At 54.3% G+C, this 70,234-nt stretch overlaps 1 protein-coding gene across 3 annotated transcripts; it reads right to left on the bottom strand.

Moving 5' to 3' along the window:
- Positions 1 to 33,344: 33,344 nt before the first annotated feature.
- On the bottom strand, positions 33,345 to 69,869 carry GRM4 (glutamate metabotropic receptor 4). 3 transcript variants are annotated; one of them, XM_079327257.1, is made up of 11 exons: positions 69,745 to 69,869; positions 62,938 to 63,707; positions 56,782 to 56,998; positions 50,663 to 50,798; positions 48,469 to 48,623; positions 47,901 to 48,041; positions 44,281 to 44,481; positions 43,425 to 43,561; positions 42,065 to 43,000; positions 35,646 to 35,892; positions 33,345 to 34,142 (listed from the first exon to the last, which is right to left on the bottom strand). In XM_079327257.1, the coding sequence occupies exons 2-11, from the start codon at positions 63,454 to 63,456 to the stop codon at positions 34,093 to 34,095; spliced, it is 2,739 nt and encodes a 912-aa protein (XP_079183383.1). In that variant the 5' UTR covers positions 63,457 to 63,707; positions 69,745 to 69,869; the 3' UTR covers positions 33,345 to 34,092. The 3 variants fall into 3 exon arrangements, with proteins under 3 accessions (XP_079183383.1, XP_079183382.1, XP_079183384.1); XM_079327256.1 differs by lacking the exon at positions 69,745 to 69,869 and adding an exon at positions 68,799 to 68,904; XM_079327258.1 differs by lacking the exon at positions 69,745 to 69,869 and adding an exon at positions 64,638 to 65,019.
- Between the last annotated feature and the right edge of the window lie 365 nt (positions 69,870 to 70,234).

The raw sequence follows: 70,234 nt of genomic DNA, 5'->3' as shown, positions 1-70,234 counted from the left end.
TGCCTGCCTTGCACAGTGCCAGGATCCAGGTAAAAACTTCCTGCACCCCACAAGGGATGTGCCTCTTCTCATCTCCCTTCCCTTCCCCACATTCCTCCAGGACAACCAGAGAGAAAACAGTATCTGTATTCCAAGGACACCAGCCCTAAAATAATGTTATTTTGCAGTAGTGCCACTTAAAATCTCAAGCAGTTGAAAAACCAATTTGCACTTAGAAACATTCAATTTGTTTGCAGGTGTTTTCCTCTTAAGTGGCACCAGCTAATGGGAGCTGGCAGGGGAGCCCCAGGTGCCACATTCTGGGGCCAGTGTGGGACGTTCCAGGAGAGTCCTGGGGCTGGGGCACTGGGAAATTCATTTGTCACCTTAAACGAGTGGGGACAGAAAGGGGCTGATCTGAGCAGCCTCCAGCATGTGGTGGTGTGGAGGGGAGACCCTGGTCCTATGGGGGGACTTGGGGGACAGAGAGGGATATGGGGACAGAGAAGGACACAGGGAATGGAGTGGGATGAGTGACAAGTTCAGGCTTTTCCCAGCTGAGAGTCAGGAGGTGAGAGGGTGGGGAAAGGGTCCATGGGTCCTGTCCTGCTGCCAGCTGGGATGGAGCTGCCCACAAGATTTCCTCTTCCCAGAAAGAAGGCAGAGTGACTAACCCCAAACCCAAACCATAAATCAACATAATCGATGTCCCTGCCACCCGGCGCCCCCGTCCCTCACCTTGCAGCCAGAGCCTGGAGGTGTGAGGCTATTGATCCCCCGGATGCCTGTGTGATTGGAGTCTACAATCCAATGCCTGCCAAGTCCAGCCGAGCCCAAACCTCTCAAATCATGTTGACACGTTTAGGAGGTGCCGGGCGCTTCATCCTCCCCGGTCCAATATGTAATTATGTCCTTGTCACCGTGATGTAGGGTCTTGGCAGGGCAATAAAACCCCGGGGGCCCCGCGGCCGCTCGGTGCCGCCGGCCAGAGTGGCTGCTGCCAATTCCTGGCTGCAGTTAGACTGCAGGAAATAGAGCTCAATAAAGCAACGTGTGGATCACGGCTCAAAGTTTGTCTGGGAAAACAGGTGGGGAGGTGTCAGGGGATGCTGTCACTGCAGGTCCTCTAGGGCTTTGAGCGTTATTCACTTCCTCCCATTCCTGCTGCCAGCCAGGGAAAGGACTGGAAATGCAGGATCTAACCCTGCTCCTTTCATTTCTCTGCTTCAGACGCCACCAGATTGATCTCAACTGACCTTCCAGAGACTGCCAGATCCTCCCCTCTGTTTGTGGCATCCTGGAATCTGCTGGGAAATCGGTGTTTCCCAGCCTCTCTGTGTCCCCTGAGAGCTCCAGGACAGGTGGGCACAGTGCCCCTTCCTGCTGTCACAGCCTGCCAGCCTGGAAGGACATCAGTGGCTTTTAGCATGGCACAGCCAGATCCTCACCAGCAGCCGTTGCAAATTCTCTCTCTGATTCCCTAATCCCTTCAAAGCCCTCGAAGCTGCTCAGGAAGTTCCCACCAGTCCTGCTGGGAGCAGGGTGCTGGGAGGCAGCAGAGCTGCTCCCCTGTTCGATGTTCCCCCAAAGAGCACAAACAGTTCCCAGCAGCTCAATTCTTCCCCTCAGGGCTCAGCAAGCATAATTTTTCTTCACTAATACTTCTCTTGCTTGATGAGCTGTCGATGGCAGGAGGATTTAATCTCCCATACCCTCGCTCTCTCCCAAATCCACGAAGGTGAAGGCACTTCATTACAGAAGCACTCAGCTGTCCGTTCCTATCGATCACACCCTGGCATGGGTGACCTTGGATCGATGTGCTGCCGATTTTTTCATGCCTATTTGCCCACACCAAATGCCAGCAGGGCCACTACCAGCACCTGCACCCAGCCTTTGAAAGGAGCCTGGAGCAGCTCAGGAGCTCACAGGCAGGAGCAGGGACACACAACTAACTCAGACACCAGGATTTGCCATCTGGGTACAATTTATCTCTTCTTTAAGTGAATTCAGGCCTTGGGCTTGATGTTTCCCAGAGTCCATCCTGGGCAGCATCGCTCTGAGTAAGGGGCAGTCCCACTTCCAACTCCCTGAGCCATTCCCCATCACAGCTTTGCTTTCAGGAGCCCAAGATTCCCATCAGGAAAAGGGCAGTGAGAGCCAGGAGAGATGGTGATGGGAGAGGTCAGCCCAGGGGAGTGACAGAGCCCCTCACTTTGCTCCCAGACCCAAACCTCCCCCTTCAACTCTCTGATGATTCATCCGCCTCCGCCACGTCCCTTCCAACCAGTCACTGCCTTACTTTTTAATCAAATCCTTTGCTTCCCTTCCCTTCAGGAGCCAGAGCCATTTTTCTATTACATCCTGATTGATCAGGCCCTCGCCAGCCGCTGTCAGCACCGTCCTGGTGCTTCATTTCCCATCCCCACACAGCGGGCTGTGGGCTGAGCCCGCTCGCTCCTGCACCAGCAAACAAATACATAAATGCACACAATTAAGGAGGGAAGGCAGGGGAAATTTGATCCTGCTTTTGATTTGCTGCCCCCAGCTCCACACCAGGCATCAAAGGGAGGGAGAAGCTGGTTTTAACCCTGGAACAGAGGGGCAGAGGAGGAGGAGGACATGGAGGTAAGCCCGCAATGCTGCTCAGCGCCAGGAGAAAGAGACTCCATCCTTGTGTTGTGCAAAAAAAAGCAGGAGGAGAGTCTCCAGGGCTGCTCATTGCTCGTGCTAATGAGTTGTTTTCCACTGTAAGGAACCAGGAGAACAAGCCCAGACTCTGCTAAACAAGGACTGTGGCTACACCGGGTCAGAGATCAGCCACCCCCCAAAGAGAGCGCTGACAAGATGGTAAAACCACGGAATTAAACCTCTTTTCCCTCCTCCCTGCTCATTGCTTGGCAAATTGAACAACTCCAGCATGTGCACACGTGGCTCAAAAGGTTCGTTGGTGCCTTGTGTGGCTCGGACACCCCTGGCATCACTGTGGGCTTTGGGAGGGCAAGGTGTGCCTGTGTTCCATGGGACAGATCCAGGACAGGAGCCTGTCTGCCTGACCACTGCAAAACCCCACACCAGGTGGAGAGAGAGGCTGGACAAGCCCATCCTCACCACTTTGTCACCGAGTCTCACCCCCTGTCCCAGCACAAGGCAGGGACAGCCGGATCAGCCCCATCCCGGCTGCTGGTGATCCCTGCTGGCACGGAGCTGCCTTATCTGAGCTGATACAGCAGCGCAGGGCTGCCCTGCCACCAGCCCCTGGCGGATTACAGGCCTTTATCAGTTTATTAGGGGACAAAAGGCGCTCAGCAGAAGGTTCTGAGACAGTGCGAGTGGCTGATAAGAGATCACCCGGCTCCTCAGACACCCCAGCCACGCCTGGCACATCACGGGCAGCAGGACAGTGGTGCAGAACGGGCGCTCTGGGCAGCCCTGGTGCTGCCCCCGGTGCAGAATGGTGCAGTTCTGGGCAGCCCTGGTGTTGTCCCTGGTGCAGTTTTGGTGCTGTCCCTGGTGCTGTCCCTGGTGTTGTCCCTGTTGCTGTCCCTGATTCTGTCCCTGGTGCTGTCCCTGGTTCTGTCCCAGGTGCAGTTTTGGTGCTGTCCCTGTTGCTGTTCTGGTGCTGTCCCTGATTCTGTCCCTGGTGTTGTCCCTGGTGCTGTCCCTGATGTTGTCTCTGATGTTGTCCCTGGTGCTGTCCCTGATGTTGTCCCTGGCGCAGCTCTGGGCACTGTGGGCACTGGGGAATCCAGCTGAGGTGCCGGGATGAGCGGGGAGGTGGGAGCGGCTCCCCAAACCCGGCCTGGGGTCTGCTCTCCCTGCCTGAGCCCTGGGTGCCACTCTGAGGTATGAATCCCTCAGGGTTCCCAGGGGAGTGGCAGTGCCCAAAAAAGAGCAAAAACCGTAAGGTGGATGAAGAACCAAGGCAACATCTGTGGGAGAACCTGTGGAAAATCCCCAGGAGGTTTTCATTTTCCTTCCAAAGTTTCACCCAGCTCCATCACTTTTGCTTCTCCACCTCCTCCTCTCCTTTTTTCTTTTTTTTCCCCCTTCTATTCCTCTTAATTAACAATGTAATGGAACTCAATTCATTTGCAATCTATTCTGGCAAGAAACAACCCTCCCCGGACTCCAAATGACCTGACTAATAGGGTTAGATGCTGTAAAAAAGTGCAAGGCAAAATTTTTAGCTTCCTCATCCTAATTATCTCCTCTGAGTACCACGACAGCGCTGTGACACAGCGGCACCGAGCCCCCCCGCCCTAGGCTGCGAGGGGGACACGCTCTGCCTGGGCACGCTCCCTGCATTTCAAAACTTCAAAAAAAAAGCGCCGATTTTTCCCTCAGGCTCCCATAACACACAGCCCAAGGCGACCAGTGGGAACTGGAGAGGGACGAGGAGCAAGGGGCCGGCGAACTGGGCGAGCTGGTGTTCGCCACTGTGAGGGTGAGAGGGGAACGTGGATAAATAGGCTGGCAGTTAATGCTATTTAGAGACAGACAGACACAGCAGGTAAATAATGATAATGATCTTCTAACGAGCTCGCATCTGCACAGCACCTTGCCTCCAACTGAATCCCGAAATGCTTTACAAAAAATGAAATGATCCCAGCACGGTCCTGCAGCCCTTTGCTGGTTTATTGCCAGCACTGAAGGAGGGTGTGGGGAGCGCTCCCAGCTCAGGGCCTGAGCACCATCAGGACAATCCCAAAATGCACACCAGGATCTATTTGGAAAAGCCCCTCCTGCATGGCATCCTCGGATTTTTTTCCAGCCAGTTACCTCCCAGCTATGGGAACCATCATTTAGGAGCTCTTGAACAGATTCTTTTGGCATGTGACCTAAAAATGAAAGTTTTGATCCGGCCCTTCGTTTCCTCATGAGCTCGGAGCAGAAGCTTTCAACAGACCTGGTTTAGGGCAACCTCCAAATCCTGATCCACCTCCAGGTTAATCACCACAGTAACCCGGAGCTGTTCTGAACTCTCTGCGGGCTGGAATGGCTGTGATTCCCCAAGCTGTAGGAGAATCTCGCCTCCAAAACCTTTGAAGTAAAAGGTGAGTATTCAGGGCTCAGTTCCAGTCCAGCCTGCTCTAATTTCCAACTCTATTTGTTCTATTGAGTGGTTATCAAGTTAAAAATGCAAGGACTATGGATTTCTTTCCAGCTTAAACATCTGAAAACAAATGTGCTAATGAGCGATCTGACCACTATAAAAATGATTACTGACAGCACTTCAAGGACCCAACTTTACAGCTTTCAAAAGCACCAAGAGCAGCAGAACGCAACGGGCTGTCCCAGGGCCATCCATCCAGCCTTGGCCAGCGGGAATTTCCAGATGAATGCTTATGGGAGAATAAAACAGTCAGGGAGGAAGAAAGGAAAGCCAGGAATCAAATAATCTCTTGCCAAAGCTGCTGCAAGCCTCCTACAACTGATTCATGCTTAAGAGGCAGCAGGATGAGATTTCCAGATGCTCTGAATCTCTTCCACCAGTGCAGCCCAGGGAGAGAGCAGCGCTCCAGGTGAGAAGGGACCCTCCCGGTGCAGGTGGGATTTTTCCTACCGGAGATTTCCAGGGGCAGCCTCACCGACGGCTTTTTCCTGCGGGAAATTCCTTTCTGCACCCACCAAAGGGAGAGAGGGAAGGAGGGAAAGAGAGAAATTATCGAGCTACTGGGATCCAGTTTGGAGGTATTGAACAAAACCCGTGCCCTTGCTCGGTCCCGGTGACTGATGGAGCAGTTGGAGCTGCCCATCTGTTAGGATATAATCCTCACTGAAGGAACAAAGAGCGGCATTAAAAAACAAATCCTGCTCCATTTAAACACAGATTGGAGATTTATGGGCGTTTCACCGGCCCCTTGTTCCTCTGGTGATTGCCCATTCCGGGCGCTCTTTGTTTTCACAAACAACCGCCCATTCTCTCCGCGCCATCGCTTTAGAGCCGGGAAAAGGGACAGGAGCCAAAGATAAAGTTATTTAAGGTGTCATTCTAACATCCCCTGGAATGGACAAGAGGGACAGAGCCAGCCTGAGGCCACCATGACGGCACGGATGGGATCCTATGGCATGGGCTGGCAGGAGCGGGACTGGCAAGGGGAAACGCTGCCATGGGGGATCCCACCCCAATATCATCCCACCCCACCCCATCCCATCCCGTCCCATCCCATGGATTCCATCCCATGGACCCCATCCCATGGATCCCATCCCATGGACCCCATCCCATGGATCGCATCCCATGGATCCCATCCCATCCCCATGGGCTGGTGGGACACACAAAGATTCCTCAGGGGACATCCTGGCACCATCTCACAGTCCCGGGCAGTGCCCAAGTCCCTGCCAGGAGCAGCTCGGGGAAGGAAGAGGCTGTGGGTGATGCAGGAAGGTGACACCAGTGCCTCTGTCACCCCCACACTCACCACTGAGAAACTCCTCTTGGGTAAGACTGAATGAGGCCAGGATTGAGGCAGGAGGAGGGGGAAGAGCAGCTCAGCTTAAGCTCAGCTCCAAGGCATGAGCAGGACCTTCCCATGCTGGCAGCTGGGCTAGAACAGGCAGCTGGAGGCAGAGATTCAGCTGAGGGTCACGTCCCGGCTTTGTCACCGATCTGCTGTCCCTCAGCTTTGCTCTCATCCTGCGTTTGTTCTCCTTGTCCCTCCAGACTGCAGCATCTTCCACACCGACTGAGAGCTCAGAGCCTGCCCAGCACAGACAGCTCCAGTCTGAGGGAGTCTCATCCCTGCAGTGAAATCAGTAATAAAAATAAAAAGGAAAATAAAGGGCAAGAACGTTCCCTGGGGTGGTTTCCTCCCCATCCCTGAGACCAACTAGCCTCAGGCAGAGGGGCAGGGTCTTGCTGCAGATCTGCCAGGAGCAGCCAGAATTCCCAATCCCAGGGCAGCAGCAGCCCAGCCTGATTCCGAGGGCACGCCAGGATGCAGAGAACACACTCCTGCCTTCAGATGAATTGAAAGTTAACCACAAATTGCTAAAAGCATGTCAGGGGATGAAAGAGGCTCTGCTGCTGACTAATTGGTACTGAGGAGCAGCCCAGCTTTGGGTGGTTTTACCAGAGCCATCCTTGCCCTAGCAGCTTCCAGTCAGGTTTGCTTTAAGCTCTCTTGCATTTGCAAGCCTGACTGCTCCAGCCCTGCACTCCTGCTGGGAGCTGAGAACCCAGGGCTGATCCTGCAGGTTTGGAGCAGCCACTCTCAGGTCCCCTGCCTTGCAGAGCAAGTCGCTCCAGCTGCTCTGCCAAAGGCTCCCGAGGAGCCAGAGCCTCTCCTGGCACCGACAGCTGGCTCAGCAGGGCCAGTGGCACCAGCAGGCTGCAGCCACCAGCCCTGGCTGGCACAGCACACAGCCCACACTGACAGAGCAGGGGGGACTGGGTCTTGTCCCCAAAGGCTGAGAGCTCAATCCCAGAGCTTTTCATGGATAAAGGCTGCCCTCATGGCCAGCATACAGGGTAAGGGAAATTTAAGAGCTGGAGAGGTGAAAATAATTTCCCAGGGTCCTTGCATTGCTTGGGACATTGTCCTGCTGTTCTGCCCAGGGTGATCTGATCTCTCCCCTCCTTAGACAGCTCTGCCCAGGTCTGGAAGTTCCCACAAAAGTCTGGGAGTGTTTCACGGCACTGCCCAGCAGCTCCCAGCCCTGCACGAGTCCAAACTCCAGCCCTCTGCAGATGAGTTCTGCAGAGGCACCGACTGTGGCACGGAGCATCCCCCGCTCGTCAGCAGAGCTCAGCCAGCACAGCCCTCCAAGGCTCGGGGAGGAGGGGAAACAACTGCTCCCCTCTCATAAAACACGGGTTTTATCAGCTTGGAAAGTCAAATGGCTTTGCAGGGGGATGAACACCAGGGAAAGCTGCCCACATAGGCCAGATGTGAACTGGGAGACACAGAAGCACCTCCCAGGCCGGTGCAGCCCATCCTCGGAGATGAGGCTCTGCAGAACATCGTTCTGCTCATCCCAGCAGCTCCTTTCAGTTTAAATCACACAGTCTCCATCCTAGAGGGGCGCCCAGATGGAAACCTGAGAGAGAAACAAAATCCAAGCGACCCAGAGCAGTCACAACTCACTTCCCTCCTGAGCACCAGCAACTTCCCCAGCGCATCCCGGAGCGATCCTGTCCCCCGTCTGTCCCCTTGCTGTCCCCATCCCCCTGCCATGTCCCGTCCCCTTCCCCCGCTCGGGCTCGGCAGGCTCCCATCGATCGGGGATGAATCAGGCGGCTCGGATCGCCGCTTCTCACAAGTGCTGCTCGCAGATCACGCAAACACATCCTCCCAGCAGAACACTTCAGAGAACCTTCGCAAGCAATTAACGTCGCCGGGCTCCCACCGGGGAGTGGGGGACATTAAAGGGAACAAGCTCTGCAACCACACAAACTCCGATTAGTTTGTTGACACCGGTAGATCGGTGTTTTCTCCTTGCTCGTGAGACTGCTCCCGCTTCTCAGGGAATTATCCTGCAGGAGGATCTGGGCTTGTTCCTTCTCAGGGGGTTCTTTCCACACTCCAGTTTTGTCAGGCTGGGGCTGTTCTTTGATTCCCAGCCCTGCCCATCGTCCTCACGGTCTCTGTCCACCCCAGGAGAGCAGGCAGGACAGTCCCACTCGTTGTATTCCGAAAATCCAGCTGTGCTCCTGGAGCTCAGCAGGACACCACTCCATTGATCCCACAGACACCCTCAACTTCCCTCCTGGCTTTAGGACTTGATAAAGAATTTGTCCAAGCAATTGATGGGAAGGGTAGAACCTTCATTGCAATTTCACCATACCCCAAAGCCCTAGGCCATCCTTTCATCCCCTAAATCCACTGGTTTGTCCCTTCCTCCATTCCTGGAGAGGTGACCAGCAGGGAGCTGCTGCCCAGCAGGCACGAGGTGATCCTGCCAGTACAAACACCAATAATTACAGCACATTTACACCCCACAGCTTGCACTGCCCTGGATGAACTCGTTTCAGTCAGCAACAGCGGGTCAAGCCAACAGCAACTTGTCTCCATCAGACCTAAGGCAGGGCCAGGGGAGCTGCGGGAGGGAGAAGCCCTTTTATCCTAATTAAAGCACAACCTGGCAGAGCTCAGCTCCCACCTTTCCAACACCTTCCACCAAACTGCTTAATCACAGGCAAATGAGTTTTTGTAATTACAGCAGGAAGGGATTTATCTCGGGATGCAGAGGTGGAGCAGCAGGACCTGCAGAGAAAGGCGGTGTCAGCAAAGAGGCTGCCGGACGTGCAGGGGGATCTCTGAGTCCCTAAATCCCTCCCTGATCCATTCCAGAGCCAGCAAACATCAGTTTCTGTGTGCTCAGACTCCAGGGATCGGCTCTGTGTGCTCTCTGCCACTAAACTTCTCCAGGAGGGAGCAGGAGCATCCCTGGGAAGGGAAGGATCCGTGGCAGGTGGGCAGTCACCAGATCTGTGCTCAGGGAGTTTTGTTCCTGGCAGAGAAACTCAAACCCGAATCTGTTTTTTCCTCTCAAGACAAATGAAGATGTTTTTTCCAAGCCAAAATGGGATTTAACCATTGGACTGATTTGTTTTTTTCCTGCAGCACTGTTCTGTCACAGCCTGAGAGAGGCAGAGAGGAGATGAGGGCACTGAAAAGGGGCTCCTGCAGCAGCTCCCCCTCCTCTACATCCATTCCCTGCTCTTGCAAACAGCTGGAAAAAGGAATTCCTCGGCTTCACCAGGGTCTTGTCTCAGCAGCTGAGTTTAAGTCAATATTTATTCACTGTATAGGCAACTTCAGTCAGGAAAACAAACTCAGGAAAACAAACACTGCACACAGTGCCTGGGAAAGGCAGGGTTTGGCTTAGCACCATCTCCATTTTTCCTGGGGAAAGCTCTGGAGCTGGAGCTGCTCTTGGAAATCTCTGGAGCCCGTGGCACTGTCACCATCAGCCTGGGGACGTGCCTGAAGCCACCAAGACCAGCACAATGTGTGTTGTCTGCTCAGGACTGGCAATGTAAGCGAGCAGAAGGGGCTGCAGCCCCAGCCCTGAGTGATTGATGCTTCTCACATGCAAATGGGCACCACGGCCTCTCTCTGAAAGCTCAGCAGGATTTTTCCATCTCCACCGCTTCCCCAAGGAAAACGGGGCACGGAATTCATTCACATCAGGCCATCACCGAGTCCATTTCCCAGTGCCTGGCTGCACCTCCCTCAAAATCAAGAGGAAAAACATTTCCCTCAAGCTCTGGGTTTGAAATTGAGTGAATGCAAAGCACTCAGAGCCCAGAGCAGAGGCAAGGAAGGGGCTGAAGGCTCCAAGTGCTGCCTGTCCAAGGCTGCCTCGGGCAGTCCCAGCTGCCAGAGCCTTCCCTGTGCTCCCAAAATCCTGCCTGGCGATGGTTTGGGAGCTGCAGATCACATCTCACTTTCAGAGCACATTTCCACAGCAGCATCCTGGCTTTTCCCAACTCCTTCCTCTCCTTTGCACAGAGATTCTTCCCTTCCCACAGAATTTCCCACCTCTCCTGGTGGGTTTTCCTGAAGGGCTGAGCAGGGTCTTGGCTGCACCCCTGGGAATTCCATGGGCTGAGTGAAGCAGCTCCAGATTTAGGATTAAACTGGCAGAAACATTAATTAAAAAAAAAAAAAAACAAAAAAAAAAAAAAACAAAAAAAAAAAAACCACGAAAAAACAAAGACCAAAACTACAACAGCAATAAAAATCAGAAGCTTCTGTTACACCCAGAAGCAGCAGGTTCATGCACTTTTGGAAGCACTTCTGAAAGGCAGATTAGATCAATACAAAGATGGAAAGCACAGGCAGCACACAGGCAGCAGTCCCTTGTTTTATTCCACACAACCTCATATTAAAAAAAAAAAAAAAAAAAATTAAATTGCCTAAACAAAAAAAAATTATAGTCAGAAAAGCAGAACAGGAACAATGATTTCTTGATTTCCCATATTTTATTTTCCCCACCAGCGACTTCCAGATCAAACCCACTCAGTTTCCAAGCCCCAGCGAGGGCTCTTTGCCCCCCCAGCTCAAGCTGAGCTCTTTGCCTTCACACCCTAAGCCCAACCCGAGCCTCCCACCCCAGAGCTGCCCCAAACTGGGCAGGGGGGCTCCAGTTCCCTCCTCGGCAGCTGCAGCTGGAATAGAAACCGAAACCCAGCCAAGTTCATTTTTGTGCCTGGGACAGTGTCCCCGATGCTTTCCCTGTGCTCCATTCACCGGGTCCTGCTCAGAGCTGGCACCAGCGGCACTCGCGAGTTAATTAAAGGTTAATGAGCGTGCCCAGAGCACAGACATCAGTGCCCTCTACTGGGACCAGTCAGAAGGGTCAGTGGGGGAGCACTGGGCACCCTGCTGGGTGTGGGAGAGGAGCGGTACCTGCTCAGTGAGTCCTGCTGCACAGGCTCCTCCATCCCATCCCATGGATCCCATGCCATGCCATGCCATGCCATGCCATGCCATCCCATCCCATCCCATTATCCCATCCCATCCCCATCCCATGGATCCCATGCCATGCCATGCCATGCCATGCCATGCCATCCCATCCCATGCCATGCCATCCCATCCCATCCCATCCCATCCCATCCCACCATTATCCCATCTCATCCCATTATCCCATCCCTATCCCCATTCCCATTCCCATCCCCATCCCCATCCCCATCCCCATCCCCATCCCCATCCCCATCCCCATCCCCATCTTACCCCCATTTCCATCCCCTGCTCTGCTGCCCCCCAGGGCTCCCCCAGCCCCAACACTCCATGTCCCAGGCTCCAGGATGGAAATTTCCCCAGGGAGCACTGGGACCAGCCTGTCCCTCCTCCCTGAGCCAAGCTCCATCCACAGCCCCCAGGCCGGGCACCTCCCTGAATGGGCTCTGACAGCACTTGGGAAAAGCAAATCCCCAGGGAAAGGGGAGGAAGGGGGAAGGTGGGATTTACAATTTATAAACCCACTCTCAGTTTGACTGCATTAGCTTTGCCTTAGGCTCCAAAACACGACGAAAGCCAAGCAGCAAGGGGGGGGAAGAGGGACTGAGGGGAGAGGGGGGATGGCAACGAAGGAGAAAGCTGTAATTGCAATTGCTGGAATTCACTTTTAATGCTGGCTGCTGAATACAGTAAACACACTCTCAAGTCCAGGGAATAAGCATTGATTTTTTTTTTTTTTGCAAGTGTTCCAGTGAAAAGCTTCAAATCAATCCTGTTCTGTCAGACACTTTTTTGCCTCTTGGCCTCCAATTACTCAGTCTCCACATCCACCCTTCTCAGATCTCACCTTCACCAGGCACACCTGATGCTGAAGGAGAACTGTTTGATCCAGAATCCCACCCTGCACAGCCAGTGGGGCCAGGGAGGGATGCACAACCCCAGCACAGGAAGGACTTTGCCTGCAAAGCTCTCTTGGGAACAAGGGACATCCAGAATGAGGAGAGGAGAGGGGGTGCATGGAGGTGTGGGGGTGATTCTTCCTTGTCACAGCTCCATAACATGATGGGTGATGTTTTGAAGGCTCAGGCTGAAGCTCTGGGCTGGACAGAGGAGCCACAGGAACTTTTTGGTTGTTGTGCTGCAGAAACACCAAGCAGTCAGTCAATCCTAGTGGGAGCCTCCTCCAGTTCTCCAGGAGCCACAGGATCAGGTACCTTCCCAAAGTTTCATTTTCCAGCTGTGGCTGAGACAAGGCAAAACTGGATTTGCTTCCAAAGAATTTGCAGGTTGCTGGTGATGTTTGATCCCTGCCAGGTTTCCCAGAGGCAGGAGAAAAAGGGGGATGGGCTCTGTGTGACATCCCAGCAGGTCCCACCAGCTGCTCAGTCCCTGCTGGAATGTTTCAAAGCAAGAGGAAAAGTGTTACTGAGGCAGGGAACCACTCCAGGCTCCTTTGTACCCTCTGCAGGGGGATGGTGTCAGACTGCAGCCTGAGCATGGCACTGCCTTTGATTGTCTCCCTGTGGCTGGTGAGGGAAGGGAGGATGCTGTCAGGGTTTTGATGCTTCCCAGGACTCTACCCCCTGGATGGCAGCATTTCATTCATGTGCTCCACGAGCAGAGGGAGGAATAATGTCTGGGATAGACACAGCACTCTCCTATAAACTCAATGGTTACTCAATGATATTGGAGGTTCTTTTCAACCTAATTGATTTTGTGACAATAAGGCAAAGCTGATTCTTTGTCCAGTTTTAATTCCAGGCAAGGCTTGAACAACTTCTCTATTCCTGAGGCAGAGGGAAGCTCCAGCTGCCCGTGCTCATGGCACAATCCCACACTGTGGAAGCCAGTGCTGTGCCAGGGAAATGCCACCCACGAGGGGACAGAGCTGTCCTTACAGCCTGGTCACACACATCCTGCCAGAAAGCCACAGCTGACATTTCCAAGAGCAAAACTTTCTCCAAAGCAGGCACAGATGGAAGCAGACACTGATGTCCCACAGCTCCTGCCACATGTCCTCTCCATTTTCCTCCCTGTTTTCCCCACATGGATCAAGATGTCCTGGCACAGAGGATTTGCTCTCATTCCCAACACCCAGCACAAGAAAGAGTTACCACTGCAGTGACATGACCTTCAGTTGCTCACAGCCCAGACACTTCCTCCTGACAGCTCCCACATTCACCCTCAAATTATATGTACTGTATATGACTGTTAAGAATAATCACAGTATTTGCAGTGGTGTGTTAGGCACCAAATTATGTATAGGCAAAGCGATTAGAGAGCAGAACAAAGTGGTTGTTCATGCAGCTAATGGCCAAAGTACCACTATTTTCCATCAAGACAATTTGCAGCCAGCATAGCATCTTCTCACTCCCCAGCCAGGAGCAGCTTTGCATGAAATCTTCAAAAACAACTCTGTTATCTCAAGTCTCAACAGCAGAGCTCGGAGGGGGTTGTAACAGCCTTGATAGTCTTTAATTCTTCTCACCCCACCGCCTTTCCCTCCTGTCCCAAGCATCTTCCTCTGGGAGATGTGGCTGTGCATTGCCACAGCCAAGTTGTGTATCCAGCACTTAATGGCATTGAAACTTCTGCTGACTCCCATCTTTGGATAAAAACCTGCTCTTTAGGTTTGTTTACTAAAAATCAAAATCAATAACCATCTCAGCTTGCTGTCCTACAAGCCTTCAGTCTCAACCAAGCTTCCAGAGCCCTGTTTTCCAGGAGGATGCCAGAATCTGCTCAAACCATACACAAAATTCATTCCTTCCACCATCACCAAAGTCTTTCCACTGGTAAAATGTCCTGGTCCAGGTCCTCCCTTCTTTTTTCCATGGGTCTTGTCCAAAAAGACATTATAAAGCCTGTCCAAGTGTAGAAAGAGCTCTCTGGTGCCCTTGGAAATAAGAGATCGTCCCATAGGGAAGGAAGGAAACACCAGAACTTCTAGGGAAAATAGGAATCTCAGGCTGGGGCTGATGAGAACCTCAGACCAAGGATGGAAAAGGTGCAGGAAGTGCAGGGAAGGAAGACAGGAGGCTTTGGGAGCAGAGGAACAGGAGCACAGGTGCCCTTGATAGCTCTGACTCCAAGGTTGATGGAGCTGCCAGGAGGTACAGCATGTTCTTTCCTATTGATCTATCAATGTCTGCTCTCCAGAGGAGGGATTACTCACTTCTGATAACACAGCAAGGTTGCCTCTGATGAAAATCAATGGCTCTGAATACCCAGCCTCCATTTAATTACATCACGCTGTAAATCCAGCGGGAGCAGAGCAGGGACAGTCCCCACCACCACCTCTGCTACTTTCTCCAGTTTTGCACAAGCATCTTCCCAGCATGTCCTGGTTTGAAGGTCAGGTGTCTGCCAAGAAAGGCAGGAGCTTCTCTTTGAAATGGAGAATGCAAACCCCCTTCCTCCAAAATATTATTATAATTATTATTATAATTTAGAAATTAAGGGGCGCACAGGCAAAGAGATGGGAATTAGGAATAACAGTTCTTTACTAGGAAAATTAAAATAGAAAATACTGTATCACAAAGAACAATCCCAAAACCCTGCCAGAGTCAGAATCCAAGCTGACACCCTGTCAGTCAGTCAGGGTGGTGGCAGCAGTCCCATTCAATGGTGACTGCATCCTCCTGCAGGGGCAGATGTGGTTCAGCTGGAGCAGTGCTCCTGGAGAAGGTGCAGTTTCCTCTGCAGGTCCAGGGATGATGTGGAAAGGTCTGGCTTTCCTCTGGAATCCAGTGGGAAAGGCTGATCTGGTGTTCCAAATCTCAGTTTTTATCTGGGTAGGAAAGGCTTGGCTCCTGCCCTGGCTGGAGCATCTCCCAGTGGGATGATGGAATTTTATCAGTCATGCACTGGGACTCAATGGCCATGAACAGGAGATATCTCCTGGAGGGAGGATGGGATGTGGGAAAGATAAAGATGATTGTCCCAGCTGGTTTAAAGATGGCCCATTAGCAGATAATGTGTGCCAGGAGAAAAAGATCACTGCCACACCCAGTTTCAAACAATGGCTCATTAACAGGAGATATCTCCCACAGAGATAAGAATCGCTGCCACACCCAGTTTTTAACAATGGCCCATTAACAGGTGATAGCTCCTGGATGAAGGGTGGGTCATGGGAAAGGTAAAGATGATTGCCCCAGCTGGTTTAAAGATGGCCCATTAGCAGAGAATATGTGCCAGGAGATCAGGGTCACTGCCCCACCTGGCTGCAACAGATGGGGACAGAATCCACATTTCTGGCCACATCCTGTATTGCAACCCAAGACACCAGATTATCAAGATAAATGGCCTTGATGAGTGGCATTTTGCTGTCTGTTCTCCAGCCAAGGAAAGGACACGGGGATTTCTCCATCACCTTGGCCCTCAGCTGGCAGAGCTACCAGGAAGAGAAGGACACCAGAGATGTGCAGGCCCATTCTTGGCAATTAGCTTTGGGAAGGAGGATTGGATTAAGACTGAGTGTGAGATCAGGCAGCTTTTTACAAGCTAAATAAGCAACAAGCAGTTTGAGAGAGATTTCTCCCCCTGTTTACAAGGCCAACCAAGGCCAGGTTAATTAATCTCTCTTTCCAGCTGCCCTTCTCACTAGGGCTTGTTCTTCACTTTGAGCAAAACACCCGAGACAGCTGCTCAGATCTCTCACATTGCAGGGTGATGAAAACAAAGGCACAGATGAAAATTGCTTTAGAGCCTAGCCTCTCACAGAAAACAAACGTGCCCATGCTGTAATTAGGACTAGGCATGCAAAAAAAAACCAACAAAACCATAAAAAAACAAGAAAACCCAGATCTTTGACCAGTGCTTAACTAGGAATAGTAAATAAAAATAACAACAATCCCTTCCCACACTCACAGAGCACACACAGAAGCACAAAACCAGGCAGGCCTCCTTTCCTGGAGCTCACAAAAGAGGGTGGTTGGTGTCTCTTGATCGTGCACAAAGGCAGATCCCAGGCACAGGCTGCATGCTAAAACCCAGCAGCGACGCCCTATCAAAACAAGGCATTCAAACACACTCTGCTGCCCCTGGGGAGAGTTTATACCCAGCACAGACACGCAGCCAGCAGTGCTTCATGGATTGCTCAGAGCTGTTCAGCTCCAGCAGCCAAGGATGCAGTACAGAACATCATCTGAATGGCACGGCCCCTGCTAAGCTGCTAGCCAGCAGCTGGACATGCCAGCACTGCCATTTGGAACTGCCCAGCCTCCTCCTCTTCCTCCTCCCCCAGACATGGTTTAAGGCATTTAGTGGCAGAGATAAATTCTCCTGTGTTTGTATTAATGAAAAGGTCCCCAAAAATGTTTTCTTTCTCTCGCCATTAACAGCACAATTAGAGCTGTGAGGTCTCAGTCCTCCCCACACAAACACACTCCAGGAGCTCATTCCAGCTCCTTTCCCAGCACTTCTGCAGAAAACAGAAGGCAAAGGCACAGCAGGCAGCAGCAGCAGACACTTCACAGCCCTGCAGCCAGCCAGGAGCTAAACCAAGGAGCTGTGGTGTTTTAACACAGCTGGCAAACATCTGTGTGTGGGTCTCCTGTCTGTGGAGGGCTGCAGGAAGCTAAAACTCCCCTGGTTTATTGGGGTTTGGGTGATGGGGTTGATGGGCAGCAGGATTTATTTGGCTGTCCAGAAATCTCAGTCAACACCAGGCTTTTCCCTGTCCCAAGAAAACATTTCTGCTCTCACCAACCCCATGGCCAGCAGCCACAAAAAAAAACAGCTCAGAAAAGTGGAAGAGCTCTCCTGTCTGAGCTGCCTGGCTGTAGGACAGCCTGCAGGTCCAGCAGGGCTGCCTGAGCATCCCTCACAAGAGATAACTCCCTTCCTCCTCTGCCTCCAAGCATGTCCCCTCTGCCATGGCTCTGCAGCCAGGCTGGGAGCAGGAGGCAGGTGCCAAAGCCTTGAGTCACCAGGCTCAGAGCCCTGCCAGAGCCTGGCACGTCCCCAGGATCTGGGGACACAGGGAAGGAGCAGTCTCCATGTGTGCTTGCTGCTCCTCAGCGCCCAGACGTCATCTCCAGCCCACTTGCTGAAGGCTGACGCGTTCCAGGGAGGAATAAAACACTCTGAGGAACAGCTCTTCCTCCTCAGCAAGGGTGTCCTGGAGGAATTGCCAAAAATATGCTTTTCTCTGGGTTTTTGTGAGGGTTCTGCTGGCAAAAGCACAGGCTGCAGCTTCAGGGAAAGGGGCTCTGGAGCCAGGCATTCATCCTGCTAACACAGGAGCTAAAGGCTGCCTGGTCAGGAGTCATCAGCTGATTTTGGTTGGAAGGATTGTGGCAGGGATTGTCAGGAGAGAGAGGAAAGGAAATTACCCTTAATTTCCAAATTATCTTCTTTCTTAGCCCTTTGTTATCAATTTATTTGATATGACCATGGATATCAGCAGACAACTTGCACTCATCCCTGGCTGTGGAACAACTCTGAAACAGGGAAACTACTCCTGTTGGCCCAGTGACCTTGGAGATCAACTCCCCTTTCTCTGCTGTCAACAGAAGGACTGGGCTAAGTTACCAACAGCACATTCCCAAGATTCCTTCCTTCAGTGTGGCTCAAATTGGCTGATGCATTAGGAGATTATTGGGGTGGAAAGGGCAGGGGAGAGGGATGGAATGCAATCACCAGGGCCTCATTTCTCCTGGAAGCTCTATTAATGGCCAAGGAGCCCTTTGGCACATAGACAAGCCCCAGGCAGAGGGTAGCAGTGAGGAAGACAGAAGGAAAATGCCTGCTGGGATTGATGCTTTCCTGCTCCACTGGCAGCTTGTCCCAGGCTTTCCCTGCATCAGCATTCACACAGGACAATTCCCTGTCACACACAGCAAGAGCTGACCACTAATTAATCCCAGTGCCAACACTGCCCAACCTTTCCCACTCCTCCCACGTTAATTTATTTAATTTATTGCTGTATTATTGCCAGACCCATGAGTTAACTTCTCTCCAAGAAACTGCAAAAGGGAAAGATCTGGAAGTTATCCCAGGGCCGTGTAAGACAGGAAATCATTGCCCACATCAGGTCCTGAGGCTCTCTTTGATCATGTAAACACACACAAATCAATTGGCTGCAGGATGGATGCCAGAGGTGGGAGACAGGTATTTCAGGGGAGCCTGGAGCCTGTGCTCTGGGAAGAACATCCTTTATCCTGGCTGACTTTGATGGAGGGATGCCAGCTGGCATCAGGGAAGGTTTATCCCTTGTCACACAGCTCCTCTGCAGCTCGACAGCAGCACTGGGAACAGTCAGGCCCAGGAGCAAAGTCTCCTTAAGTGGATTCAGCAGACCTGGGCCAGTTCCCATCTGCAGGAGCCTCTGGCCTGGCACGGCGTGGCCCAGAACGTGGCACAGCTCAGTCTGGCTGGATTTAGTTCAGAGCTCCACACTCACACCCTCTGTGATGCCATTTCCCTCCTCTGAGCCCTTCCAGCCCAGCTTGTTAAGGCTCATCACAAACTGTAAACCTCAACCCCCAGCTCTGCCACCGCCCCGAGCTCGCCACCCAAGCGTTGGGAGATCTCTGCACGACTCCAGCAAATCATTTAATCCCTGCTCCCTGTTTTCTCCAAGGGTTCATTCCTCCTCTGTTCCCCTGGGATAAAGACCAACCCCAGATTTAGTGGCTGGCACTGGGGGTCCCCAGCCAAGCTGATGGGGCCCAGCCATTGATGCCTTAGGATTTTAGCTTTTATATTTTTCATATATTGGTAATCCTGTAATTCTTTAGTGTATAACTCTAAACTCTATATACAGTGCTGGCTGCTGCTTTCCCATTTTGATAAAACAATTCCTCTCCAGGGCTGGGAATCAAGGACACCTCACTGCCTCAGGCCCTGAGAGATGGAAACAACAGTGACTTGAGGAGAAGCAAATTTGGGGTAAACGACTTCATTTCCTGAAGCTGTGATGGGAAGATTAACCCCTAATATACAAATGGTCCAAACTTATAAAAATGTGGAAACCCATTACCCATTTTTTTGTGTGTAGCCCTTGGGGGGGGGGGGGGGTGGGGGGGCACTTTGACTGCCTGAAATGCACTTCAATTAATATAACCTTTATTTTACTAGCCCATATTTTTAGCTAGCCCCAAAAATGCATCAGAGTGGTGAGGATGCTGTCCCTGCTCCCCAGTGGAGCTGCAGCAGTGAGGATTAATTCCCCAGTGAGCTGTCCCTGAGCTGCAGCCCCCAAGGCTGCTGACAGCACACGTGCTGCGGCGGCACGCGGAGCTGACCGAGCAGCTTATCGCCTTCCCCCCGGCTTATTACACCTCAACAGCTTTGTATCAGGGAAAAAGGAACACCAGGAACCATCTCAGGCAGCGCTGGAGCAGCCTTTGAGAGCAGGGAGCTGAGATAAACACAGACCCTGCTTTGTCAGGGGCTCCTTATCTGCCACAGAGGGGTCTGTGCAGGGCAGGGAAGGAGCCCACAGATATCTCACCAGGCTCTGTGCTGGCAGCTTTCCACCAGGAGAAGGATTCTATTCGCTGGAGGAAAGGCAAGTATCCATCAACAGCCTGAGTGGGGTCAGCAGCTTCTCCCCCAGCAAGGGAACAGGAGGATTTGGGGGGTGAAGTTACACCCTCAGCTTTCAGTGAAGTGTGGGAACAAGGTGTCCTGGTCTACCAATAAAGGCAGGAGCTTCTCTTTGAAATGGAGAATGTAAACCCCCTCCTTCCAAATTATTATTATAATTTTGGAGTTAAGGGGCTCTCAGGCAAAGATATGGGAATTAGGAATAACAGTTCTGTACTAGGAAAATTAAAATAGAAATACAGGATTACAAAGAACAATCCCAAACAGAGCCAGAGTCAGAATCCAAGCTGACACCCGTCAGTCAGTCAGGGTGTTGGCAGCAGTCCCATTCAATGGTGGCTGCATCCTCCTGCAGGGGCAGATGTGGTTCAGCTGGAGCAGTGCTCCTGGAGAAGGTGCAGTTTCATCTGAAGGTGCAGGGATGATGTGGAAAGGTCTGGCTTTCCTCTGGAATCCAGTGGAAAGAGGGTATCTTTCTGTCCAAACTCTCAGTTTTTTATCTTGGTGGGAAATGCTTGGCTGCTTTCCAGGAGCAGGAGGGTCCCTGTCCCTGTCACTGCTGTGTTCACAGCTGGAACAGGCTGCAGCTCCCTCCCCTCTCCCAAACCAGCTCCAGCCCCAGCTCCTTTCTCCAATATATGAAAAACACATGTCATGGCCAAGAACCATCCCTGGCCCAGGGCAAACACTGGGTCTGACACAGTGGCCATGAGGGCTGGAAGGTGAGCTGGGGAGGAAAAGGATTTAACCCAAAGTAGCCAAAGGACTCAGATTTCACCCAGCAAAGTTCAATCACATCCAGTGCTCGGTGTGGTGAGCTCCAGTCACCAGCTCAAACAGAGCCCAGGGTGCCTGGCTTCCCTCTTTTAGCTCAAACTCAGCACAGATTCCTCCTTTCTTCCTCTAGCATGGATCAATCCATGGAAATGAGCTCCAAGACAGGGCACATTGTTGGAATATGCTTAGAGATGCAGTTTAAAGAAACTAAAGGCATCCTGGAGCCCCAGGCAAGCTCCCTGCAGCGAAAACACCGCCGTGGTGTAAAGCAGATTTTTCCTTTAATTTTGGACCCCCTCGAGGTGAGGGGAGCCTGGAGGTGAGGGCAGGGGGGCACCGTGTAGGGGGCACTGCCCCATGCTGGCATCACCTCAGCCTGCAGGTGAGCTTCCCTGCCTCGACAGCAGAGCATGCAGAGGGTGTGTTTCTAATTAAAAAACCCTCAGAAAGCGGCTTTGGAAAGAAATAATAGAAAGAAAAAAATAATTAGGAAAAAAAAAATAAAAAACAACCATATCTCAATTGCAAAGTTCCTGCCTGAGCTGTTTCATTTCCATTTTACACCACAATAGGAAGAGAGCAAACAATGGCTGAGAGGAAGCAGCTTGATTGTGGGGAAGCAAAGTGCCACCATGCTCGTTTTCATCAAACATGGGTGACCCGATTGAAAAAAAAAAATTAAAATATAAATATATCAATTTCCTCACCTCATTATCTCCCCATCTCCCCTCCCCCCCAAAAAAACAAAAACAAAACCAAAACATAAAAACCCAGGACCTCAGGACAGCTCATTGCAGCTCCCTCCCAGCCGTGCTGGCCTGCACAGGCTCAGAAATGCTCAGGCTTCTCTCCCTAGACTGGAAATTTGGGAAAGAAATGGACATTCCAGGGCCACTATTCCTGGTGCCACCAAAGGGCCACCATTCCCAGTGCCACCATTCCAGTGCTACCATTCCTAGTGCCACCAAAGGACCACAGTTCCAATGCCACCATTCCAATGCCACCATCCCAGTGCCACCATTCCAGGTCCACCATTCAAGTGCTGCCATTCCTAGTGCCACCAAAGGACCATAGTTCCAATGCCACCATTCCAGTGCCACCATTCCCAGTGCCACCATTCCCAGTGCCACCATTCCAGTACCACCATCCCAATGCCACCATTCCAGTGCCACCATTCCAGTACCACCATTCCTGCTGCCACCATTCCAGTGCCACCATTCCAGTACCACCATTCCAGTGCCACCATTCCAGTGCCACCATTCCCAGTGCCACCATTCCAGTACCACCATTCTTGCTGCCACCATTCCAGTGCCACCATTCCAGTACCACCATCCCAATGCCACCATCTCAGTGCCACCATTCCCAGTGCCACCATTCCAGTACCACCATCCCAATGCCACCATCTCAGTGCCACCATTCCCAGTGACACCAAAGGGCCACCTCTGTCAGGCTGGAGCCGTGGAGAAGCGCTCATCCCACCCAAAGAGGAGGAGGAAGAAAATTCCACTGACATCATTTCCAGGAGGGCATCCCTTGCCAGCAGGGCACCTGTTAGGGGTGACAGCTCGGGTGACAGCTCGGGGTGACAACTCAGGTGACAGCGATCGGAGGGATTCACCACCAGCGTTCCCATGGTGACAGGCGCTGGGTACCGCGTGTGAAACACTCCACTCGCTTATTGATTGAGCCGCCGTCAAATTCAATCACAAGTGAAAATGGATTTTTTAATGCGACTATTAGCTGCTTTTGAAAGGCAAATTGAGTTCAGTTATACCGAGGCAGCCATCAAAAAACAATTTGCCGTGAGGCAGACGGGCCGGAGAGGAGCCCGGCCGGGAGCAGCGGCTGCGCGCCCGCGGATCCGGAGATCCGGGACTCGTGGGGAAACACGGCTTTGCCTCCTCAAAAAAACGCTGGATGAGGAAGGTGAGGCACAGGATGGGCTTTGAGGGGCTGGCATGGACATGGCTGTTTGTGGTTGGAAAGGAGCAGGGAGTTCAAGGAGCAGTTTTGGTGGGGTTCATCCCAAAAATCCAAGCAGGGTTACAGGATGCTGTCCCCAAATATTGGGGAGTAAAGGGAGAAGGACACAAGGCTCACGGTGCTGTGGTGATACCCAGGCAGTGCCACCCCTCCCTGTGCCACCCCACAGCCACCACAACCCAACAAAGCTCATTTCCATTCAGCAGCTGGAAAATAAGATTTTTCCCTCGCTGATTAGGGAAGCAGATTCTCATTACTATGTTAAGTGAGGATCAATATTGCAGCCAAGTCTGAAATCAGCTCTGTCTGGCAAGGTGCTGAGCACACCAGTTTCCCCAGTTTGGGGTTGAGCAGCAGCTCTGGGAGGCATTCACGGGGATGGAGATAGAGGAAGGAGCTGGGACAAGACAGAGCAGTTTGTATCTGAGTTTGAAGTTCAGACAAAACTCTGCCAGATGTGGGAGGAGTTGCCTGTACACACAAATTTTTAAATAAACCCATCTATATGTTAAAAATTCTGTAGAAAAATAAATATATTTTCCCCCCAACAGAGCCTAAAGATTATACTAGAGCCTGCTAACTAAAAATCCATTGTTTTCAGCCCCCAAGAACCCTCCAATAAATAAATAAAAATCCAGCTTCACTTTGGGGTGCCACCTTTCCTGATCCTCCTCTCAATCCCATGAGTGAACTCACAGGCCTTATTAAACATTGCAGGAGCAGTCCAGGAATTTCTACAGCAGCATAATCCAAAGATCTGCTTTCAAAGAGCCTCTGCTTCCCGCAAAGCTCCAGCCTCAGCTAATGAGAGCTTAACCACATGTTTGTGGTGGATGAAATAGTATCATTTTGCAATTATTATCATTCAAACATTATTTATTTAACCCGCAGCCACATTATATTGACTGCAGAATTGCTGTCATTTTTACTTTTGATGGCTCTCTTATTGAGCTGAGTATGAGGAATTATGTTCCCAGTGTGGGGGAGGTTTTCCCTGTTCCCTCAGCCTCCTTCCAGTCAGGTCCAAGTCTCTGTCCCAGACCTGGTGGTGTTTGGTACCAGAATGCCCCAGAATGGGCATTTTCCCATCTTTTCCTCTGCTTCATTGGTCATATTTGGGGTATTAATCTGTTCTGACTACCAACACAAAGCCTTGTGCACCAAAGAGTTCCAGGTAAGGACAGAAGGTGGATTTGGTGTCACCCCCCCAGCAGCTCTGAAATCTCTTTTGTAAGAGCTGGAGAGGGGAGGCAGCAGCTGAGGAGCTCTGTGCACTCCTGAAATTCCAAAGATGGGGATAACAGAGAGCCTTGGTCTCAAAACCCTTCTCCAAGGGAGCAGCAGAATGAGCCTCAGCCAGCATCCCTGGGGTTTGCAGCAAAATAAACACCAAGGGGTGCAGACTCAAGATCTGAATGCCAGCAGGGTGGAAAAAAGTCCAGCCTCCCTCTCCCTCCTGGCCCTGGTTCTTCTCTCACACGTCACTCTCCCAAAGCCTTGCAAGTTTTATTCACACAACAGGAAATCCAGCATTCCTCTTTGCCTTCTTCTTTCTTCCTCTCCTTTAATTTTCCCCAAATGTAAATGAGGAAGTCATCTCTCCTCCGGTGATGAAACATCTGCCTGGAGAAGCTTGCAGTGCAATGCAACATATTTTGATCACTGCTCCATCTAATTACAGAGAAGAGAAGAGAAAAATCACAAAGCAGGGTTTGGGACTTTTTTTTCCCCCAAAACACAAGGCATCTGAAAAATAATAGAAAAACAGCAACACTGACAATCAGAGCAGAGGCAGCTTCCCCATCAGCCTTGAAAAACAGCACTGGAATGCAGAACCTGCTTGGAAGGAAAGGGATTTCAGGGTGAGATAGGGAAAGATGAATTGCTCGTGCCAAGGATATATGGGGATGGAATTGGAATCTCGGTATCCTCAAAGCCAGAGTCTGCTCCAGCCAGACCACAGCAATGTGGCTCCACATCCATCCCTTGGGGCTCACCAGGGCCAGGTCTTGCAGGTCCATGTCTTGGGTTGCAATACAGGATGTGACCAGAAATGTCCCCATCTGTTGCAGCCGGGTGGGGCAGTGACCCTGATCTCCTGGCACATATTCTCTGCTAATGGGCCATCTTTACACCAGCTGGGGCAATCATCTTTACCTTTCCTATGACCCATCCTTCATCCAGGAGGTATCACCTGTTAATGGGCCATTGTTACAAACTGGGTGTGGCAGCGATTCTTATCTCTGTGGGAATTACCTCCTGTTAATGGGACATTGTTTAAAACTGGGTGTGGCAGTGATCTTTATCTCCTGACACATATTATCTGCTAATGGGCCATCTTTAAACCAGCTGGGGCAATCATCTTTACCTTTCCCATGACCCACCCTTCATCCAGGAGGTATCACCTGTTAATGGGCCATTGTTACAAACTGGGTGTGGCAGCGATTCTTATCTCTGTGGGAGATATCTCCTGTTAATGGGACATTGTTACAAACTGGGTGTGGCAATGATCTTTATCTCCTGGCACACATTATCTGCTAATGGGCCATCTTTAAACCAGCTGGGACAATCATCTTTATCTTTCCACAGCCCATCCTCCCTCCAAGAGGTATCTCCTGTTCATGGTCAGTGAGTCCCAGTGCATGACTGATAAAATTCCATCATCCCACTGGGAGATGCTCCAGCCACGGCAGGAGCCAAGCCTTTCCTACCCAGATGAACACTGAGATTTGGAACACCAGAGCACCTTTCCCACTGGATTCCAGAGGAAAGCCAGACCTTTCCACATCATCCCTGGACCTTCAGAGGAAACTGCACCTTCTCCAGGAGCACTGCTCCAGCTGAACCACATCTGCCCCTGCAGGAGGATGCAGCCACCATTGAATGGGACTGCTGCCACCACCCTGACTGACTGACGGGTGTCAGCTTGGATTCTGACTCTGGCAGTGTTTTGGGATTGTTCTTTGTAATCCTGTATTTCTATTTTAATTTTCCTAGTAAAGAACTATTATTCCTAATTCCCATCTCTTTGTCTGAGGGCACTTTAATTTCAAAATTATAATAATAATTTGGAGGAAGGGGATTTACATTCTCCACCGGAAAGAGAAGCTCCTGCCTTTCTTGAGAGACAATTGTCATTCAAACCAGGACACTCCCTCACACCCAGAGCACAGGGGAAGGAGATACAAGGGGGAAGAGCCTCAATGAGCAACTCACGGTCTCAATTGAAGTCCCACCAAACACTCGATGTTCAGGAGCCAAGATGCAGAGGGAACAAAGCCTGAAGCTCAAAACTGGGATGCACTGGCTCACCCAAGACTGGAACAATAATTCTTCTCCAGGAGCAAGTCCGGGTTCTTCCAGGGAAGCTCTAGAAGCTCAGACACAACTGCAACCTGGCAGAGGCCCTGGCGCTGGCCTGGGCTCCTGAAGTGACAACAGGAGAGGTCTCAAAAGCACAGCAGGCAGCACCACCCACACCCCCCAGCATTCCAGAGGGGCTGATTGCTTCCCTTGTTTATCTCTGAAAAAATCCACTGTGAAGCACTGGCGGGGTGCAGCCTCCAGCCGCTCGCGGATGTTGCTCACCGCGGGAAATGGAACGTTTAGGAGCTCCAAATAAAACCCTATTCATAATTGTTGCTGTTTCCCTGTCTTGCTCTTCAAGCTCAAAGGGAGTCCATGGCTAAGCAGCAGCAAACAGCACCTCTAACGAGACCTTGCATGGCAAGAAACCAAGCCCAGCACCGGGGGAGCCTGTTCAGCAGCCTCACTGGAGGAAGGCTGACAGGTTGTTTATAGCAGCTTACAGAAAGGCAGTGCAAAATAAACAAGAGGCTACCTGCCTTCCACCCCTCTCCCACCCAGATCTCCAAGGGAAAACTTGATTTCCCTTCTAAACGTTTCAAGTTTCCAGAAGAGGAAAACAAAATGCTGCCTGTGATGAATGGAGGTTGGCAGCTGGTGGGGACAGGTACGGCACTTCAAGCAGTGGGAAACTGGCCCAAAACATTCAGGAACTGCAAGGAAACAAAAAAGCTGATGGGAAGGATGCCCACAGACAGGCAGGGGGGTCCCAAGGCCCTGTTTTTCTTCACAGATATTTGTCAGCAGCGTTCTGCTGGCAAACAGGCCCCCGTCCATCTTGCCTGCCAGCTCTGTTCCAAAACAATTGCTCCAAGGATCGTCCTCACCTTTTGTTATCCTGCCTGAGCAGGAATTCACACAAGTGAGCAGCAGGTGCCTGTCTGGAGCCAACAGTGCACAATGGTTTAATCCAAGTCCATCTGCACGTGGAGAACAGGGGGAAGAACTGGAGCCACCAGGAAAACAAAGGCATCCACTTCAAAATCGTGCCTGCCACAGACACCCCAAGCTGCTCCTGGAAGGTCACATCCCTCCTTGTTGTGGGCTTAATCCAAGTCTTGGCTGTCAGGGAGAGAGAAAAGCACAGGCCTGAGGCTCTCCAGGATGGAATTCTCTGAATTCTCCCCTGTGGGCACAGGCACGTGTGTGTGGTGGGGGGAGTGCGTTGTCACCTTGGCAGAGCACCGTGTGCTCCCTCCTTGAGTACAGCTGGTGCTGACAAGGTCAGCAGCAAGAAGAAAACTCACCCTGGGCTAACGGGAGGCAGAGAGTTGGAAGATTAGTCACCACCAGAGATCTGTGTTTCCTGGGAAATGAAGCAGCTGACGAGGAGTGGAGGACATGAGAGGTGCAGGACAGTGTGGGGATTCCACGCTGGAATTCAGCCCCTGGCTCTGCCCCAAATCCACACAGCCTCTTCTTCCCTTTCTGCACGTCCTGATTCACCTCCCACTCCCCTCGGGGCACTGGAAGCTCTCTGGAGTTTGCCAAGGGCAAGTTCTTGCAAGCACAACCAAAATCCCCAAGTCCCCCCAGGGCCAAAAAGGGAGACCTGGCCCTAACCCCATCCAGGACAGACAGACAGACAGACAGGGGCTCCTCCCCAGCTATTCCTGCTGTCTCCCAGGACACAGAAGAGTTCCCAAGCAGATCTGTCAGTCTATTTGGAGCATCAATGTTTGCCTAAGCAAATAGCTGGGAAAGCTCCCCAAATAGCAGGAGGGCTGGTTAATTGGGAGGAAGGCAGAGAAGCACAGAGCAAAACACACGCAGGCAACACTAAAGGCAGGGAAGAGCCCGGCTGAGGGGATCTGGCCACCCCAAGGACACGTTTGCCCTCCATCCATTGTTTTCTCTGTCCCAGCACCACTGTCAACAACACTTTCTGCATATGCAAATAGGACCATACTCCCGCAATTACATGGCAATCAGAGGCAAATTACATTCTTGCTGTTTACTTTCAGTGTCCTTAATTAATCCGGTTATTAGACGATTAATGAAGCTTGTTTGGTGAAAAACTCATAGCATTTACAGCGCGGGCTCACGCGTGCAGCCGGCTGGCATCTGGCACGTGGGGCTGGAGGCGTCCAGCGCCTGTCCCCAAGGCCAGCACAGCAGGGTGACACTGGCACCGGCCCCGCAGGGCTCGAGTGGGGCTCAGGGCTCGGCTTTTCCAGCTGTGCCTCCTCTCCGGGAGTTCAGTGCTGCAGCTCAAGCCGAGCAGAGCATCCCAGCTCCGAGTCTGGAGACACAGCCCCCACCTCCCTGCTCCTCTCCAAGGGCAGCAGGACCCACACCGGCAGCTCCCACCGCTCTGGCAGCTGCTGGAGAAGGTTCCCAGCTCCGTGCAGCCGCTGGTCCCCATCATCATCCTCCTCAGGCAGCTCCCTGCCCACCCCAAAGGTCGCCCCAGCTCGTGTTTGGTTAAGCTGCCGATAATGAAGTGGCATGTTCATCTAATGATCAAATTGCTGCACCGCGAGCATGAAAGGCTGAGGAGAACTAATTAAGAAGCTCATTTGCATACTCCAGCGTTTCCGGTGCACGTATGGGGTTCCCATAGCAACCGGTACAAAAGCTGGTGATGGTGTGTGGGTTTTAGTGGGTTTTAAGTGCTGTTCCTCCCCTTTGTCATCCCCTGCAGATCACAAAGGCTCTGCGAGGAAGGTGCGGTGACACCGGGCTGGGGAGGGACATTTCTGCGCAGCAGGGGTAGGGGACAAACGAGCTGTGAGCGTGGCAGGGGTCTGAGCCCGCCCCCAGTGCCACCAGCTCAGGTACCCGAGAGGGGAGCAGCGATTTGGGGGCTGAGGACGCACTTGAACAGAAATCCCTGGCCTGATGCTGCTCTATCCAAAACTTTCCTGAGTCACTTTGGCCTCAGCTCCGTGAGGAGGCGGCAGCTCCAGAGGGAAGTTTTGAAGGGGACTGCAGCAAATCCCACAGCATCCCAGAGCCCTGAGGAGGGACTGGCTGCAGGGAGCTCGGGGTGACGCCTGCAGCACCTCGGGACATGGGGACACGATGGGATGGGGACCTTGGGACATGGGGACACCGTGGGATGGGATCCTAGGACATGGTGGGATGGAGACCCTGGGATATGGGGACACGGTGGGATGGGGACCCTGGGACATGGTGGATGGGACCCTGGGACATGGGGACACGGTGGGATGGGACCCTAAATGCTGCACCCCAGTGTGTGAAGGAGGAAAGCAGCCCTGGCCAGGTGAGGGTGGCAGCTCCAGTCCCCGCAGTGCGGCGCAGTCCAGCCCCAGCTCCTTCCATCATGTCACTTTTCCTGAGCACAGAGATTTCTTTTCTGCTCTGTATTTCTGGCAAGAAATCTTTGCATTTAGATAAGGAATAAAGCCTGGAATCAGATCTGAACTCTGCAGCAGAGATCAACATTTTAATGAATTAAATATATTCCAAACTAAATGTAACCTCTTAGCGCTCACATTTTTGAGTGAGACTAACTTAAAGAAAAAGCCAACAATCCAACTCATTTCAGCTCTCCCCGACTGTGAACTGGCCACAGGCCAATCAATTATCTCGAATTTATTCGTTATTCAACTTCTCTCCAACAGCCAATTTCCAGGCTGAGAATTGCAGGTGAGCGGCTCCTGGGGCCGCGGCTGCGCTCTCCTTCCAAACCAGTTTGCAGGCACTGGTTTCACTGGTTTGCTCAGAAGCTCTGCTGGCCCGGGGCCACCAGAGAGGCAGGACACTCGTGGTGTCACGTTGGGCGTCAGACAGCAGCGGGGGGACCGCGGGGACAGCGGCTCTGTGACATGCAGCAGCCGCGTTCGCAGATGCAAATGGAGCCCGAGCATCCCCCGAGGGCTGCGCGGCGCTGTCAGCCCTGGCAAGAGACAATTAATTCCTCCCTGTTAATTCGGGGCTGCGCAGGGAGGGCAGAGCCGCTCGGGTTTGGTCGCTGGGGGCAGAAGCTGCAGCTGGATGAAGCTCTGAGTGCCCACAGATGTTTGCTGGGCTGTGAAGGGCGATTTTGGGAGTCCAACCCCAATTCCTGAGCCTGGCGTTTGGGGAGCAGGTGAGGGAGGAGAAGGATGCCAAGGAGCAGCAGCGAGGCAGCAGAGGAAGCCCGGCTGGTCCCTCCTCTTCAAACACCTCACCTCACTATTTCCAACCCAAACCAGGAACTTTTCCTCTGTCCCCAGCCTACCCAGCATCCAGGAACGAGCTCCCAACCCTTCAAGCTGGAAGAAGTCCCCTTGCCCATCCAAAGTTTCTCCTCCCCTAACATTGTTTTCGTTTCCCCCCCCCCCCCCCCCCCCCGTTTTTTATTCTCAATAAAAACATAATTACAGGCTTTTAAAAAAAGCAAATTATAGTGACATACTTTAATTATCTCCAAGCAATGGAGGACTAAATTACACAGTCAGGGAATCGGAGGTTACCTAAAAATAAAAGCAAGAAGCTTCATTAAATGCTAATTGCAGCTTTCACCATTGAAGTGAGATTTCAACACAGACCACCATTGACTCATTGGGCCCTACAAGAGAACATTGGGGCTGGGGAGAGCCCTTTGGATATTTATCTCGTGCCTCTATCCATGGCTGCAGCCACTGGGATTGCTCCAAAGGGAGCTCCAGAGGCTCCACTGCTGCTGGACCAGCAGGGCTGGGTGCTGCCACCTCCCTCCAGGGCACCCATTGTCCCCTCAACCCAACCCAGAGGCACTGCCCACCTTCCCAGCAGCATTGAGGGGCTCAGCACAGTTCCTCCAATGCTTTGGAGCAGAAAAATGAGCTTCAGTTTTATCCAGAGCTGGTCCTGTGCTATGAAAGGAATCACAGCACCCACATTGACTTTGCTGCCTTTGCTATGAACCCAAATCCACCTCACTCTGAGCCCCACTGGGTGAAAATGGGTCCTTGGGGCTCTCCTGGTGGCAGAGGAGCTGAATGGAGCCCTGTCCTGTCCTGTCTAAACTCACCCTTGTTCTTCCCATCCCCTTCCTCCAGATTCCCTCCCCAAGGAGCTGCTACAGGAGATCTCCAGGCCCAGAGGGAGCTGATTTTCCCCAGGACACAGGAAGGTAGGCACGAGGTGGCAGGCAGGCTGGAAAATTCACAGGGAAATTATCTTGTTTTTCCATTTCCCATCGAGTTGGCCTAATTATGCCACTGAAGTCTGTAATTTGCCTCTCACAGAAGAGAGTTAATGACTGGTTCCAGGCTGCTGCTGCTCCAGGCAGGGGCACAGCTCCCACTCCAGCCCCCAGCTGTGCCCTGGAACCCCAAAAGTTCCTGCTTGTCCCCAGAGAAGGGAATCAGTAAAAGAGCTGGAAATTTGGAACAGCAGCCAAGGACAACAGAAAGTTCCAGGAGAAAGGAAGATCCAAGCAGGGGATGGAGGGAGCTGGCACCAACCCAGGTTTTTTTCCTTGCCATTTCTCAAAGTCCCAGAAAAAGTGAAAAATCTGCAGGTCAAGCACTCAGGGAACTCAGGCAATTATTGTTGTTTAAATTCAACAGCCCTTCACAGAAATAAGAGAAAATCAGACAAGTGCTTTTAAAGCTCTAAGGGAGGCAAGGAGGAAAAACGATGGCAACAATTTCCAGGTACCTAATTGAAAAAAAATATATATACCCAAAACAACCAAAAAAACTAAAGGAATCTGATATCCAGGACTCAGTATCCAATCTGCTCTTCTCCCCAGCCACAGGCAGAGCTACTCTCAAAAATATTGAGCAAAGCAGAAAAGCAGAATCTGGATCCTCATAGGTCCCTGCTGCAACATCCACAGTAGAGCCTGGCTGGATCGCCATCCATCTCAATGGCTCACAGGCTGCTCCCTTTTAATTAGCTCCCATAATCAAAGAGGTTGTTAGAATTAAACAGCACTGTATCATGAGGTGCTGGATAAAATCCACCAGCTGTGTTGGGAGGTCACTGCATCCACCCCTGGGATGGGCTGGGAGGGACAGGGATCCTTCAGCAGCTCAGGTTTGGGGTGACAAGAACAGGAGGGTTTAGAACACCCCCCTCCCAAGGGGAGCAGGTGGAGGCTGTAATTAAGCCAGAATCAGCCTTTCCAGCCATTATCCAGCAGAATTCAGGGTGAAAGCTGCTCGTGACACCGTGGGAGCAGAATCCCCGAGCCAGAAGCTGCACCAGAGGCATCAGCTCAGGTTTTCTCAGAGCCCTCTGAACCAGGCACTGCCTCACATCCCATCTGACAGTGATGGATGCGCTGGGAACGGAGCAGCTTTTTCTCCTGAGAAGCTCTTTTGACAAGTATGATCTTATCAAAGTTTCCAGCTTTTCATTACACTGCTTTTTTTTTTTTTTTTTCCTTTTTTAACTCCTGCCTTCAAGCCAGGCTCTGTCCTCTGTGCACAGGCAGGGAGAGGTTGTGATTTCCTCTGGCACCAATTCCTGCCTGAGGTTTCTCTGGGGCTCAGGGCACCCAGGTGTCCCCCACACACCCCAGGGTGAGAGCAGAGCTGGGATCAACACACAAACAGCTCTAAAAATGTGTAAAATGCTGGGGTGACATCACACAGGCTCAGAGAGAGGGAAATAGCAGCACTTTGGGGTTGGGGGAACAGGGAGCCATCCCAGCACCCCATCCCAGGCCAGCTCCAACATTTTATTGGGCAGCTGGAACACCCAGCATCTCTCTGCCTCCTTTCCCCCTTTCCCAAAAAAAAAGACAGGTTTGGATTCTCCTCTCCTGACCCAGCAAACAACAATCACAACCAGCCCCAAACCAAGAGGGAAACACTTGGAATGCCCAGGCCAGAGACAGAAACAGCAGCAGCCAAGGCACCAAAGTGCCAAAAAAAGGCACAACCCAGACTCTGGGGACAAGCACATCCCTCACACACAGTTGTGCCATCCCAGACTCTGGGCACAAGCACATCCCTCACACAGTTGTGCCATCCCAAGGATGGGCTGGAGGCAGGAAGGGGAACCCTCTCCATAAGGCAGAGCTGCTTTGGTTGGTCCTTGTCAGCCCAGGATCCTTCAGGTTGGAAAAACCCTCTGAGACCCTTCAGTCCACCCCCCAACCCAGCAAAGCCAAGGCAATCATGTTCCCATGGCCACACCTACACACTTTTTAAATTAACCCCTCCAGTGCTGCCTGAAGGTGTGGGAAGCCCTGGGAAAACTCCCCTCTGCTCCATCCCCTCTCTCTCAGTTTGCCTGGGATCTCCAGAAAAGCCTGCAGAGGAAGAACACCAAGCCCTGACCTCTCCCAAAACCTTCCCTGGCACCCCCCAAAACCAAGTCACCAAGAGACAGCAAACGCCGAGTGCAAAACCAGGGTCTTTTATTAGAAATCTCCTCGTATAAAAATGATCATGCTCTACACAGTCATCGAATAATTCATAAACATCCAGGCACTGAACTTTGTTTTTTTGTGTGTTTTTGTTTTTTGACTGGTCAGTACATAAAGCAGACATATTTCAATCCATATGGTCATCACATACATTAAGGAACCACCTATAGAAATCAGCACTTTGAACACAGTCTAGGTTTTATTTTATTTTATTCTGCTGTCTGTTTTTTCTTTAAATGTAAATTTTAAGTATTTTTATTTATTTTTCCTTTTTGCAACATACAGAATTTGGTAGGATATGGGGGTAGAGAGTGAAGAGGGACAGAGGAAGACAGGAACGAAAGAAAACGGAGGATTAAAAAAAAACAAAAAGTGGAAACAGAAGGTTCTGCACAACCACAAACAATCTCACAAATTCCAGAAAAGGGAAAATGTTGGGGCTATTATTTTTTTCTCCCTTTTTTTTTTTTTTTTTTTTGCCAAAATACAGGAGAAATAAACAAAACCCAAAAACTTGCTGAAGTCTGTCCCGTCTCCGTCCCCGCGCTCGCTGTCCCTCTGTGGGAGCCATGCATTGCCACCGTGGGCACTGGAAGAGTTTCAGTGTTTTTTTTATGGATTTTTTTGCTGCTGTTGATGGGGTTTTTCCCCTGGGGTGTGTCCCCCAGCTGCCACCTTGCTGTGCTGTGCCTCTGTCCCTGCCAGCAGCTCCTGGAGCTAAATGGCGTGGTTGCTGTAGCTGACGTAGGTCTGCTTGGTGGCCAGTGCTGCAAGGAGACACAGAGCCCATGAGAACCATCAGCAGGGCCACCTTCCCCTCCTGCCCCGTGTCCTGCTCCCCTGGTTGTGCCAGGGGGTGACAGCAGAGCTATGGCAGGGTTTGCTCAGGGATCTGGACAGTGGGATCCTTCCCTGAGCCCCTTTGGGTGGTCCTGAAGGGGCTTCACCCCAAAGAGAGCACCCAGGATGTGCCATGAGCGGTGGGAATGTGGCCTCAGGAACCACATGTGTTCCCTCAGCAACCTCCTGCAGACAGACCCAGAGCTGCTGAGCCTTCCCAAAGCTCAGCCTGGGACAAACCATGGGGTCCCAAGGGGTTTTGGGGTCCCAGCTGGGTACAAAATCAATCATCCTGGATGCCCCTCAACCAGAGGGTGCCACAGGGACACAGCCCTGTGCCACCCCCCAGCTTCCCCAGCCCTCAGACACACCAGGAGAGGAGGCAGCAGTGGCTCCAAAGCCACCACATGTCCCAGAGTGGCACTGGGAGACACAGCAAAAGCCACAGAGCAATGAAATCCCCACTCCCTGCAGCTCTGTTCCACTGCCCCTGGTGGGGACAACGCTCTGCTGAGACCCCCACGAGGTCCCCAGGTACCACAGGGTCAGCAGGCACAGGGATACCTTCCAGCCAAGGGTATGGGCAAGTGCTGGCACAGCTGGCACAGCCTGAGTGGCCCAAACATGTCCCCATGGAGCCCACAGGGAGGGGACACGGGCAGCTGATGGTGCCTGGCTGGCAGGGGAACCTTGCTGCAGGTTCCAACTGGTGTTCCCAGATAACAATTAGATAGAGCAGAAGCAATTGGAGCTGACAGAGCTATTTGTTAGCTGCGATGTTTTCGTAGCTGATCTGCCCGTATCAAAGCCCTGTGAATTATTTATTCTGTTGTTTATTTAAGGATACGTGACCCGGCAGTGACAGAGTGAAAAATGTCCCCTCGGTGCTGTGCTGACGTCCCCCTGCAGCTCTGCTGTGCCCATTCCCTCCCTGGGCACCATAGCCCAGCTCACCCTGAGCTCCCCCAGCCCTGTGTGGCACCCAGTGGATTCAGGGATGTGCCCATTCCCTCCCTGGGCACCACCACAGCTGCCAATTCTGCTCACCCTTTGCCCCCCGTGGCAACCACTGGAGTCAGGGATGTGTCCATTCCCTATCTTGGCACTAGCAGAGCTGCCAGCCCTGGTCACTCCAAGCTCCTCCAGCCCCTGTGTGGCACCCATTGGACTCAGAGATGTGCCCATTCCCTCCCTGGGCACCACAGCCCAGCTCACCCTGAGTTCCCTCTGCCCCCTGTGGCACCCACTGGAGTGAGGGATGTGCCCATTCCCTCCCTGGGCACCACCACAGCTGCCAATTCTGCTCACCCCCTGCCCCCTGTGGCACCCACTGGACCCAGGGATGTGCAAATGAAGCTCAGCTCTCCCTGTTCCCTGTGTTTAAGTTCCCCAGAGGATCGCACTGGGAGCCCCTGCAGCATCCACCTCACCTTGTGTTTCCAGGTTTTCACAGAGCTCCGACTTGGCCTCTCCGTTGGGGCGGAATCCTCCCTTCTGAGAGAACTTGTTGGACATGGTGGCCGCTGTCACCACGGCCTTGAGGCTGCGCTTGCGCTTGGGGACGTTCTGCTCCGGGTGGAAGAGGATGATGTACACCTTGGGCATGTAGAGCATGCCCAGGGACACCGAGGCACTCAGACTCACCGAGATGGTGAGCGTCGTGGTCTGGATGTACATCTGCAAGACACAAGGCCACCAGCTAAGAGCTGCCCCAAGCCCCTGGGCTCCAAAAGGTGTCTTGGGCTGTAATACAGGATGTGACCAGAAATGTCCCCATCTGCTGCAGCCGGGTGGGGCAGTGACCCTGATCTCCTGGCACATATTCTCTGCTAATGGGCCATCTTTAAACCAGCCGGGACAATCATATTTATCTTTCCCATGACCCACCCTTCATCCAGGAGGTATCACCTGTTAATGGGCCATTGTTTGAAACTGGGTGTGGCAGCGATTCTTATCTCTGTGGGAATTACCTCCTGTTAATGGGACATTGTTTAAAACCGGGTGTGGCAGTGATCTTTATCTCCTGGCACACATTATCTGCTAATGGGCCATCTTTAAACCAGCTGGGGCAATCATCTTTATCTTTCCCACAGCCCATCCTCCCTCCAGGAGATATCTCCTGTTCATGGCCAGTGAGTCCCAGTGCATGACTGATAAAATTCCATCATCCCACTGGGAGATGCTCCAGCCAGGGGAGGAGCCAAGCCTTTCCTACCCAGATAAAAACTGAGATTTGGAACACCAGAGCACCTTTCCCACTGGATTCCAGAGGAAAGCCAGACCTTTCCACATCATCCCTGCACCTTCAGAGGAAACTGCACCTTCTCCAGGAGCACTGCTCCAGCTGAACCACATCTGCCCCTGCAGGAGGATGCAGCCACCATTGAATGGGACTGTGCCACCACCCTGACTGACTGACGGGTGTCAGCTTGGATGCTGACTCTGGCAGTGTTTTGGGATTGTTCTTTGTAATACTGTATTTCTACTTTAATTTTCCTAGTAAAGAACTGTTATTCCTAATTCCCATATCTTTGCCTGAGAGCCCATTAATTTCAAAATTATAATAATAATTTGCAGGAAGAGGGTTTACATTCTCCATTTCAAAGAGAAACTCCTGCCTTTATTGGCAGATACCTGTCCTCCAAAACAGGACAAAAGGGAAAGGAGGAAATGGGGAAACAAGGGAAAGTTGGAGTTAAATGAATGCAGTGGGGAGGCAGTTCTGGAATGTTGGCAGTGCTGAGTGTTCAACATGGGGTTTGATGCTCCACCAGCCTCAGGGCAGGAGCTGCAAGGCTGGTGCTGGGCACAGCAAGGACACCTGATCCCATGGCACACCCCACTGCCCTTCTCCCTTCAACAGGTAATTCCCATTCCCCAGCTGACTCCTGGGCTCTTGTCATGTAAGTCACATATTACACACCGACGCTGCCTTTTTGCAGTCAAAACTAATTTCACGCTCACTGTCCAGGACTAACAGTGACAGATGTTTTGCAAAATGAAAGCCCATTAATCTGACTGTAGAATAATCCATTTTTCTATGGAGAGCAGTTGGCAGGCTCCTCTCAAGCCGGGGCATCTGAAGCAGGTGGCAAGTAGAGGCAGAGACCCCCTCCCTCTGTCCATCTCACCTCTTGGGGAGGCTGGGAGGGCAATTCCCTGCTCTGTGGGCATCCCTGCTCTGCCAGCACCTGGCTCCTTCCTCTCCAGCATCCCCTTCTCCATCAGGCTCTGGGGATGAGCAGGGAGGGGGCTCTGGGTCTCCAGATGTCTTTGCACACTTTGTGTGCAGGTCAAGGCTTTAGAGGGAGCCTTAAAGCAGTTCTTGAACTCCACCTGTGACTCAGTGTCCAGGGATCCCCCTGCAGGTGTTTCCCAGGTGGGATTTCATGTCCTGTGAGGAGGCAGCACTTGCAGGAGCCAGGGAAGCCTGGGGGGGTGTAACAGCAGCCAGAGGATGGTTTCCCATTTCCCCAGGGGCACACATTTCACCTGAGGCTTTCTGAAGTGAAAAGGTGAGGAGAGAACACTCTGAGGCAGAGGCTCTGCACAGATCCCAAAAGTGAGAGCTGGTGGGGCACAGCTGCTCCAGGACCCCTCCAGAACCCACAGGTCCCACCTGTGACCCCACAAAGTCAAGCAGCACCTGGCCCAGAAGGGAAAATGCCACCAAGCTTGTTCTGAGTCAACTGAAAAGCTTTGGTTTGTCCCCAGAATAAAACCTCCTGCTGTCACACGCGCCAGTTTGTTTGTTCCACCTTCTCTCTCTAGGCAGTTTTTGGAAATAAAAATGTCATTTCATCAAGCAAAGTCAAAACACATCTCTGTGCCAGAATATGTGCGCTTTTTTATTTCTTCCTTTTTTTTTTTTTTTTTTCCCCCCACTCCAACTCTCCAGGCTCTGCCATGGGTGTCCTGGACTGGCCAGGAATGAGGGAAACACCCAGACCCCAACTCCAGGCACCCCAAGCCCTGCCTGAGGACCAACACAGAGTGAACCCATGGGGCACAGCTGAACTCAGCACCCCTCCTCTCCCTGCCTTCCCTTGCCAACCCAGCAATTTCCATATTTTGTGCTTCTGCAGAGTCCCCCCATCCCTGTGCCTTGGGGGCGTTTCAGGGAGGAGGGAGAGAGTTGAACTGAGCTGAGCTGAGCTCAGACACCTCCATGTGTGCTCCCCCTCTCTCCCAGGCCAGTTCTCCCTGTGCTGAGACCCCACTGGCACCAGCCCCAGCTCCACATCCCACTCTCTGCCCCCTGCAGCACTTTTGGGGTCTCACAGAGCCCCTGTGGCACCTTTCCCCCCAGGATGTGTTTGCAGGAAGCATTTTCTGCCCCCTCCAGCCTCTGCAGCTGCATCTCACCACAGCAAACCCCTCACCAGCTCAGACAGGAATATTTTTAGCCTGGAGACTCCACACAGCCGTGGAGCTCTGCTCAGTTAACCTTTTGCCACTGTGAAAAAAAATGACCATTTCTCACAGTTTCACTTCCTACTCTCTTAATTGGCTTCCAGCCCAGGACTCTGCTTTGCCCCTCCACTAATGACACTGGAGCTTCCTCCAGAGCCCTGGGAGGTGTGAGCTGTGCTTATTGAGGAACTTCCAGCTCCCGCTGCCTCGTGGGCTGGATCAAAGAGCACAGCCAGCCCTGGCTCAGGCAATAAGGGACAGCAGTTACCCAAAATGACCCCACACCAGCCCCAATCCCAGCTTTGCCCAAGCTTTGATGAGCTCATCCTGCCCAAGGGAGCAGCCCAGGCTTGTGCCTGTCCAGACATTAAATTTCTGCATCAATGGGAAGCTGTTCCCACTCTCAATCCACGCCTGGCCCTTCCACAAGGGGTTTTGCACCGTGGTGGGTGCTGGGGAAGGACAAACCCACTCAGCACTCCAAACACCACTGGACAGTCCCTCTCACTCCTTCCCTCTCCCTCTTTTCCCTGGCTAAAAGCAAATGTGATAAACAGGGAAGCAGACAATGACTCCACTGTTCTGCTGCCACCTTATCAGCTCAGGAAATTGTCTCTTTCTTTAGATCCTCTGTTATTGCTATTCCTGTAATCCGCCGGGATCGGCGGGGATAAGAGGTTCTTTTCAGAAAAGGCTTGGGGGACTTGTTACAATAATGTGCCACCTCCATGCAAAGTTGTGGGCACGGGGTAAAGCAAATAAAATAAAAGTAGAAATGGGGATTATCATCAACTCCTGCAGAGCCTTGGCTGCAGCCCTGCAGCCTCAGCTGGGGTCAGGGCAGAAGTGCCAGGGGCTCACAGGTGTGGGTTTGCCCTGTGGCATCCTCAGGACTTCAGAAACAGCCCAGACAATTCTCCTGGATTTTTTTTTTTCCCAAGGGTTCAGACTCCACGGAGCCCAAGAGCCTTCAGTCCCACAGCAGTGGGGTGAAGGTGGTGGGATCCCTCCCATGGTGAATTGGGGGTTCCCTGTGGGTGATGCCAGTGCCAGTGCCACCAGCTGTCACCCCAAGGACACACTCAGAGCCACATCATCCATGCAGGATGTGCAACAGCTCCTTTTCAACCTTCTTCTCCCCAAGAGTGCAAACCAACAACTAAAGCACTGAGGGATCCCAAATCATCTGCTCCCTGCAGCCTCATTTGAGCACATCCATCACCCATCAGCTGTGGGTCAGGGACACTCAAAACCACATTTTTATAGCTTGAGGACCCCCAGAGCCCATTCCCATGGCCTGGGGACACCCTGGTTTGGGGACATTCAGAGCCCATTCTCATGGCTCAGGGACACTCAGAGCCCATTCCCACAGCCTGGGACACTCAGAGCCCACTCCCATGGTTTGGGGACATTCAGAGCCCATTCCCATGGCTCAGGGACACTCAGAGCCCATTCCCATGGTTTGGGGACACTCAGAGCCCACTCCCATGGCTCAGGGACACTCAGAGCCCATTCCCATGGTTTGGGGACACTCAAAGCCCATTCCCATGTCCAGGGGACACTCAGAGCCCATTCCCATGGTTTGGGGACACTCAGAGCCCATTCCCATGTCCAGGGGACACTCAGAGCTCATTCCCACATCAGCAGAGCAGATCTCCAGGCTGGAATCCCAAAGCCCCTCCGGGCTGGCTCAGCAGGGCTGGGCTGTGAGACAGAGCTCCGCGTCCGAGGGGAGTTTTGAACATCACTTTTTCCGCCTCTAATCAGCTTGTTAGCAGCCTAATAACAGAGCAGGCCTGTGCATTACAACCCCCAACGAGAGGCACAGCCTATTGTGGAGCTCTGCCTGACAGGCAGCGTTCAGCAGCCCTAAATTATCCCGTGACAAGCTGCAGTGAAGAGGTGAGCAACCTTGCGCATAATCTACAATCATTATCATTTCCATCTTTATTACCCACAGTATGCCAAGCACATTAAGGAGGCTTTCAGGGAGCTTTTGTTTTGCAATAATTTCTTTAAAAACCTGCTTTCTTGTTAGTATCTCCCCTGCCATCTCATCAAAATGGAAATGCTGCAAAAGGCTCCATTTATTTCCTTTAATTCTCCTTCACACTTCCAGCCAGAGAAGGCCTGGTGGGGCTGTTTGGTTGAGCCAAGGTCAGGGGTGGCTGGGCAGACTCAGGGATGGATGTTCTGAGAAGAGATGCTCCAGGACATGACAAACTCAGGTGTCCACAGCAAAAGCTCCCTCAGCAAACTTTTGCAAGAGGTGTGTTCTAAAGCCATGGTGTCAGCAGCATGGGGACACACTCGGGGGATCCAGAGAGGGGTTTGGGTGCTGGGAGACCCCAGGGATCTCCAGCAGCTCCAAGGTTTGCTCATCAGAGCAGTGCTGGGCTGGCAGGCAGGAGCTGTTTGACAGAAATGAGATGATTCCTGTTTTGGCTGGCAGGCAAAAGGATTTGGGTGTCATTCATGGGATTTTTATTCTTTGTTCTTAATCCCTCACACTTGAGCACGAATCTCATCCAGGCTGGCCTTGCTCCCATGGGAACTCTGCACTGGGAACAGGGGCTGTCTGGGCAATACCAGGTCCCTTTCTGTGCAGAAATTGTGCCCATGACTCTGGGGACTGCCCTGGGGACTCATCCCCTCTCCAGCCCACACAGCAGCAGCCTGGACCTGCCATCCACAAGGGGCAGGGGGGCCAACAGAGCATGGAGAACTTCCCACCCTGTTGGGAAGGACAAGAATTGACAGGAAGGTCTCACAGATGTGTATGTATAACAGAAAGATTTTTGAGTGTAGAATCTGAAGAAGGTATAGAAATGATAGCAAATTTTGATGGAGAAGAGAAGAATTGCTGAGCCAGTCTTACTGGGTATCCAAGAAGGCAAAGAGCAAGTGAGTTGGAAGGGGCTTTTATGACTTAGAACAAAGGATAAATCCACCTCAAACAAAAGATGTTTTTACCAAGCAAAAAGATCTTCCCAGACAAATAAAAATGCCATGTTGCAAGTAGAGAAAAGATCTCAAGATTTTCCACTGCAAGAGAACTGAAAAACAACTTCTAGCTTAAACTGTAACGTACTAAGTCTTTGTAATTGGAAAATAGTAACATGAATATGGTAATGTTAGTAGTTGTGATAGGCTATAGGTATTGATTGGTTGTCATGTTTTAAGATGCTCTGTAATGAAAAGTATTTAATGTATTGTAACCAGAACTAGAAGAAGCTTTCAGACGAACCCACAGCTGTGGCTGACTGGCTGTGGGTTTGGCTCTCGTCACCCACGACCTGTGAATTGCTGCATCATTTGGATACAATAAACAGCATTTTAAAGAGCCCTCCTGGAGTTCCATAACCCTCATTTTAGGCTCTTACACCACCCCAATTCCCAAGCTGACCAGGGCCAGGCCTCTCCCTTCCTCCCTTACCTTTTCCGCCGATTGCGACGTCCCAAAAAATATCGGGATGAAAGCCAACCACACAATGCAAGTGGTGTACATGGTGAACCCAATGGGCTTGGCTTCGTTAAAGGTCTCCGGGACCCCGCGGGTCTTAATGGCGTACACAGTGCAGGTGACCATGAGGAGCATGCTGTACCCGAGCAAACAGATGAGGGACAGGTCCGAAATGTCACATTTGAGGATGCCCCGGGCAAAGTGGGGGTTTGTAGTCCGCTGGTCCTCGTAGTCAATGACGGAGTGGGACGGGTCCACGATGAACCAGATGCAGACGCCGACGAGCTGCAGGGAGATGAGGCTGAAGGTGATGACCAGCTGCGAGGCAGGGCTGATGAAGCGCGGCGCGCTCACCGACTTCTTGCCCTGCTCGAAGATGCGGTAGATGCGGTTGGTCTTGGTGAGCAGCGCGGCGTAGCTGATGCTCATGCCCAGCCCCAGGAAGATGCGCCGCAGAGAGCAGGTGCTCAGGTCGGGCTCGGCGATCATCAGGAAGGTGGTGGCGTAGCACAGGAAGATGCCCGTGAGCAGCACGTAGCTGAGCTCCCGCCCCGACGCCTTGACGATGGGCGTGTCGTTGTAGCGCACGAAGGTGATCACCACGAACAGCGTGGCGATGATGCCCACGATGGCGATGAACACGGGCACCACGGCCCAGGGGGAGCTCCACTCCAGCTTGATGATGGGGATGGGCGTGCAGCTGGTGTGGTTCTCGTTGGGCCGCTCGTTGAAGTGGCAGCGCTTGCAGTGGAACTCGTCCAGCTGGTACTGGTAGCCGTCGCAGCGCTCGCAGTGCCAGCAGCACGGGATGCCCTTCACCAGCTTCTTCCTCTCTCCCGGCTTGCAGGGCAGGCTGCAGATGGAGCTGGGCTGCTGGCTCCCACCCCCTGGCCACAGCATGTTCTCCACCTGCAGGGCAGATGGCACCAGCCATGCTGAGGGCACACCTGGGCACAGGGGATGCCCTGTCCTGCCCTGTTTGGATCTGGACTCTCAACCCATCAGTGCATCCCACAGAGGGTCCCAGCCCAAGCTGGCATGGGGAGAGGGAGGTGGTGAAACTTTCTATTGGTCATTTGGGAAGATTCAACACCAGGAACTCAAAATGAAGTCCCTCCTTCACTAAGGAAACCCCAGCTGCTCTGCTCTGGCTCCTGTCTCCTGTCCCATACCCAGAGTCTCTAGGATGTGGTCACACGTGCTGAGGCACAAGGGGACACCTTCCCCCTGCCCCTGCCACCTTTGGCTGCCTGCCTTTGCACCCATGGGCTCCCAGACTCTGTGTAGTGAGAAGAAAAACCTGCAGGACCTTCCCCTTGGACCACACCCTTACCTTGAGGTACAGGTGGTCTGTCCACTGCCCAATGACTTTGTACTCGGGGGTGGAGTTCCTGATCTGGTACTGGTAGATGTCATAACGCCCTGGAGCATCTCCATTCTCATTGAATGTCACAGGAGTCCCAGCAATGCCTGCAGGAAAGGGGGGGGTCAGCACCCACGGCACCCCCAGCAGCCCCCACCCTGCTGATGGACTCCAGGGGGGCTCTGGCTTGATGCTCCCCCCTCACTGCTTCTTTTAAGAAAGGGGCAAAAGCAGCTTTAGAAGTTAAATCAAGTGAATTCTGGAGATAAACACTAATGAAAGCGAGGAAGAGAAGAATCAAGCGAGAGGGGAAAATAAATAAAAGAGACACTGTGGAGGAGATCAGAGGGTGGAGATAAATAGAAATAATAAGGGGACCAGACAGAAAATGTTTATTAAGGAGAGAGGGCAGAGGAAAAGATGGGCTTCCAGATGAGATCTGAGGCAGACAAGGGCAGAGCAGCAGGAGACAGTGGGACCTGTGCCAGTTGGGAGGGAGGAGCTGGAAGGAGGAGAGGCTGGGCAGGACAGCAGGTGAGGGCAGGGTGAGGGCAGGGCAGGGTGAAGGCAGGACAGCAGGTGAAGGCAGGGTGAGAACAGGATTGCTGCCAGATTTACACTCCAAAGGCTCTCAGGAGATGTGGAAGCTCAGACTTCCTCACCTGCTGATCCTCTGCCCTCCCTCCACGCTGCACTCACGGTGCAGCAGCTGCCAAATGGCACCACAAAATAAACTGTGGGTGTTGCTTTGTGACCCACACTGGGGACAGCCAGGGCACAGCACACCTGAGGAGTTCACAGCACACCTGAGGAGCTCACAGCACACCTGAGAAGTTGACGTTTCGGATGTATTTGAGCAGCTCCACGCCATCCACCGGGTCCATGCGGGGGCACAGCCCCACCTTGCCAGGGCACAGGTTCTTGTGCATGTTGTGCAGGGCGTGTCCCATGGCGTAGACAGCGTCGATGACAAACTGCACCTTCCCCTCCTGCTCGTAGGAGGAGTCCTGGCCGATCCTCTCCCGGTCTGTGGGGACAGGGGAAGGGGGTTCCACCTCCTGTGCCCCAGCTGTCCCCCCCAGGATGTGTCTGCTGCAAACGAGCCCATCCTGGGCTGGAGGAACTGGAAATTCCAACCCCATTGCCAAACACATTCCTTGGGGAACATCCAGCTGACCTCCCCATCAGGTGGTTCTGAAAGTGTGGGTGCTGGCACCCTGCTGTGCTTCCAAAAGCCCTTGGGATGTCACATCCCTGTGCCATCCCTGAACTCCCAGATCCCCCAGCAGGACACAGGCTGGGCTGTGACCTACCCTCACCCCTGAGTGTTTCATTCCTCCTTCATCTCCTGGGAGTTTCCACCAGCTCAGGCTCTACCAGGGGTGCCAAGGACTGCCCAAGCAGCTTCCATCACTGCCTGCCTGTGCCTCACCCCATTGCCAAAGCCTCCTGTCACCCCACTCCGCTCGTCACCCTCCTGCCTTGCTGACCCCACAGCCTCCCCGGCTGGCAGGATCCTGCAAGGATCTGGCAATTACCAGTGACAGCTGCCTTCCCCCCTGTCATAAGCACCATTAATGGGACCACAGACATGTTTATCACTTAGCAGAAGACACCGATTAACGCAGCATTCTGTTAATTACAGCTAAGAGAGCATCTCCCAGGGGGCAGCGCCGCTATGGAGAGCCCCGGCCTCTGCCCCTCCATCCCTGCCCCGAGGCATGGCTGGGCATCCTGCCAGCTCTCCAAAGCCAAGGAGGGTTTGTCAGGGAGCCGAGGGCACCACCTCCCTCCTCTGGAGAGGCTGCACAGCCTAGAAAGCCACGCCAGGATGGCCAAAATTGACTGCAGCTCCACCAGGCAGGGACGCACCCTGCTGCCAGGTGGGGTTCAGAGGTGGGATTCACACCTGATCCCTTCCTTCCCTGCTGTGGGGGATGGGATGAAGCTCCAGTGAGAGGGAGCAGCACTGGAGGTCCCCATGCTGGGACCTGTGCCACCAACATGACACTAAAATGAATTGATAACAAACTGACCGACAGGAAAAGATGATATCGGGGAGGTGAATTCATAGCCCATCCTTCAAAGTTATAAAAACACTTTTGGAAGGTGGAGATTACTCATGCAAAGCCCTGCAGGTGATCCCTCCTTCCACATTATTGACAGGAGCCATTAATCTTCCCCCTCAACTTCAGGCCCTTCCCCATATTCATCTCCCAAGGCACAGACAGGCCACTCTGTCTTGTCAAGATAATTACCCATTAAAAGAGGAGCTGTAATAGACTGTCCAGGGGAGCTGAGCCCGTGGGGATGTCACAGCCCTGCCACCATCCACATCCACCCAGGGGACACACAGGACCAGGGCTGTTCCTTTACAGCTCCTCAGCTTCCCTCAGCCACCTCCATCCTGCTCACACCCCAAAATCCAACCCGCCACAACAGCACAGGCTGTGGAGGCTGGATTTGCATCCCCGTGCCAAGGCTGAGCAGTGCAGATAAGGAGACATCCCTGGGGCTGTCCATCTGTCTGTCAGCACCTTGCCCCAGCCCCAGCTGCTTTTTTCCAGACGGGAATTAGGCAGGTGCACAGAGGGGCAATGAGGAGCAGACAGCCGAGGCTTGTTCCCAACCTGGAGACAATAAATCTCTGCCAAGCTCCAATAGATGAGGGCCACAGAAGGGAAGTGACCTGCTGATTATAATAGCAGGGTCGTGCATCGTTCTACAGCGCTGGTAATTAATTTCCAAGAGCGTGACGAGGCTCGGCGGCCCCCTCGGAGGAGGGATGCAGCTCTTCCCCAGCGGAGGATGAGATGGGATTAGAATCAATTCCCAGCACACCCTGGTCCTGGCTTTTGGCAGGAGTTAATCAAAATTGCTCCCAGCACATCTGTGGGGAGCTGGGATAGAGAATCTCCAAATCTTGTGGGTGCTGGTGGCAGCACCCAGCATGGCTTGCTGTGTTTTTGGGCTGGGTGAGCCCAGCTGGGAGCAGGGACAGTCCCTCCACAAACATCTGATGGGTGCTGGGGTTGGTGTCAGGGGTAACACAGGCAGCACCACCAGGAATTCCATCAGCTCAACCCTCATCTTCCTCCAGCCCTCCCAGTCAGGAACAGGAGCCAGGTTCAGGGTGGAACCCTCTGGTTTGGTTTTTGGGGTGGAATAAACAAGCCAAGCTGGCGTTTCTTGGTCATGTTGGACTCTACCCAAACCTGAGGAAAACAGCCCCAAACTGGGCATTTGCATGAGCCCTGCAAGGCAGGAGCTCGTGGATCTGCAGGGGCAGGAGATTTGCTTCACCAGGCGTTAGTTCCCTGCTCTATCTGCCAAGCAATCACGCGGGAAATGGTTTATTTGCTGACAAATTCCCATGATTTAAAGACAGCTCCTAGGACATTTGCCACGTCGTAGTTTCAGCTGCTTCCACTGACACCTTAGCCCTGAAATATCACCTGTTTAAAAGCTACATCACAGTGGAGATGAGGAGATCAGCACTCCCAGGGCCTGCTCATGCATCTCCTGGTGCTCAGGGTTCTGTGGTGCTCTGGGGAAGGATGAGGAGCTCTTGGCTACCCAAAGCCATGGCCACTGGCCAGTTTTCTGGTGTGCCCTTGCTGCTTGTCCAGCTCTCACCCACTCAGATCATCAGCTGAGCATCTGGGGAATTCCTGCAAGGACAGGGATGTGGGAACACCATCCAAATCACCAGCTGAACATCTGGGGAACGCCTGCAAGGACAGGGATGTGGAAGCACCATCCCAATCACCAGCTGAATCTTTGGGGAATGCCTGCAAGGGCAGGGATGTGGGAGCACCATCTCACTCACCACCTGAACCTTTGGGGAATGCCTTCAAGGACAGGGATGTGGGAGCACCATCCAATCACCAGCTGAATCTTTGGGGAATGCCTGCAAGGACAGGGATGTGGGAGCACCATCTCACTCATCCTCAGTGGTGAAAACAGGGGGAAAATCACAACTTTCAGAATCGAACTTTGCAGGCACAGCCAGGTCCCTCTGTCTGACGGATGGCTTCAAAAGACATCCCTCCCAAGGGGACCAAGGGATGTGCCAATGTCCCCAAGTCCTGCCATGTCGCAGCCCGCGAGCCACGGCGCCGTCATCTGTCTTCAGCCGGTGCCAGGCAGGCAGTAAATCTCTCCCATCTCTCAGTAAACATGTCACCTCCCTGAGCCTCCAACCATCACCTGACAGCAGCGCTGTCAGCAAGACAGATCCCCGGCTGCCTTGTTTACTGCACTCGTCCCTAAAGCCTCTTTTGGCTGGAAATGACTCAAAATGCACAGTGGGGCTTGAGGAAAGGGTTGGGAATCTGGAATTGAGCTCTGACAGGATCCCCACCAAGCAAAGAGCTCTATGCTCACAGCCAGAACTGCACCCTCCATGAGCCCCCCACCCTCCCAGAGCAGCCCCCCAGCTCTTACTGGTGCATTTCTTGATGCTGCTGCCCTTCCTCAGCGCGTGCCGGCTCAGCTTGCAGTGGAAATTCTCCTCCCAGAACTCGGCAAACCAGATGTTCCGGCGGTTGTTGTCCAGGGTCCTGCTGGAGAAGTAGCGGTCGAAACCTGCCCAGGGAGAAAGTGGACAGAGGGGATAAATCCCAAGGATGGCACAGAGATGGATCACACATTCCCAAATTCCCCAGGCAGAGGGGAAGGGAGGTGTTGTGAGTGATGGGGATGCAGAGTGTGGTGGGATTGTGTCCAAAGTGCCACTTGGGCAGAGATGTGAGTGGAAAATCCACTCAGGGAAGATCCTCTGCACAGCAGAGACTTTATGGGACTTTGAGAGCAACAGGAAATGCCTTTCTAGGTACACTGGTGACAAAGAGAGAGTACAAGGCATGTGGAAAATGAGGAGATGATAGGTGGGGAAATCAACAGGTCTTTAAGATCCCTTCCAACCCAAACCATTCTGTGATGCCATGATGGTCTCACAGCCAAAACCTGCAGTTGAGGACAAGCTCAGGGGCCTATGGAGCACAGCCCATACCTCTGACTGAGACCCTCTTGGGCAGGATGGTGACAGAGCCCTCGGCCACCTCCTCCAGGTGCAGGACTGGGGCAATTTTGGAGCCCCAGCTGTCCGAGCCCATCCAGATGAAGTGCCCCGTCTGGTTCGCCCTCTTGGCCGCCTCCAGCACCCTTCTGTGGAAAGAAGCAACAGAGGCTGGGCCACCAAATCCTTGTCTGAGCCACCAAATCCTTGTCTGGCCCCAGGGATGTGGGGATGCTGGCACAGTGCTGGTGGCATCTCCTGCTCCAGGCACAACCCAGTGTACATGGACACAACAAAACCCAGTGGTGCCACTCAGCTCCCACACCCTCTGTCCTCCCAGCCTGGGCATACAGGCTGCTTCTCCTGCTTCATTTGCATATTTGCTGACTGGTAATTGAATTTCCCCTTAATTACCCAACATTAAGAATGGAAAAAAAAAAGAATCAGGTTATGCCGCAGCAGGCAGGGAAAGCAGCAGTGTGGAGAGCACGTGTTCCCAGCATGGCCAGCCCTGGGAGAGGATCAGCCAGTGCTGCCAGCACCCAGAATGGAGCTAAACTGGGCTCTCCTGGGCTCAACTGGGCTCTCCTGGGCTAAACTGGCAGCTGAGCAGCAGTTGGGAGCAGAGATGCCATCGGTCCTGCTGAGCATCCCTGCTGGTGCCAGACACTCAGACACGCCTGCACACTCCTCCAGTGCCAGCCAGGTCAGAAACTCGGTGGGAGGATGGGAATGGAGCGTTCCTGGATGTGACCCTCCAGGCTCTGTCCCCTTGGGGCTCCTGTGGGTCCCCAGCCGTGTGGGAGTGGGGCCCAGGGCAGCTCCATCTCTCTGTGCAGAGCTGAGGCAGGTTGTGACTCACCCCCCGAGTCAGAGCTGATCATTTCAAGTCCAGATGGTGTTTAAAATGTGAAATAAAGGAAAAAAGGCTCATAGAAATCCAGCAGAGAGTGCAGACGAGATGGGAAGAGGCAGGCCTGCAGTGGGAGCTGTGCAGGCTGCTCTGTGCTCATCCCAGGGCACTGGGATGTTCATGCCTGGGATCTGGGCACATCCCACCCTAGGACAGTCACAGCCCCTGCCCCACTCTGTGACAGCAGCACCTCCAGCTGCCCCTGGCCCCTGTGCAGGGCAGGATCTCCGCAGGACATTCCTGTAGGATCAGTGATTTACACCCAAACTGAGCCAGGCAAAAATTCCAGCTACAACCTTCCCATTTTGTCCTTCCCATCTCCCAGGCTCCACAATCCAGGATCATGGAGAACCCCACTCCTGGGCTAAAGGAGGCTGCAGAACCCCACTGCCCAGGGCTGCAATCCCATTTGGATGGATAAATTCCAGAGCCCTGATAACAGGAGCTGCCATTTATCCTGCAAGGTAAATCCCTTTTCCCTCTCACCCCCACTCGATGTCGGCTCCGCAGACATTTCTATTAAGGCAGGAAAAAAAGAAACTGGGAGAGTTTGCACATCTGATGTAAACTGATTTAAACTTGCAGTTTACCCACATTTACATAATGTTTGCTGATTAATAAATTAGACACTTAGGAAATCAGGGGTAGCTCCATGTGAATCATTCTGCTCCATAAACAACAGAGCTGCAGCCGCCGCTTCGCCTGCAGAGCAGCTCATCACCCTCAAGTGCAGCCACAGCCCCAGCTCTGCTGGGCACAAAGTGATGGGGAGGTCCCCAAAAAGTCCCTGAAAGGTCCCCAGGATCTGTTCCTCTGCCTCACTAGGGCTGGGGCTGCTCTGCAGAGCACAGTCAGTGCCTGGGTCCTGCCCTGGCCAGTTTGGAGCAGCCCCTGTGTGGTGTGAAGCAGCAGCTCATGATATCCAGGAATTCCAAAACTGATGGAAAGTGGGATTTCCCTTTGTTGGGCTCAGTGTGGCTGTGGTTGGATGGCAGCCACTTGCCAGGTGGCCACTCTGAGTGGGTCTCCACTGCAGACATTCCCTGCCATGCCATGCAGTGCATCCTCTCCCCACTGCAGACACATCCCAGTACAACCCAGTGCAACTCAGTGCATCCCAGTGTAAACCAGTGCAACTCAGTGCAGCCCAGTGCAACTCAGTGCAGCCCAGTGCACCCCAGTACATCCCAGTGCATCCCAGTACATCCCAGTGTGTCCCAGTGCATCCCAGTGTACCCCAGTGCATCCCTCCCAGCCAGGCAAGCCCCTCCCCACCTGATATCGTCCTCGTTGGCGAAGATGATGACAGCTCTGGCGTGGGAGGTCTCCAGCAGCCGGCGGATGATCTTGTCAAACTCGCCCGGTTTGGGCTCCCTGGGGATCTTCACGGACTGGGCCACGCAGACCCCACCTGTGGCACAGAGAGCCTGGCACTGGGACACCCCACGAGTCCCCATTGCCTGGGGATAGCCCCTCTCCCAGGGCTCCTCAGCCCAGACCTCCTGGCCACCACCCAGCCCCCTGGGACATGTCCCCCTCCCCTTACCCCTCCTCTCCCAGGTCACTGCCTTCACTCCTCTCTTCCCTCAGCTCAGCCCTTCTGCACCACATTCCCTCCCATCTGTATCTCTGCAGCTCCTCTCTGCCTCCCACCCACTCCTCTGGCACCTGTCACCTTCAGACACCACCACATCACACTCCAAATGTCCCCAGGACAGACACACAGTCCCATCCCAGATTTTCCAGCCAGTTTCAAGCACCAGCACCTCCTCAGCCCAGGATTTGCAGAGTTCTGCACACAGAATGGTCAAACCCTGGCAAAACCATCCCATGGGAAGGGCAGCCAGGACCTGCAGAGGGGTTTATTCCATCCCCATAGCACTGGCCAAGTTTCAGCCCAGCTTTCCAAGGAGCCGCTGCAAAAGCAGGTAATTAAAATTAAAAGAGACAATTGGAAGATCAATTGGAAGAGCCCCCACACTTCACTGCTGGGCTCCCAACCTCCAGCTCCAAAATGCCAGAGCCCTCCTGCTCCTGCATTTCTGCAGATGCCAATAAAGAGAGAGATGGGAGAGAAAATTAAACATTGTGGGACTTTCTGGATGCAATTGATGGTCCCAATTTGCATAGTAAATGACACGGCTGATGCCTCCTGCCACTAACAGATCACAGCTTAAGCAAAGGTCAGCATAATTAACACCCAGGGCTGGGAGAGACTCCCAGAGCACAGCCCTGGAGAGGAGCAGGACAGAACAGGGTAGGGACAGGCTCCAGGAGACTTCCCTCCCTACCTGGGGCTGCAGAAAAAATGGGAAAAACCCAAGAGCAGGGCAATGTGCTGGATGCTGAGCAGGCAGGGAGGGATGCAGGGATCAGGCACAGCATCACCACCCTGCCCTCACTGGCCAGGGCTTTCCAGGGGTGTTTTTAGGGGTTTGTTTTCCTGTGGTAAAAAATTGGGCTAATTTGCTGTTTGTTTCCCATATGGGGAGCCAGATGGATGGAGAGGAGGGAGTTGGATAAACAGACAGATCAGCCAGGCGAGGCGGGCAGCAGCCGGCAGCGCCAGCAGGGCAGGAATGTCCCAGCCTGGGGACACTCACCCTGGTCACCACCGAGCCCCCAGCCAGGCCAGGGTGTCACAGCACACTGCCAGGGGCCACCGTGCAGCTTAATTACAGTTTCCATGGCAATCAATGGAGAAAATCCAACAAAAACAGCAGTTTGCAAACACTGAGAGCTTTCCAAAAGCCCCGGCAGGGCCAGGCGGGAGCGCGCACACCCAGTGGCAGCTGGGGGCTGGCACGGGCACACACCTGAGTGCCACCAGGCACTGGAGCCAGGAAACAGCTCCCTGCACACGTGGCAGAGGAGATGGGCCCATAAATAACCAAGAAAAGAGGTTAAATCGATGGCAGCTCAGAAACGACCGTGATGTTACTCAGCTGCTCCGTTAAATCAAACTAACGAGGAGCACGGCTCCTCCAGGTGACAGCCTGCAGGGCCAGGGAGCCCCTGGTTCCCACAGCAGATGCTGGCAATGGTTTTGTCTTCTTAATTAATGAAAATATAATTGAGTAAGTCCAGGGTGTCAGGGGGGCAGGGGCTGTGTGCTTTGGGGAGCTGTGTCTCAAACCTGCATTATTCACACCCCCAGCAGCACAGGCGGACAGGATTTGCCAAGTGATGCTCCCACTGTCTTCACACAAAAATCCATTTAGTCAAAACACTCCTCTAAAGCCAGAAATCAAAGTGAGGAGGTGGCAGTGATGGGGAGGAGGCGACCACTCTCTCTGTTCCAGTAGGATGGCACAGCACTGCTCCCTGACTTGGGACAAGGTGTGACTCTGGGAGAAGGCAGCAGGTGAAGTGTGGGGACCCCTCTCCTCCTCCCCCAGCTTGGAAAAGGACCAAAGAGGAGCAGGAATACTGGGGATGAGGGGGAACATCCCACAGGCAGCTGCTGGAGCTGTTTGGGGCCAGACAGTGGGGGGATGCTCAGAGGAGATCCTGCACGTTTCATCACTGGTGGCACAGGATGCAGGGCACCCACAGCAAGGAACAGCCAGGAAAACCCAACCTGGAAAACCCAGCCTGAAACACCCAGCCTGAGCCCCCTTCCAGTGCCATCCTCAGGCTAGTAGCTGTATCCCCCCCATCCCTCTGGGGTCTCTCCTCCCCCAGCACTGCCACAGCCCCAGGGGCTCTCCCAGTGCCACCAGGGAAGCTCCTGTTGTCAAACACAGATCAGGGTTTAATCTCCACCATTACAGCTCGGTGGGAGCACAGCCACTCCAGCTTCCCCTCTTGATTGCTGCTGCTTAATTAGCTCCTGGCTTAGGGGGTTCTGCCAGGGTTCCTGCAGAGCCAGCCAAGCTGGCAGCAAGCAGGGACTGGGGAAGGGGCAAAGAAGACCCCGGCCTGGGACTCATTGTGTCACTTCAAAGCCTCGAGGAACTAACTGATTATAGGAGAAGCAATCAGGGACAGAGATCTGTGTGTGGTGAAACGCTGCAGTCAAACCTCCTGCCTCAAGAATTTGGGAGTGGCTTTTTGGGGGCGACCTCCTGGTGCAGCCACCGCGAGTAATGAACCCGGCTGGAACCAGAAAGAGACAGCCAGGGATGTCACATGGGGCTGAGCAAACACATCACAAATATACATCAGGCTCTCAACTAAAAATAAGGAAAACTTAGTGAAGGATGAAACAATGGAGGGGACGAAAACGGCAGCAAAATTGATCCAGGTACACAAATCAGGAATCCTGTGTTGGGCTGGGAATATTCCTGTTTGCACAGACACAAGGTGTGGCACACACCAGCTCTGTTTGACAAATATCCACCCCAGGCCTTCTCCCCAAGAGCTTGGAGACAGCAGAGACCTCAAGGACACCAGAGGATGCTAGGTGGGTCTGTCTGACCACCAAAATGATGCCACAGGTCAGGGGTGTTGGGAAATGATGGACAGAGGGGCTGGAGGTTGGGACAGCAGGGACACCTCCTTCAGTGGAAATCCAACTGACAGCCACTGCAGTGCAGGATGCTCTGGGGGGTAGGATGGATTTGGGGAGCAGAATACACTTAAAACGCTTAAAAATGGCTGAAGAAAACGCATCCTTTGCAGACTGAACATCTCTGCAATGCTAAAAACCAAACAGCAGCACTCCAGCAAATAAGGACTCTCCAAGCCACCAGTGCAGCCACCAGCAACCTCCAGGGGCCAAGAGCATCATCGCCAGAGCGACTGCAAATATGGATAAAGATAAAAAGATAAATGAATAAAGATGTAACAGCCACCCAGGTCAGTCTGTCGTGGTAGCCCAGGGTCAGCCCCAGCTGCAAGAATAACCCCTCTCCAGGGCCAGTTTCCTCCCTGCATCGCTGTCGGAGGTCGCTTTGTGCCTCAAGCAGAACCGTTTTCCACTGCGCTGCGAAGCTTCAACGTGAGGCTCTGCTAAAAATTGAAACTGAAGGTCAAGTTGATAATGCATCAGAAAGCAAACAGCTTGAGTGCGAGCTGCTAACGACAGCAATGAGCATTATTGCCTGATGGAAATAAAACCCGACTCTGAAGGCTCAGGCTTGGCATGAGAAATGAAGCGGAGCGCTGTGGGGAGGAGAGCGGGAGCTGCTCGCCGTGAGCCGGGTGGGTGAGGAGCCCTTGGGGGCTGGGGATGGGACTGAGACTGTTCCTGCCTGTTCCCCCAGCATAAACACCCCCACAGGGGATCTTCCAGCCAGCCAGCCCCTGGCACAGGCCAGATCCTCGCTCAGCTCACAGCCCTGTCTGTCCCTCTGATGGGCTGGAGGCGCCTGGAAGCAGTGACAAATCTGCAGGATCCTTCAGGCTGCTGGAGAAATGCAACTGAGAGCCAGGAATATCCCACATCCTTCACCCTTTCCCAATGAATCTGTGCTTGTGGCAAGGTGTTTGATGCCAGCAGAGACCTTTGCTCAGGGGAAGACAGAGAGGTGAAGTGGGCAGAGCATGGCTCTTTCTCCAGCCTGGCATTGCCACCACAGGTGGAAGGGCTGGGGGGGGGGGGGGGTTAAATAAATAAAATAAAGGAAAAAAAATTGAAAAGCGTGGTTTTGATCCAGCCTCACCATTAGTGATGACTGTGGCTCTACTTCCATGGGCAAAGCAGTGTGGGTGACACCCCACACTCGCTCCCAAGGGAGATGCTCCAGGGAGCAGCTCAGAGTCCACCCAGGGCCCCACACAGACAGTTCCCAAAAATCTCCATCCTGCAGCATGTCACGGACACAGCGTCACCACTGGCACCACACGGACTGCCCTCACACTGCAGGCACCGTGGAAATCTGCTTTTTGATAACTAAATTATCACTAATGCACAAAATCACCGGGTTATGTGGATACCCAAATTACAGGAGTGCCACAGCCCTGGATTCACACGGGGCTGCTTTGGCTCCATGTGTGCTCCTTCACTCTGCAATTAGACTGTCAGATCACTAACATCTGGTTAGAGGAGCTCCTGGTAACCACAGGTATCTCCAAGAAAAACAGCTCAAGCCACAGCAGGACCACCAGTCACAACCACCACTCCTTACTGGTGCTTAGTGCAGGAGGAGCGTGGGTTTGAATCGTGCCTGTCGTGATCCCAGGGGGATGCACCCATGGATGGGGCAGCAGAGCATCCCCCAGCCCCTCCCCAAAACTGCCAGGCACTGTTACACACACCCAGCACAGCCCCTTTGCAGCTCCACACCCCCCTGCAGCCACCACTCAGAGCATCCCCACGCGCTGCTCCTTGCCAAGCCACAGCCCCGTGAAAAATATTCTGCTTTTCGAGTGAAAATCCTGAAGAGCAGCTCCCAAGCTGGATCCCCAGATGGGTTTCTCTGCATACTAAAAGCACAGCCAGCTCCTGTGCCAGGGCACACGCACGAGAGATGGAATTAAGGCTGTTCCTATTTATAGGGCTTTGATTAGGAGCTCATCACCTCCAAGTTTTTATTCCCTTTATCCATTTATAAGGCCATAACACAGTTTGACTGGCTCCAGATAGGTTGGTGTCCCACCGACTTTGCCAGAACCTAATGTGCCATTCAGACACACTTAAGCCTGTAATAAGCAGCAGCCTGCACCCTGCAGGGGTTTAACTGTCTCCAGAAACACCCTTTAGCTCCTGTCCCACCCTGTGCTGGGGGGCTGAGGTGATGCCAGAGCCAGGAGTGACCCCAGTGCTGTGCCAGCCCCTCCGTGGGGTCCTGGAGCAGCTCTGAGTTTGTGGCAGCAGCACCCACAGCACAATTCCCAGGGCTCCTCACCCATCCTGGGGTTGATTCTGGGTCCCCACAAGCTCCTGTGCTGCTCCCAAGGCTGCTAATCCCCCCTAAGCATCCCAGAGCTCCCATCAGCAAAATGCTTTCTGCTTCCAGACAAATCCTCCCAAAGAGTTTTGCTGAGCATGGACTTTCTGCCTGTCCAAAGCCCATAGACAAATTAAAGCACCTGCCCTGGGGATAATTCCACTAAAATTGGGTGCAGCTCGTGGTGGTGCCAGCTTGATTTTCTATTAAAACCTGGGAGTATTTGTAAAAGTCTTGTCTCCTGGAAGGCGCCGTGGCTCAGAGAGGGAGGGGTGAGACCAGCTCTGTGGAGCAGGGAATGGGATCTTGAGATGCTTCCCCAAAGCATCCTGCCCTGCAGAGTGAAGGCAGCCAGGACTGCTGGTCCCAAAACTTGCTGGAAAACTTGGATCTTTGTTCAGGCAACCCCAAATCCCACACTGCACCCCCAAACCACACCATCCATCACCCCACTCACCCCAAGGAATCCAACCAGACACTTCCCTCCACCCCAAGGAATCCAACCAAACACTTCCCTCCACCCCATCCTTTTCACCTCCTTTCTCAGAAAAATCCACTCACCATCCTCCCTGGACTTCTGGATGAAGGCCTCCACCCCACTTTCACCATAGCTGCCCTCTGAGGCCAAGGTGGAGACATAATTCCACTTGAGGGCTTTGACAATGTCCACCATGGCCTGGGCCTGGTAGGTGTCCGAGGGGACGACGCGCGAGAAGAAGTCGTAGCGGCTGTTGTCACTCAGGTCGGGTGCTGTGGAGGCATAGCTGATCTGGGGGATCTGGGATGGAGAAAGGAAAGGCACACAATCAGGGCAAGGAGGGGATGGTCTCCACCCCACAGATATGTTCATGTTCCTAAAGCTCTGCTCTGGGGGACAGGGAGGTGGGAAGTGAGGATGAGCACGGGGTAAGGGGAGTATGTGCCACTTATCCAGGGGATGTTGGGGTTTGGGGATCACCTGCAGGTCAGGACACCAAAAATGGTTTCTGCAGAGGGAAACTAAAGAAAAAACCATAATTCTGTCCTGGTCAGCACTGCCAGGGTCTCCCCTTGGCTTCCTCCCCAGGAAGGACAGATCCAACCCATCCTGCCCCCCCTCCCCAGCCCTAAATAAGCCCCTTAAATTAACCAGAGCCCTGCACCCTCTCCTGGCACATTGGAATGATTTAGCACCACAGGATCAGGCAATGTTTAACACTTACACAGCACTTTCCATCTCCAAAATGCACCACACATTCTCATTTATCTTAAAGATGGAAAAGGCTTATTAAATTATCAAGCCCAGGTTCTCCCCAGCAGCTGTGGGAATCTGAATTGGTGTAATAAGCCCCAGCCACCTCGCTGGGAGCCCAGCTGGGAGCTACATCCCAGGGATGAGATGTGCACCAGGAACACCCCACAGACCCTCCTGGGTGTCCCAACCCTCCTGGCCCCACTCCACCCTCCTCCAGTCCTGCATCTCCAGCTCCTCCTTTGTTTCCCTGTGATTTCCCCTCTCCCACTCCTGCCTCTGTCTATTAAATGTGATTCTGGTGTTATAAACCCACAACAGCACCTGAATGCTAAAAGGGCCCTGGAAAGGAGCAGCCACCCTCCTACCTGCCTGCAAAACAGGAGATGAAAAAAGGGAGAGATGGAGCAGGAGTGGGAGAGGGAGAGGAAGGAATCTTTATCAAGGCACAAACAGGATTACTCCCCGTGACAATTTGCTTTGTGCTCCGTTCTGAGGGGCTCTGATCTGCTCGTTGGGGATCTCTGGCTGCAGCCTGGTGCATGAGGCTCCATTAAAATTCTGCTCAGCAGGTGAGGCACTGGCCTGGCAATCGCTCATCCCGGGGGGAGCAGGGGGGCTGCTCCCAGCACAGCCCCTGCTCTTCCCTGCCAAACCTGCAGGATGGCCACAGCTCAGGAAGGAGGCACAGGCAGCAGTGCCCATGTCAAAGGCAATTTGGGAGCAGGGATGATCCCAAAATGATTTTCCCCCTGCCAAGAGTTTTGGTTCAACCCCTTCCGCAGGGCACTGGCGAGTTCCCAGCTATTCCCCATGTCACCACCATCCCATCCAAGCTCCAGCATCTTGGGATTAAACCCTGCCCTGCACATCCTGCTCCAGCCTCAGCTGGAATAACAAAGCCCAGAAAATACCTGTTGATCCTCAGGCTATGGACTGGAAGCTGTATTTTAATAAACAAAAGGAAAAGGGTTTTTTTGTCTCGCTCCTCTGCCTTGGATGAAAGTGAAAATAAAATACCAGTTCCCAAATGACCATTTCATAGATTTCTTCTGCCTTTTCCCCCCTCTGCCTTTTTGATAGCCCAACTCCTGGCACCAGCTATTTTCTCAGATAAAAGACAAAAGTCCTTTTAGGTACATAAAAGCAAAATGCAGGCAGGGAATTCAAGGTTCTTAGAAAGAAAGATGAAGTGGGAAGAGGGAGCTGGAAACCTCTCTCAGTTGCAAAGTTGGGCACTGGTGGTCTCTTGTCTGGCTCATCTCCAGCCTGGGACAAACACTGTGTTGAGGAAATTGCAACAGAAATTAGTAGCTCTCCTGCACCCAAAGAGTTTCTTGTCCCACTAAAAGTGTAAAGTGATCCCAGGGCAGGGGGTAAAACCTTTCTTGTTTTGTTTTGAATCAAAAACCATCACCCAGAAGCATCCAAGCCTAGAGAAATGTCCCATGGGGTAAGAGAGAGGTGGGAGGTGGGGTTGGGGGTATCATCCTGCTCCCCCTGGGTCCATGGACTGGTGTGGCTGACTTCAGATGGGAAAGCTGCATTTGGTACCTGCCATCATCACCCATCACCAACGTGCCTCAGCAGCTGCTGTGGTGTTTTCTCCACCAGCAGGAGACAGAATCCCCCCAGATTGGGAAGAATTAGGCAAAGGTGGAGATTTCAGCACATCCCAGCACAGGCTGAAACCACTGATGTCAACATGAGGCTGAGCAGGAAAGGAAAGAAGAACCAAAAACCAACCAAAAACCAACCAAAAACCCCAAAACCACTGCAGAGCCAGAGCTGGGCACACTGGTCAGGAGCACCCCATGAACAGGGGCTCCTGCACCAACCCCCAGTGCCAGAAACAGGGTCAGGAGCAGCTAATTCCCTCCCCATAATTATTAATTTCACGCATATCTTATGCAAACCCCTGGTTCGCCGACAAGATGGAATTGATTTAATTAGAATTTCCATCATCGAGCCATTTGGATGGCAGCTTTTAATTAGGGAGAGCGTTAAGCACCGCAGGGGCTGGAGCAGCAAGCAGGGCTGCTCAGAACTCAGAGCTGGGATGGAAGGAGCAGCAGTCCCATCCTTGGGCACGGGGTCAGGCCCAGGATCCTGCCCTCAGCATCTCCCTGGAGAGGGAAAAAGAAGAGATAAAACTCCAGGAAGCACAGCAGGTGCACAGAATGCTGTCCCTGATCTCTGCCATCACCTGTGCCATCCCACTCCTCAACCAGCTGTGCCCAGGGACCCCTCACAGCTCAGGGCAGCCCAGGGGAGCCAGGCAGCCTCGATTTGTTTCAATAAGTGAAGAGCAAAGAATTGAAGTGGCAGCAGAGGGAGATTAATCAGAGCATCCCCAGCCAGCCGCCACCTTCCTGCTCAGTGAAGGTGATTTACCTGCTGAGGGGGGAAGCGTGTCCTCAATCACTCCAGCCCACTGCCCCCACAGCCTTGGGGTACCCCAGCGTGAGCCAGGGGGGCTCAGTACTGACAGGAGGGGGCTCAGCACTGCCATGGGGGGTTCAGAACTGACAGGGGGGGTTAGCACTGACGGGGGGGCTCAGCATGGACAGGAGGGGCTCAGCACTGACAGGGGGGGATTCAGAACTGCCATGGAGGGCTCAGCACTGCCATGAGGGGCTCAGAACTCACATAAGGAGTTCAGCACTGCCAGAGGGGGGTTCAGAACTGCCAGGGGAGCTCAGCACGGCCATGGGGACTCAGCACTGCCATGGGGGGGCTCAGCACTGGCTGGGGAGCTCAGAACTGCCAGGGGGGCTCAGCACTGCCATGAGGGGGGTCTCAGAACCCAGGGCTGCCCCAGCTCTGCCCCTGCCAGCCCCAGGCCAGCACAGCCTCGTGCACCTGCAGGTGCGGCTGCAGCGCCGTCCCCAGGTGAATTATTCATGTTGTACAACAGCCCTGTGCTGCAGAGAGCAGCTGCCACTGAGGAAACACCTCAAAGTGCCTGGCACGTGTCAAACCCAGCCTCTGGCTGCTCACCCCACCTTGGCACAGCTCTTTTTGGGTGGGGACAAAAAAAAACCACACCTCAGACCCCAGAGCAGCTTTTAGGGGATCCCATTTGCAGGAGGGATCCTGGTTTCCTTGGCACCATCAGCACTGTGGTGGGTAGAGCTGGGGCTGGAGAGGCAGCAGCAAGGGGTGGGAAGCAGCTGGAAGGTGCCAGAGCTCTCTGGCAGTGACGCCACAGAGATGCTATCACACGGGTTTGGGGAAAGGATTTTCTGCAGGCAGAGAGATGAGGAGTGATGAAAGCAGCTTGGACAGAGGATGCCGCATCTGCAAGTTGTTCCACTGATGTACAGCTTTAATTAGGAGGCGGCAGCTAACGAAGGACCCGTTATTTATTTATGTAGTGCAGGAGCAACAAAAGCCCTGGCAGGGAGGAGCAAGGCTGGCCTGGCAGGGAGGGCTGGGGGCTGTGCAGGGGATGGAGCACAGGAAGGTGTGTGGGATGGTACAAGGGGATCACAGCAGGGTGAGCATCATTTTGAGGCAGGAACAGCCACCTGCAGTGCACTCATGGTGACAGGAGAGAAGGGGGAAAATGGGGGGGCTGCTGTGCCCCGCTCCCAGCCAGGGATCTGCAGGACTTGTGCAGACTCCTCACCTTGCTGGACTCTAATTCATTCCATGCTGCTTGCTGGATATGCTGGAGCTCTCCCAGATGTTCTGGAGTCTTTCCAGATGTGCTGAGAACCACTTGAGCACTCCAGAAACCAGAGGGCACTTGGAACACCCCACAGGAAGGGTCCCCTGCCCCAGGTCCCAGCACTTTCCACCAGTGTCACCGTGCTGGGGCAGCAGCGAGGGGGACAGGAGTGACACAGCAGAGGCAGTGCCGTGCCCCAGGGAATGGGCAGAGGCAGCTGCCTGTGCCTGAGGCAGTCAGTGCTTTGCTGAACCTCGGAGCAGAGTCACCCACGCTTAAAGGTCAGCGGCGGTGTGAAATGGAAGTGCCTTATTCTCATTTTAAGCATGTCCCTGCCATAAAAGCAGTGTTTGAATAACAAAGAGCAGCAGAAGCACTCGGGTGGGAAAAGCCTCCAAAACCCCCAAACCCTCAGTCCCCGCCTGCTGCAGGAATGGCTGTGCCCAGATGGGTGGGATGGGATTCCCAATCCCATGGGAACAGTGTTCCTGTGCTGGGAACACTGAGGAGGCCACCAACCCCCACACTGCGATTCACTGCTGTCCAGGAAATGCTGAGATTTTCCTTATTCTCCTCTCCCAAAGGATTTTGAGGTCTTCATCCTCTATCTGTTTATCCCCCTCCATTTGCATTTCTTCTCTGCCCTGTTGGGCTGGGATCAGCTCTGGATTAAAACTTCTGAGGCTCTGGATGCACCAACAGCAGCACCAGTGCCTGGCTGCTCAGCTGGACCAGGGCTGACCAAGGACTAAAACTGGAGGAGAAGGGTGAGGGGAAAAAAGAAAAAACCTAGAAAGACTTCACATGTCTCTCACTATCCTGACTGTCACTCTCCTGCCTCCTTCCACACTGCCAGCATCCCTCCTCCTCTCCAGAGCAAGTATTCAGTCTTTTTTGTCTTGGCAAATAGCTTTTAAGTTCCTCCCACTCCCTCTAATTTATATTATTTTAATTATTGAATAGCCCTCACACTCGTCGCCTGGAACATTAACACATTTTTTAAAAAAAGGGACCCAGAAAAATCAAACTCCATCAGCGATCTGGTTTTTCTGTCTTTGCTAACAGCTTCCAGCCCTCCCAGGAGGGGACCCAGCTCTCAGCACGCTGGGCTGGCAAAGGAAGAGGAGGGGGAAGAGAGAGGGGGAAACAGCACCAATCCTGCAGAACACAGGGGGTTTCAGGGTGCTGGGAGAAGGCCAAGATGGGATGGGGTCCCCATTGCCACTGGGGATGCAGAATATTTACATTTCTCCCTCATTTCTGCAGAGGAACCCTTGTTCACACACTCTGCAGTCCAGGGATGTGGTTGTGGATAAATAAATGTACAGCAAGAAGGAGAGGAATTATCAACTCCTCAGCATTCCTGTGGCTGGCACAGAGCAGGAGGGAGAGCCCTGGGGCTGGTGGCACAGCACAAGTGTCCCCAGCCTGGCTGATGTCCCCAGGCTGGAGAAGAGCTGTGCCCTGCCATTGGCCATCGAGGCCTCCAGCCACCCTGGCTCAGGTGGGATTTACATTTTGGGCATCCCCCAGAACCACCCTCAGCCCTCCTCCCATCCAGCCCCCATCACGGGGTGGGAGCACCAGCACCACAAAGCCGGAGGAGATGAGACAGAAATCCTGCTCCGAGTGTCGTCACTGCAGGGGGATGGAGGAAAAGATCCCCAGGGACCTGGGGGAGGCAGGAGAAGCATTTTAACAACACCAGCTCTGCCTCCCCCCAGCTGCGGAGGATGAAACTGATGGAGAAACACCACCAAAGCACCTGCAGCGGGGTTTGCCGACGGTTTCTCTCCACCTGGCCCAGCCCTACCTTGAAGAGCCGCAGGATGTTGGCCACCATGATGGACACGGAGCTGCCCGAGGCGCCGATGACGCCGACCACCCTCTCGGGCTTGGTGATGATGGGGGGCCCCCCGCTGACACAGCGCACCTCGGTGCTGTCCTTCTCGATCAGCGCCTGCACGAAGGTCAGCGACTGCTCCAGCGCGTGCGTGTCCCGCGAGCACGTGTCCAGGATGCGCGCGCCCAGCGTGATGTTGGGCAGCAGCTCGGGGTCGTTGTTGATGCGGTCCAGGGCGAACAGCATGGCCTCCAGGCGGTGGATGCCCTTCTCCTTCTTCAGCTCCCCGCAGGCTCTGCCCTCGGCGCCGCGGCCGTGCACGGGGAAGAGCCCCCCGAGCGTGATGTCGCCGTCGATGCGGATGGAGTTCATGTGCGGGTAGCCCTGGCCTTTGGGCTTGGCGGCACCCCCGGGCGCCCACCCCCAGCTGCAGGCACTCAGGAGGAGGCAGAAGGACAAACGCTCCATGCAAAAGTGAGCCCCGCTCATCGCCGAGGCCGTGCTGGGGCAGAGCTGGGGCCGGGAAGGCGGCGCTCAGGGAGCCGGGTCGGGCCGGGAGGGCGGCATGGCTCCGCTGGGATCCCGCTCGGCACCGTCAGCGGCGCCCCACGGGGCTGCCGGCCCCCGGGGGGCAGAGGGAGGTCGGGATGCAGGAGGGTGCCGGGCTCTGCATGGCTACACCAGGGAGGAGAGGCAGAGACACGAGCCTGCATAAAGCTTCGGGTGATTCCTCCGGAGACCTTAAGGACAGAGGAAAAGGGGAGAGAGAAAATTAGGCAGGAGCAGGAAGATGACATTGGCTATTCCGGCTTTCATCAGGGAGTTGGGGGAAATTATTGCAAAAAATAGATTTGGGATTCACTGGGTCTTTGATTCACGCCTGGGGTTTTGGTTTAGCCCAAACTGCATCCAGGCAGAGGGGCTGGTCAGGCCACGGGGACACTGTGCCCCGCAGAGCAGGACAGGACAGCTCAGAGGGGGCCCTGAGACCCTGTCCCAACCTGTCCCTTCCTAAGGGAACTGCAGGGGTGGGACAAATCCCAAGACACTGCTCAGAGTGGGGCAAACCTTACACACACCCCAACCCTGGTCCCTGCCTAAAACACCTCTGCTTTTTCCCAACAGGTTTTTTAGTCACCTTCCTCAAGCCCACTTGTCTTCAGCCCCACAAGCTGAGATCTGCATCCTCAGCTAGAGCCAGGCACTGCCAAAACCCGAGTCACAACCCAAAGCACTGCACTCCCGCTGCTCTCCCTTCAAGCCACTGATTCCAGAACCAGCAGCTGCTTCCGTTATCGACAGCTTCCAGCAGCAGATATCGACAGCACCTGAGCTGCCCCCGGCCCAGCACACAGCCCCTGCCTCAGTTTCCCCCCGAGGCAGGTTCCCCCTCCCGCCCATCCCCGCCGCCTCCCGGCAGCCGCTGATGGATGCTGAGGGCAGCGCATGATTAATGCAGGCACCAAAAGCAGCGCGGAGCCGAGCAGGGAAATGCATTCCCCAGGCAGGACGGGCAGCAACAGTGAGACCGAGGAAACAGCTTAAATTAATCTCAGCTCAAGCCCAGAGCCGGCACCCAAGCCCACGGCAGCCGGACAGAACCTCACCGGCCCTGAGGGTGCTCCCGCTCCGCTGCCATCCCAGCCAGGAGGACCCTGGCTTCAACTCACCTCCATAAATTATGCACCTCCCCGCTCGCCGCAGCGCTTGAAGGCCCATCTCCAAAGCGATTCTGACAGCCGGGGCTTTTAAGGAACCAGAATTACTCGGTGCCCAGCTCTGTGCTTCCAAAGGCAGGAGGTTGGGAATGCTGCAGCAAAACCCCCGCCCCAGCCTGCCAGGAGAGCCCCTTGGGGATTAGGGACAGGGATCAGCCTCTGCACGGTCCTGTCCCCTCTGCAAGGACCACCCCACGCATCACCAGTGGGCACGGAGCAGGGGAATGCGGCTCCTGGCACGGCCGGGGAGCGGGTCAGGCTCTGCCCGTGCCGGGGAGGAGGAGGAGGATGGGGGGATGAAGGGAGGCTCAGACACCACAGCCGCCCTCACAGCCCCGCACCAGCCAAAAGCAGGTCACCTCTCCCACCCTCATCCCTGGAGCTGCAACATTTCTGCCCATCAAAGGTGGGATGCTCACACCATGGACCCGCTCCCAGGAAAACCCTCAGAGCCCACGGCAGCTCCCGCTGAGCTGGCAGTGCCCCCAGAGCCCACTGCCTTTCCCTTTCTTCTTTTAAGCTTTTTCCCTCTCTGTTCTCTCCCCTTTGTGGCTCCTTTGATCATATAATCTGAACGAACTGAAGGTAAAAATATCACGGCAGGCAAGAAGAAAGCACAAATAATGGGGAGAGGAGGAGGGAACCGGTTCAGAACCCTCACGGATTCATTGGGGGAGATGGAGCTGGAGTTGCCCGATAAGCCCCTGCTGCAAACGGCCCAGGAAAGGGTGACAGATGAGCACCCCCGTCCCCTCCACCTGCCCCCAGCAACCCCTCAGCCACACAAGTCACTCCTTCCACACAGCCCAGACCTTGCATCCACCATGCCTGAGCCTCCCCAAAGCAGCTGCTCCACCAGGGGCACATCTGGAGGGAGATGCACATCTGGAAGACACCTGCCTACAGCAGGTGCTCGTGGAGCAAAGAATTCCCTTATCCACATGCTCTGGGCAGCAAGGGACCACAGCTGCCCTCCTGCTCCACCTGCACGGCTCCACAGATGCACCCCAAGAGTGGGGATAACAGGGTGGATCATCGTCATCAGTGTGGTGCTTACCCCAGCCCCGAAGAAAGGAGCAATTCTGCTTTCTGCCCCTTGCACCAGCACAGCCTCGGTGGGCACGGAGCCTCCTCACCGCCCTCATCCCGGCTGTGCCGCAGCCCCATCGAGATCTGGGAGGTGGCACAAGCACCAACCAAATCGAGATCTCCAGAGCTCGGGTCCTGCCCTGCCCGAGCCAGGCTGGGCTGGGCAGCCCAGGGCAGAGGGAGCCGCTGCTGCCCCGGGACAGCAGAGCCCTGCGGGTCCCGGCGCCCCGGACACGGGGCCGGGCAGCACGGTGGCATCCTGCCCCCCTCTAGCGGTGGCCATCGGGCTACCGGCACCGCCAGCCACGGAGGGCCCTGGAAGGAACAGGAGAGGGCTCAGCAGGGCAGGCGAGCCCCCCTTGGGGCGACCTGGTCTAGGGGAAGGTGTCCCTGCTCATTTCAAGGGCTGGAACTGCAGCAGCGTTAAGGTCCTTTCCAACCCGAACCATTCTGTGATTCCATGAATCAAAGTGATTAAAAACTCCCCCGCATCACAGAGATCTGCTGCAAAACCCTCTCCAGTGCCCGGAGGAGCAGCCAGCCACCCCAGGCATCACCTCTGTGGCTCCTTCCCACAGCTCCTCCTGCACGTCCCCACAAGCACTGCCCGGCCTGAGCAGTGGTGGGACACTCCGGACAGACCCCACTCCCCAGAGCTCTGCCTGCAGCACATCCATCATCTCCCAGTTCAGAGCCAGGACGTTTTCTGGGGCTCCTTAAACCCAGCAGAAGCTGAGCTGGTTACACGGCCCAGGAAATGCAGCAATTATCAGCCAAGAGCACCCAGCACTCACCTGCACATCCCCATCCCCAGCTGCCAAGGAAAGCTCCACCAGCACCCGAGACTCCAGTCCAACCCTGGCACTGGGAGGGCTGTGCCAGTTTAAGTCACACTGGCTCCTACCAGCTCCACAGCATCTTTTTGAAAATCAAGGCTATTTCTTTCCCCACCTGCTCTTCCTCCAGCAAGCAGGGCCAGCCAGCAGGCAGCACAATATCCCAATTAGTGTACACTCACTCTTCCCGCTCACAAGCAGCTACAGGGTACTTTGCTTGGCTCCTGGTCGTTTTAATTGCAAAAACTCCATGAAGTAGAGCAGAATTGAGATGTCGACAGAAGGAGGGGATGCCAGGTTAAGTTCTTTCCCGACAGGCAAAACCTTAAGTATTCAGGTCCAGTACCCCAGCGTTCGCTTGGGAGAACCAAGGCCACGGCTCAGCAGGCAGCCGTGAGCAGAGACCCCGGATTGTGCCATCCAAACCCCCCCAGTGAGCTCCAAAACACAGCCCCTGCCCCCACAACCCCTCGATCAATGCATAAACCAACACCACGATGCTCAAACGAGCCCAAGCCCATCACCAAAGTGTCCTCTCCACAGCCAGGTCCTGCCAGTACCCGGCTCAGAGCCCCACGGTGGGGAAAAGCTGGGTACAACCATCCACCTCCGTGCTCCAGAGCATCTCCTGAAGGATGCTGAAGTCCAAACAAAAGTGCAGATGAGGGTGCAGATGAGATCCAGGGAATATTTATCACACCATATTTATATATGCCCTTAACTGCAGCAAGCCCTCTCCTTCCGCCTCCCTCCCGCTGCCAAGCAGGTCAGGGCTAATCCCTCACTTTGAAGGATGGGATGGCGCGGCAGGGGGGGAAGGTGAGCAGGATCCAGCCCCGGAGCAAGCGGAGAAAGAACAGCGGCTCACCTTGCGGGCAGGCGGCGCGGGGTCTCCGCCGGCAGCCGGCGCGGAGCTCCAGCGGGAGCGGCTGCAAGGGAGGGATGGAGCCGCCGCTCGTCCCCGCTCCTGCCACGTGCAGCACAATCCCGCAATTAATTTTTTATCGCCATCTGCAATTTGGGACGGTGCTGGCTCCGAGCGAGAGCGCGGCCTGACCTCCCGTGCCCGGCAGTGCCCGCGGCGGTGCGCGGTGTCCCCGCTCCCCATCACACCTACGCCCCGACACTGCGGTCTGGCAGAGCCAGCCCCTGCCCACACCCCCCCGGCGGTGACTCCAGAGCTCCCCATCCTGAGCCAGGCTCGGTGCGGGGCCATCCAGGGAACTGCAGGGAGGAAAATCCTCCCTGAGACGCAGCGCCCGGGAGAAAGAGCCGGTGCCCGCAGCGGACGCGAAGCCGGGGAGGGCGGCGGGCGCGGGTTCACGTATGTTATAATTAGGACCTGCCACTTCTTGAAGCCGTTGCCTTTCTGGGAAGAGCTGGAAGGGGGTGGCTGAGCTGACAAATCCATCCTCCTCCTGCCTGATGCCAAAGTTGAAGCACGTGATGCTCTTTTTTGGGGTGCCGTTAGGCTCCTCCGCAGGGCAATGCTGGCCCCTGGCATGCGGGGCCAGGCCACGGCTCCACTCGAGCTTGGGTTCCCACGGGAAAATCGCCTTGAGGCTGCTCCGACACGCCGGGGTGCAGCTCAGCACCCCTTACCCAGAGCCCGATGCTGTCCTCAGAAGGGCTTTGCCTGTAGCCCCCCAGCCTGGGGCAGCTGGAGCCACCACTGCCCCCATGGGGACCCTCTGCCATCATAGAGAGGGACGTCCCTCACCAGGGCCCCCAGCACTGCCCCTCCAGCTCGCCCGGGCTGGCCAACATCAGGTGGGATCTCGGCACATCCCACCGGACCGAGCCTCCCGGCGCAGAGCTGGCAGGTCACAGGGAAAAGGGTCTTGTCCCAGCTGTCCCCCCACCACAGCCTTGCCCAGCACATCCCCCGGCGCTTCCCCCTCTGCCTGGTGCGGATAAACGCTGCTTACAGGGCGCAGAGGCAGCGAAGGAAACGAGCTTTTTCTTTTGGCAGTTCTCGTGGTGTTTTCCCGAGCTCCTCGCTGCATTCAACAGATCAGCTCCGCTCCTTCCCTTCATCCTTCCGTCCCTCCCCGAGCCGTGCCCGGGGCACACGGCCACTGCCGGTGGCTCCTGAGGTGACCGCCAGCCCTGCCTGGTGCCACCCCCGCCGAGCCCCGAGCCACAGGTCACCTGCAGCGCGATGGCGATGGCAAAGGCAGTGACTCACCCGCAGCCTCTCCGTCGCAGCCGCCGCCGAAGGCAGCGGGCATCCCCCAGCGCCGGAGCAGCCCACGGAAAATCACCCGGCTGGCAGAGCACGGCAAACTCATCACACCGAGGGGAGGAGGAGGAGGAGGAGGGCTGGCGGGGCTGCACCCCGGCAGGCAGTGGGAGAGTTCTCCGGTTTTTTCTCACGGCTGCCAACTTCCCCAGCGGCTCCCGACGCCTCGGATCCGCTCGCCCGGAGAGCGCCAAGGAGCGGGAGAACGCTCCGGAGAGGAAACCGAGCCCGTGCTGGAGCGCGGCTCTGCCTGGTCCAGGGCTGCCTCCGAGGGGTGGCTCCGGCGCCAGGGAAGGGTCGTGTCCCCCACAGCCCCTCCGAGCTGGCAGGGGAAGCGCCTTCAGCCCTTCTCCGCTCTCCTGTCCCCCCTGCCCTGCCCTGCGGCGGCTCTGCGGCGAGGCGAGGGCAGCCCCCGCCGGCGGCTCGACCACGGTCACGGCCACCCGCCCCTGCCCGCCGACCCCTGCCAGCCCACTCCGGCCGGACGAGCCCCCCCGCTCCCCTCCCGGAGCCCTCGCCGGGCAGTGGGCAGCTCTGGGGACAAAGGTGGCAGCTTGGGGACCGGGGCAAGGGGTTCCCTCCGTGCCCCTCGCGGAGGGGAGCAGCGGGGCGAGGAGGGGACAGCGCTCCGCAGTCCCCAACAATGAATAAATAATGCGATGAGTGCGAGAGGGGGGGGGGAGAGCTGGGGGCTCCGGGCTGCAGCCCCCGCTGTCGCAGCCCCCCCAGCTCAAAAATAAGAAGGAAAGGCGGAAAATTCGCCGGAGCGTTGTGGAGGGGGGGGGAGCGGCGAGGCTGCAGGGAGGGGGAGCGGGGGGCACTCCGGCCCCGGGGGAAGGTGCGGGGGCACCGGGCGTCCCGGGGATGCTCCCCCCGCGCCGCCCGCACTTACCCGCGGGCAGTGCCAAGTTGGCGGCGCCGCTGGCCCCGTCTCCGCCCGGTGCCCGGTGCCGCGATCCGGCCCGGGGGCGCGGGCAGCCCGGGGGGGCCCTGCGGTGTGCGGCGGGGGCGGCCCCGGCCCCCCCCAGCCCCGGCCCGGCCCGGGAGCCGAGCGAGCCGCAGCCGGGCGGGACCCGCCGCGCTCCGCGCACCGCAGCCGCGGCGAGGAGGAGGAGGAGGAGGAAGAGGTGGAGAAGGGGGAGGAGGAGGGGGAAAAGGAGGAGGAGGAGAGCCGGGGCCGGGGAAGTTTTGCATGAAGAGGAGCTGGGAAGCCCGCCGCCGGCTTTGCCAGCCTCTTAAAGCACTAGCGCAGCGCGGGGACCCCCGCCCCGGCGGACCCCCGGCTCCTGGCCGAAGGGTCTCCCCGCCAGGCTGCTGAGGGTCTCCAGCTCCCTGCAGTGACAGCCATCCTCAAACTGCCTTTCCCAGGTGGGAACAGCTCC

This window comes from Erithacus rubecula (assembly GCF_903797595.1).
Source record: "Erithacus rubecula genome assembly, chromosome: 26".
NCBI lineage: Eukaryota > Metazoa > Chordata > Aves > Passeriformes > Muscicapidae > Erithacus > Erithacus rubecula.
The sequence above is the reverse complement of the archived record's forward strand: the minus strand, read 5'-3'. Positions and strand labels throughout refer to the sequence as shown.

Coding starts and splice junctions, on each gene's coding strand:
- GRM4 (XM_079327257.1), bottom strand. CDS start 63,456: ATGAGCGGGGCTCACTTTTGCATGGAGCGTTTGTCCTTCTGCCTCCTC. Junction 56,999..62,937: donor ACATCCTGCGGCTCTTCAAG/GTAGGGCTGGGC, acceptor TCTCCATCCCAG/ATCCCCCAGATCAGCTATGC. Junction 35,893..42,064: donor CGTCGCAATCGGCGGAAAAG/GTAAGGGAGGAA, acceptor TGTGTCTTGCAG/ATGTACATCCAGACCACGAC.